Source organism: Lytechinus variegatus, chromosome 1 (assembly GCF_018143015.1).
Source record: "Lytechinus variegatus isolate NC3 chromosome 1, Lvar_3.0, whole genome shotgun sequence".
Classification (NCBI taxonomy): domain Eukaryota; kingdom Metazoa; phylum Echinodermata; class Echinoidea; order Temnopleuroida; family Toxopneustidae; genus Lytechinus; species Lytechinus variegatus.
Genome location: NC_054740.1, coordinates 72,856,065 through 72,928,153, shown reverse-complemented (window position 1 = coordinate 72,928,153; position 72,089 = coordinate 72,856,065). Strand labels below are relative to the sequence as shown.

At 35.8% G+C, this 72,089-nt stretch overlaps 3 protein-coding genes across 5 annotated transcripts in view; 2 read left to right on the top strand and 1 right to left on the bottom strand.

Annotated features, from left to right (window-relative positions):
* LOC121422216 (DNA-directed RNA polymerase I subunit RPA49-like) overlaps nucleotides 1–13,600 on the top strand; it is a 22,075-nt gene extending 8,475 nt beyond the window's left edge. The window contains exons 1-11 of one of the 3 annotated variants that reach the window (XM_041617135.1): nucleotides 1,741–1,783; nucleotides 2,385–2,506; nucleotides 3,353–3,429; nucleotides 4,346–4,490; nucleotides 5,160–5,307; nucleotides 5,869–5,949; nucleotides 6,449–6,545; nucleotides 7,591–7,727; nucleotides 8,312–8,408; nucleotides 9,547–9,669; nucleotides 11,327–13,600. In XM_041617135.1, the coding sequence (XP_041473069.1) occupies nucleotides 1,771–1,783; nucleotides 2,385–2,506; nucleotides 3,353–3,429; nucleotides 4,346–4,490; nucleotides 5,160–5,307; nucleotides 5,869–5,949; nucleotides 6,449–6,545; nucleotides 7,591–7,727; nucleotides 8,312–8,408; nucleotides 9,547–9,669; nucleotides 11,327–11,576 (1,290 nt within the window). In that variant the 5' untranslated portion in view covers nucleotides 1,741–1,770 and the 3' untranslated portion in view covers nucleotides 11,577–13,600. Of the gene's footprint in view, nucleotides 1–1,740; nucleotides 1,784–1,918; nucleotides 2,139–2,384; nucleotides 2,507–3,352; nucleotides 3,430–4,345; nucleotides 4,491–5,159; nucleotides 5,308–5,868; nucleotides 5,950–6,448; nucleotides 6,546–7,590; nucleotides 7,728–8,311; nucleotides 8,409–9,546; nucleotides 9,670–11,326 lie in introns of those variants that run through there. The other 2 variants (XM_041617141.1, XM_041617128.1) reach the window with 2 other exon arrangements.
* Nucleotides 13,601–15,534: 1,934 nt separating this feature from the next.
* LOC121422241 lies at nucleotides 15,535–49,574 on the bottom strand. The gene is made up of 7 exons (XM_041617152.1): nucleotides 49,416–49,574; nucleotides 37,994–38,274; nucleotides 36,976–37,032; nucleotides 36,132–36,272; nucleotides 26,514–26,645; nucleotides 19,105–19,171; nucleotides 15,535–18,303 (listed from the first exon to the last, which is right to left on the bottom strand). Exons 2-7 carry the CDS (start codon nucleotides 38,261–38,263, stop codon nucleotides 18,083–18,085), a joined length of 888 nt encoding a protein of 295 aa, XP_041473086.1. The 5' UTR covers nucleotides 38,264–38,274; nucleotides 49,416–49,574; the 3' UTR covers nucleotides 15,535–18,082.
* A 4,653-nt stretch (nucleotides 49,575–54,227) lies between these two features.
* LOC121422207 (40S ribosomal protein S8-like) lies at nucleotides 54,228–66,178 on the top strand. Its single transcript, XM_041617116.1, has 6 exons — nucleotides 54,228–54,312; nucleotides 59,237–59,343; nucleotides 63,940–64,039; nucleotides 64,691–64,866; nucleotides 65,576–65,705; nucleotides 65,989–66,178. The coding sequence occupies exons 1-6, from the start codon at nucleotides 54,309–54,311 to the stop codon at nucleotides 66,096–66,098; spliced, it is 627 nt and encodes a 208-aa protein (XP_041473050.1). The 5' UTR covers nucleotides 54,228–54,308; the 3' UTR covers nucleotides 66,099–66,178.
* The last annotated feature ends 5,911 nt before the right edge of the window (nucleotides 66,179–72,089 follow it).

Genomic DNA, 72,089 nt, shown 5'->3' with positions numbered 1-72,089 from the left:
TCTCTTCTATGGAAATGAAACTAAAAGCCTGATGGTGGCGCTAATTATAATTTTCTCAACCTTACTTCATGTAAACTCGTCAAGGACCCCAGGGATGATGGAATGCCTTGCAGGTTTGAGGACTCTTCTTCCCTTCAGCATGAAAAGTGCAAAGACCCAATAATGGTCCAAGCGGAATAGATGCTGGTAATGAGGAAGAGTCCTCAAACCCGTAAGGCATTCCATCATCCCTGGCATGCCTGGGGTCCTTGACAAGGAGTTTTCGATTAACTTTCATCATGCGACCACTTAACAATGGGCGGATTTCATGATACACATCATCTGACGTGTTTTCCTTGATAATGACATAGGGGTTGTCATTTATTGGCCAGTTTATGCCTGCTGGTGAATGCACACTTCTTTATGAGGACTCTAGTGCCAACCTTCAAGGGGTCACTCATTGGCACTGGCAGTGCATCGTGTCTGAGCTTCTCAGTCTGGAGTGTTGAAGAAGTATTACCGGTACTCTTAGCAGCCTCATGCGCCCATCAAAGCGATATGGCTTGCTCCTTGACATACTCTTCATCCCAGTCTCCATCCGTATTTGCTATTGGTTGATCAAGTCGCTCTGATATCATTGCACAGAGAGTTCGATTGAACCTCTCAGTCTGTCCATTCCCTTGAGGGTGATACGGGGTCATTCTTGACTATAAAAGTGATTCCATACAACTGGCACAATTCACGTGTGACAGCACTCTCTCAAAGTTTCTCCCCTGATTGGAATGGATCCTCAGGGGAACACCATAGTGTGCAAACCAGTGGATCTGAAGAGCCTTGGCAACAGTAATTGCTGTCTGATCCTTGCATGGTATAGCCTGTGCATACTTCGTAAATGCGTCTGAGACTATCAATACATCTTCATAGCCACCCTTCCCTTTGTCGAGTTTCAAGAAATCAATGGCCACAAGCTCCATTGGTTTGAATGCGAGAAGATGACTTCTTGGGGTGCGGATTGTAGGAGTTGGTGCTTTCTATTTGACACACGTAAAGCACTTTCATACATGTACTTTCACATCTTGATATAGTCCAGGCCAGAAGCATTGGCTGCGTAGCACTCTGATAGTTCTATCTACTCCTTGGTGATGTCATGAGCCATCTCCATCATCCTTTTTCTCAACTTCTTTGGAGTGAGAAATTGCTTGCTTGGTTGATGCATCACTAGCCTGAGGGGATTGACAATACAGTATACCATTCTCCTCCACTATGTGAGTATATTCCTTGAATCAGGATCCGACCCCTGACACCAATGACAGAAAGCCAAGTCCTGACTGATTTATGGAACAGATATTTTTGTTCCAAGAAAAACAGCCTCGTGCCCACACCTCTCAATTCCTCTGGGTTAATATACTCTAATTACAGTGTATGCAAACATCCTCTAGTAAATCATTTATATGTCGAGTTGTACTTTGACTCAAACTGACTCGGGGAAGACAACCTTCTTCTTCAAAAGCTCAATCTCTTCTCCCCTCTTTCTGCCAAGTTCATGCTCTAGCTAGCTGGCTTGGAAGAAAGCCTCCTATACCTATTGGGGGTACATTATTGCTACCCTCAATTGACTCTTGATTGGTCAAGAGATCAACCCAGCCAAATATATCCAGGGATGCTTAAATGCATACCTGAATACACTTTGAACAATAGCCATTGTTCACCAAACTATGGCAAATTTAAATAGCCTGATGCAGCCCAATAACGGTAGCCAATTTCACATTACAACAGGAGCTTAGCTATGAGATGCATGTAGAGGGTGACAGATGCCATGCTTTTTGATAAGTTGTCTTTCACTATTAAAAGTACATGTATACAAAATTGAGATTTGCTTGAATTAGATTTAAAAAAAAATGCCTGAGATGTTCTGAAAATGAGTATAATGCTAATTATCACTGTTTTTTTTTTAGAATCAGTGATATTGTTCTCTTCAAACTGGGTAAGAGGTGATTGTACTGCCTTATTAGTACTGGTCAATATTTGATTTCGATGCTATTGGATTATTGCCAACAAAAGTCTGAAAAATCATTAAACACTTTCATTATGAGCTGTAGTTAGTTCCTTGGAAGCAGGGAAATGAAAGTAAATATCTCATTATTGATTGGCCATGAAAAGTAGGTATTTGGGTACCAGCTTACAAAGTTCTGAGTTGGTCAAAAGCATTACAGAGCAGCATTTTGGTCAATCATTATACTGATTAAGGTTTCACAAGCGATAGTATTGTATTCAAATTGTGTTATCATGATATATATATATATGAAGCCATTACATGTACCAAATATTCCATATTTTTTCAATATAGCATAATTGTGATAAAATTGAGGTATACCCTAAATGTTTTTCAACTTTTATCTTCATAGCCAAATTCTCCCATGGAAGGCTGCAGAGAAATTCAGATGGTACATGGAAGAAGAGTCCATCTTTCACCCTTCTAAGGAGCTCAGACAAAGATGACAAGAGGAAAAATCTCAGAAGGATATTGGTCAGTCATAAATACACTTGCCCTCTTTTCTGTAGTCCTTGAATTTTATTGGCTTATCATTTTATTATGCCTTAAACTTTCTTATATTGCTTCTTTGTCTTCATTGTTTGTTTTCTGGTGAGGTAATGCCAAATGATTTTTATGCTTCTGATATGAAGATGGAAGGAAAGAAGATCCTTGAACAATAACAAGGATTTTTTTTTAGCATTGAGCTTTCTTCAAAACTTTTTAACCATCCTCTTTCATCATTGCAGAGTGGATATGCACTTTCATTTTAGCATCAACAGTATTAGTTTTCTCATCTCCCTCATCTTTTAGGATGTAAAGCAAGGACAGCCCCAGGATATTTTGAATAGGAAATCAAACGGAGGATTATATTTTTATGCGACCCAAGTTTACTTTTGTCAGTGCACTTGTATGTCCCATTTTCTCTGATCTCTGTTGGTTCTTTTTTTAAATCTAGACATTGCTAAATACTAACATTTGTAGTACTTGAATAAGCTTTGAAGCTGTAATCATACCTCTAAATTGTCAAGTTGGGTGGAATTAGGGATGCCGAGCAGTTAGTGACTGACAGTCGCTGGCCTGTTTCTTGACGGTTTTCCACTTTGCCACTGATTAATTTTTTGCTCAGTTTAGGTGTTCTGCCTGCACATTGTCATTGACCAGCCAAATATGTGTCAGAAAAATTGTCCAAGTGAACATTGGCCTTCATTAACAAAGAAAAAAAAACTGTGTTTTCTCTCAAGGAGTATTACAAATGTCCTTGGAAAATATGATTTTAACAAAATTTTTGAATTCTATTTTTTATTCTTCCTTTGCTTGTGTTTTTTTTTGTACCTGTAGGTAGCAGAAGCTGACTCCATGCAGTATGTTGGCCAGAATTATGGCGACCAAGCATCCAAAGCCAACTCAATGTGCAAGTAAGTATTCATACCATTTGATACAGCACCTGGGGCCCGTTTTAAAAGGATTTGCAACTGTTTTAACTTTGCCATTATGGCAAATACCATGCTACCATTCAGTAGCCAATCATAATCAAGGTTACCATGGTAGTTGCTGTAATGCCAAAGTTGCAACAGTTGCAAGTCCTTCATGAAATGGACCACCGGGGACCGTTTCATCAACATTTTTGTCCGACAAGTTGTCAGATCTGACATCTTTCCTTGATTCTGATTGGCTGAGAGGCGCTGTTGCTATAGTGACTGTCGGATAAAATGGGACTTGTCGGATAAAACGTCCGACAAGTCCTTTCATGAAACGCTCCCCAGGTCCAGTAGGAGAAAAGGATCAGATAGTTATTAAAAATGCAGTGTTAACTTTTGTATCTGTAGCAGCAGAACTTGATAGTGTCAAAAGAGTACTAATTTCACCATCAAGTGTGGTAGTGTTATTGAGAAGAGGAAGACAAGTAAGAATAGTATGAAAGTACATGAAGCCATCACATTAGACAGGGACGGATTATGATTGGATTGAAAAGTTGGCAACAAAGAATTTGAATCAAGGTCAATTTTCACCATATCATTGTTGGTCTAGATTAAGAACATCTTTTCTTTAATCAGGAAATCTAGTAGAGCAATAAAGCAAAACCCTGGAGATTGCCAACACAGATATGCAAATGATGTACCTTGTCTTATTAATGCTTTGAAAAAAGATTCCTAATTTGTACAGAGACTGTGTTTACATTGCTTATTTCTCAGGATTTATACACTTTTAATTGGAGTATTAAATTTGGCACATATTTTGGGGGGTTTTCAAACACTTGGGCACTCATTTTGTGGGATTCTCTTCAAGCTCATTTCAAGATAGTTACCTCAACTAGCAACTTTTTATTTTCAGATACATGGTTGGAGTATTAGACAAGAAGACTGGAAAGATGAAAATCTTCAACTCTCAACTACTAGAGCTGCATCCATGGCTTGGAAAGAAAGAGATCAAAGAAGAACAAAACAATAAAATCAATGACTTTTCATTGGCTGAAAAGGTAGTCAACGAGTTCTTATCTTGTACAAAGAAATAGCACTTGTGTCATATAACCTCAAAGACACTCCAAATAATTCAGTTCTATTCTGTGAATGACTGAAGTCTGTTAATTTGTTTTTGTCTTGATGATATTATGACTTTACAAAATGCCATCATCAGTATTTTGCAGATGAACTTTTTGATTGACAAGTAGTATAAGAATAAAATTGTCATTGTGAGGAATCACTTTTTTTCCTTTGAGGAACAAAAAATAATTACCGGGTATATTATATTCCATAAGTATGCCAAGACTGCACAAATTGTTATTGAGAGCAACATTGGCTGTAAAGGGTGTATTATTTTTGGTATCACTTGATGAAGACCATCCAATATAATTATCATAACATGTATCTTCAATGATCATTAATCATTACCCTTGCAATATGGCATGAAAAAGCACAGCTAGCATTGACATGCACCAATGGTGCAATGTGCTATGAATTCATGAAGACCAAAATACTTTTTTTATGCAACACTAAAATTCCTTGAATTGTCAAAAATTCAAAATTATTCAATGACTTCAAACGAGATACCAGAAATATTCCACAAGTTGCGGTCTAATATTGCACAGAATCAGAAAATTAGAAAATATTCAGTATGACCAAAGCTCCAATGCAACTTTACTACACAGAAAGACAGACTGACTGAAGCCTTTGGAAGTTCCAAGAAACAGAGGGCTATGGAATCCCGTCTGAAGAACAAGGTTGGAACAGAAGCCCTAGAGACCTCTGCTGCCAAGGCAGTCACCCATGCTGCTGATACACCTGTTCTTCCACAAGGTAATTCTACTACCCTCTTGGAGATCTCTCAACAATTCAGAATCTGGAGGAAAAAATCAGAATTTTTAACATTCAGAGCTTTGTTGAGCAAAAAAAAAGGGGGGTGTTTCACCCCAAATTCAAGGTCATTTCGTGCATGAAAAATTTTACAAGCAAAAAAAGGAAAACAAAAGATCTTCGCCTTCAAAGGGGGGGGGGCACGCTTGTGTAAGAGCAACATATTGACATCACAAATTTTGATTATGCCACTCGAAAGGGGGCGGGGCAAAGGCCAGATGTGCCCCCCCCCACCCCCCCCCCCCCCCGGATCGGCCAGTGGTTGTGGAAGTTAATATTTTCTGTTATGCCTTTGTGAATGCTTTGGATAGTAAGCTGTGTGGCTACTGATGATGAAGTTTCTGAATCTACTATGCTCGTGAATGTCATACCAATGATGTTTGCTCGTTGTTTGTCCTGGCTGGCATAATGACCCCAATTCTATTGGACTTCTTTCATGTGATTTAAGTTTTGAGTATTTTTGCTACTACTGCTTAATTTGCTTGTTGTCTTCTTGCATCCTAGACTCTGACATCGACACAAGTCTGCTGCCACCGTGTGACAGATCTGCGAAGAGGCCACAAGATGTGTACAAGCTCGAAGACAGTATCCTTTTAAAATAACAGTACACAATTTCCATCGGCCATGAGATTGTGTGGTTGAATTGGATAACTATGCTACCGTACTTCAAATTATAATGCTACTGGAAATGACGTCAATGTGACTTTTTCTCTGAGGGTGCAGTCCTGAAGTAAAATGGCCACATTTTTACAAATGCGCATTTTAGAATGAATCAGATCATTGCATGAAGAAGAAAGGCAAATTTTCACACCCTACCCCTCCAAAATCCACAACCGTCATCTGTGTATCTAATCCTTTCTCTTCTTCTCTAATTCCTTTTCATTACTTTTTCCCCTGCCACTCTTCCTTCTCTTCTCTACCCAATGCTCATATAAATTCTTCTCCTTTTACCTTACTGCTACATGCTCCACCACCTCCTTGTAATGGTAGTGAAAGAGAAAACACAAGCAAGATTTGACAGTGCCATAGAGAGAAAGTTGTATGTTCATGTATAGTTTGAGTTCTTCCTTGACATATTTCACAGTCATATCGGCAAGACACAAGAAATCACTCCAATCACAAGCAGAGGAGCTGTTAACTGGTGCTAAATCGCAGCTAGATGAATGGAAAAGTACTAAGAAGTAAGGATTTATAAACTAATAAAATTCCTCAGCCTTGGTGGTTCCATGGATAACACAACATTTCCTCTGGTAGCATTTGCTCCAGTCTAATATCTCGGAGGGCATTGTGTTAGAGTTAGGAATGTAAGAGAGTTTTTGGTTCAGAACATTTGTAAGTATAAGGATTAGTGTTCAATTAGTTCTGGAGGTTAGCTTTAATGTTGGGCTTAGTGTGCAACTTTTCCTTCGGAGCAGTTGTCGCCGGAGCTGGCGGCAATTGCTCCACTATGAATTCCACACATTAATTATATGACTAACTTCAACCCTTTATTTAACACTTTACCCTACCATAAGCCGAATGTAAAACCCTATTCTAACCCTACTTAGACAGAATAAAGCCTGGAGCAGTTGTCGGAAGAGCAAATGTTGTGTCACCGCCTAGTAGGCTTAAGCAATATGATCAGGTTGTTAAACTATTTTGTATAAATGCCATTCATTTATTTACCAATTTGTTGTATTGCCAAGTCGATGATGCCCATTTTGCACCTATCCCACTTTGTCTAAACATCATTGACACAAACTGATAATTTTCCAAGTATTCACTAGGCAATACTCCGAAAAGTAAGTCGATGAGTTGGCATTTATAGTCCATGGGATCTTTAGACAATTGTGCAGTTCAATTTAATTGATATTGGACAATGTCACAGTTGGATTCATTTCAACATTACCATATTGATATCAGAACAAATGGGTTGACCAATGGGAGTATTAGATATGTGTCAGAAAAAGACCAGATAGATCCATTTAAACTTAGACTGACATTGATCTCAATGTGTGTAATTTAGAGATAGGAATTCTAATCAAGCTGAAGTGCTTGATTGATTTTGATCCATCGCAGGTCTTTATAAGAAAATGTCACGGTGTTAAAACAAACCAGTAGAACACCAACACAACCAATTTTCTATAACCATAAACTAATGTAAATGGATCACAGTATATCAGAAAGGTAAAGTTATAAATGCTTCTAAAGCAAACAGTTTCCCTTTTTCTTTTTTTCTCTGTACAGATACCCCCAGTATGTATTGGATCATGTGCCTGCTCTATTGCATGAAGCTGATCACGAAAGAAGCATTACTCAAGCAACCAAACTACTCTTCTTAACCTTCCTTATGAAGCTGCATGCTACCAAACCAAAAGAATTGAGTAAGTTTCTTGTGCTTGAGCTACATGTAATCCATCAAAATTAGTCATACTTAGTGTTAGGCTTGAGTCATGTCAAGTACTGATACCTAGCAAATGAATGAATCTAAAACTGACTAGATACCTGTAAAATGTTAAGATTGTCCACCATCAATACAATTATACATTTCAGGATCATCTGATCTTTCACTCAATCAGAATATGGGTACAAAATGGTCCAGAAAGGTGTATTTAGTTTTCAAATTCATTTGAAAAATCGTGAATCGTTTGTGCATCTAATGTTGATTATGCCTTCAAGAATATGATAGTCGACGTAATCAATCGGAAAATAAAAGAGCAATGCCTTGTGTTACGGAGACCTGGGGCCTGTTTCATAATGAGTTACAACTGTTGTAACTTTGCAATTATGGCAACTACCATGGCAATAGGGCTCAGCAGCCAATCACAATCAAGGTTTCCATGGTAGTTGCCATAATGGCAAAGTTACAACAGTTGTAAATCTTTATGAAAAGGGCCCTAGGACTGTCCTATCTAATCCACTTGTTAATCAAAACTTGACTAAAATTTTTTTTTCCTCATTTTAAAAGAGACCTGTCTGAAGAATGCTCCCCCTGGCATCAGAACCCATCTCTATGATACCTTCACACAGGTGACCCCAACCCCAGATGGTCAAAGTGAAAAACAGTGAGTAGTCAAATGGATATTCTGTTTGTCATTCATCCCAACAATCCATAGGAGAGAAGAGAGAGTGAAAGAGAAGAAATAGTGATTAAAAGTGACTGGAATGGCATTAAGATAGTTTAACCCTAAATAGACTGGGCTATTTTGACACCTAAGAAGACTTGGGGGGCTGATTCAGCCCCCCCTTATGATCTCGGCTGTCGATCATGCACTTGCGATGAAAATTGGCACGCGCATTACCCATGGCATTATCTACAAAACTGTAATATCAAATTCTGCGAAAAATCTCATTGCTCATTAATTATGCTAATTTATGCGTAAAATCATAAGTTTCCTCTAATTAATAAAATAATGCCCCTAAAATGCTAATTTTTGTTTCACATACTCCAGATAGGCATCTGATCAAATTTATTTTTAAATATTTCAACATCACATTTATTTTCTAATGTATTGTTTTCTAAATTTCTTATGTATTTTTTTGTTTTTTGACTTTTTGTTTTTTATTGTTTTTTCAATGGAAATTGTTTGGGACTTTATTTTGACCATAAAAAAGATGATTTTAAGCAGTAAAAGAAAAAATAATGATACATTTATGAATTTTGGCTAAAAACACTATTTGCATTGGATTTGTACACAAATTCATGTTTTTTAGTAATTCTGGGTCTGCATGCACTTAACGAAATGTTGTGTAATTTCGGAACCGCGTACCCGGGGGTCACAATTTTGGTCTCAAAAGTTGCGCGAGACTTGAAAGTAAAAAGTCAGCAGGCGACGCGCTCAAAAAATTTCAGGCGGCAGATTTATCGCGAAAAATGTCGAAGGGGGGGCTGAATCAGCCCCCCCCCCCCGTCTTTTTAGGGTTAAATGAATCGCACTTTGATTCTACAGGCCTTTATTCTGAACATGGGGGTTTTTCACTGAAACTATGGTTTTAGTCAGGACCGAAATTAATTATCCTTAATGACCATCAACTTCGAATGAGATGACTTTATTAGTAACAGAGATTTTGATTGGCTTATCATTGATTGATATTGATTCTAGCTACATGATGTATGAGTGAGTTTCTCAGAGGAGCATCAAATCTATAAGTCATGACTACGCCAAGATTCATTGTTAACTGTATTTTTTTCTTTCCATTCAGGCTTCTCTCTAAAAGCTGCAAGGACAAGCTCTTATCTTATATCCTGGTGTTGGCCCAGCTTATCGATACCTTCCACACAGACATTACAGCACTCACCAAAGACCTCAACGTCCCCGTCAAAAGGTCAGTGTCCTTTGTACAGTTTTCTTTAACTTTTTGTCTTGTGTCATGAAACTCAGAATCGATGGATGATGTTTAAATGTTATGTGACCAGCCATAACTTGATGACATGAATTCATTGATTAGGAAAAGTGAAACAGAGTGTAAAATTAGAGCACAAATAAGACTGGTAGCATATGAGTAGACAATTTTCTTGGTATGATGTGCCCACTTTGGTTGGCGGAATCGAGTGAGCAGTGGTCAGACGTAGCATGAGAAGGTTGAGCATTATCATTGTATCTAGGCTAAAGTAGAAATGTGCAGATGACCATGAAAGTGTTTCTGTGTAACTCACTTAAAGGAAACCAAAACCCAAGAATAGAAGCAATCTTATTGGAAAGAGTAAAATGAGAGGAACAATCTAAAAAAAGTTTCATCAAAATCGGTTATGAAATAAGCAAGTTATGGACGATTAAAAAGTCTTGTTGTACTTACTATGTGGATCCTCAAATTGGCAAACGTGCTTCAAAATGGCTGATTTTGTGGACAACTCTCCATTTGTTTTGTACACATATTTTCAGATTTTCCCCTTTATTTTACATACTTCACATTATCTCCTCGTGATGTTGACATATATGGTGTGGATTATATTTTCTAATGACATATGTTGTGCTCAGAAGGAGGCAAGATGCAATTTGAAAGATAAAAAAAATCTGTGTACAAAACAAATGGAGAGTTGTCCCCAAAATCAGCCATTGTGTTGCACGTTTGCCAATTTGAGGATGCCCATAGTAAGTAAAACAAGAGTTTTCAAACTCTCATAACTTGCTTATTTCATAACCGATTTGAAGAAACTTTTTTTAAATTCCTCTCATTTTACTCTTTCCAATAAGATTACTTCTCTTCTTGGGTTTTGGTTTCCTTTAATTATGTCGTATATACAGCACCAATCAGCTGAAGGATCCTGCTGAATATGCTTTGTCAGTGTTCCTACTGATGATGTTGTTCTTTTAAAGAAATATAACTACAAATAGTAGTAAAGAGATTTTTTAAAAGTAAACATTTCCTGCTTTACTTCTGATAAAAATCAACAAATGTGATTCATTAAAGGGGAATGAAACTTTTGGAACAAGTGGGCTTTTGTGGAAAGAGAAAAATCAAAGAACAAGATTTTATAAAAAGTTTACAATAAATCAGACAAATAATTAGAAAGTTATGAGCATTTGAATATTGTGATCACTAATGCTATGGAGATCCTCCCATTGGCAATGTGACAAAGATGTGTGATGTTCACTGTGATAGACTGTAAAATACCCCCACATGTATCTTTTTGCTATTTCTTATGGTGATACAAACTCTTTATCCATAATGTATTCTTTGAAAATATGTATTACATGCCTTCCTATAGAAAGAATACATGATCTACTGATAGAAGTGATACAAAAAGGCAGTTTAAGTGAAATATATACAAAAAATAATAATGGGATAGTTGTTCACATGTGACATCACACATCTTTGTCGCATTGCCAATTAGAGGATCTACAATACAATAATAATTATTAATAAATAATTATTTCTCACACTTTCATTGGTCTGTTTCTTTAATTTTTCTGTTTTCACACATCCTATCTTGTTTCAAAGGTTTCATTTTCCTTTAACCTTTGCTTTTCATCTTGTTCAGGCTGCTGGCACATGCCCGATTCATTGGCTGTAAGACATCTTCTCAAACAATAACACCCTCTAAACCCAAGAAGAGGCGGAAGAAGAAGAAAGACCCCGATGACAGTGATGATGATGACGATGACGCGGATTTTCTACAAGAGAATTCTGCCGAAAAGGAATCCATCAAGGTTGTATACATTGAATTGAGCACCCCGATCAAGTCTACATCAAGCTTCGTTGAGAGACCAGGTTTTGGAAAGAAGAGATGATCATTATCTTTAGTCTCTTAGAATCTCGACCTAGTTCTGATTTTCCATATTTCTTTTATTCTTATGAATCCTTTGTCGGGGTATTAAAGTGCTCTAACCAATTCAATGAAAAGTTTGTTCTCTGTCAGAATTTGATTATTTAGGGAAATCGATCACACTTATTGAAAACGCATTCAGCACAAGAACAGGCACCCATTTAGAAAGTCATGAGTCACTTTACAACCAGAATTGGTAACGGAAACCACAAAGGCGACTTTAAAATCCAAGGTATATTAGTGAAGAATCATTTGTTTTTGTATTTCTGTATTTCGCAGTGCACCCTCATGATCGTACAAAGTTTCCAACGTGTCAATGGCAATTGAATCCCCAGTAAGAAAGGGATTGATAGACGTCACCATGTTTGATTTTTTTGTCCATTTTTTTAAATGATAATTTATTGAAATTCAGTTTTTGGTCAACAAGGCCCAATATTCCACATCGAGAGAGCAAAACTTCAGTCGCTCCCTCGTTGAATTTTTAATCGTGAGGTAATTGAAGGACCCCATTCAAATCAGTAAATCATTTTTTATTTCAGGAAATGTAAATAAAAAATTTGAAACATTACTCCAACTTGGTGGTAGATATGAGGTATCAGTAACTTTATCATGATAATTACATTGTGTATTACCTTTGCAATTCTAATATCATAAATTTGTCCAAGCCCTAAGCTGTCAGTCTTCAGGTCGCACTGAAACTATTAATGTGCTTTTAGTAATGCATGAACAGAAGAAGGTATACATGTATTAGACAAAGGTTTTTTTGGGGGGGGGAATGAAGGAGCTTTTCATATGTTTGTCATGATTTTGTGGAAACTCAGTTGAGAAGAAAGTCAAAATAAATGATTTTACATTTGATATGAAAGATGATCAGTCATGGTTTCTTTTTTACAAACTTTTAAAAATTTGCTTCTCATTCATAAAGACAGTAATACTGTTTTGATATCCAAGAATGGAATAGTCCGACCATGGCACTTTATGGGCAAAGAGTGTGCCAAAGTGCTCATACAAAGAATCGAAAGCTTAGCAAATCGCTTGTGAGAGTTGTTTATTTTTATTATTTGCATCTACCGCAAATGTTGAAACTATTGAAAATGTATGGGAAAGTTACCCACATTCCAGGACACTTTTTCCATATCCTACACAAAGTCATGCACCATCTGCTGACAAACAACACTATTACAGTCACTTTCGTTGACCTTCCCTCTTATTTTTCCAGCTAATTCATCCATCTTGAACAAAAAATCTTCCCTGCTGAATCTTTAATTTTATTTTTAGTTACATTGTGAAATGTTTACCAAGAAGTTATGTGGTCATTATCCTTGGAATGTTGTTTGATCTTTTCTTCATACAAAGTTTTACATTTGACCTATTTTTAAAATTAGTGTTGTACATTCTTTAACTCAATACAATTACCGGAGCATAGTGTGACATTCTCAAAGTTCAAAAAGTCCCACATTTGTTCGGATAATTTTTCTCTTAAGTGCATGTAAATTTATTAACTATGTATTCAAAGCATACTGCATTTACCTTTCAAATCACATTTTAAACTTCTTTCCAATTGATTATTTATATTTTCCAAACTCATTTCATATATAATTAACTTTTATCTATCACTTTAATTAGATTTTATATACAAAATTACTTTTAAAAAGATTGTATTTGAAAGAGCATAAATAAGCAAAACATATTATTCTGAGTCAATAAAAAAGGGATTTCATGTACAAAGTTAATATAAAATGTTTTTTTCTGCTAAAAATTGATGAGTGATTATATTTTTTTAATGGAAGCAGTTATTTGATATGCCATTTATGGCTGAAATAATGTTGGCAATGAATTTTTTTTAATAAAAAGATAACAGAAGAAAGAAATATATAGGAACTTAAAAACAATGAAATACAAGTACATTAGAAATTGATTTTGTTACTGGATTATTTTTTTTATTTACAATTATTAAAACCAAACAAGCATTCTAGGAGCTTTATTTATTTACTGAATATAGAACAAACAGTATGATTTCATGAATAAATCAGCATGATTAATTTATAAGAAAAAAAAGATTTCTAAATTAAACAAAATCTGCGGCCGAGATCCAAAGGGAGGGGGGTATAAGGGCCAGAGTCTGAGTGTCAATCAGAATCCCCTTGGACTATGATGGTTGAGCCAATCATATGCAAGGGTTTGGCTTTTATCGGAATTTGGTACCATCAATGGTTCCAATACCTAGGAACACATGTTGTCCGTTACCTAGAGTCACTACCGCACTGGAGTTGGGGAGCAGGGGAAGGGGCAGACTCTCCCCCCCCCCCCGACCTCCAAATAAGAGCTAACTTGTAAAGAATGAGCCAAAATAAAGTGTGTCTATATGTTTGACAGTGAATTTAATATCTTATAATAAAGTGCATATACATTTATTTCCTGTAGGGGAAGGCGGGGTAAGTTGAGCATAGGGGCAAGTTGAGCCACCAGCCCCAGGCCAATAATGAATGAGTCAGACATTGTGGTGGTGTCATGTATTGATGACCCATAGCATAACCCCTAACCCCACCACATTGTTTTCAACTTTGAAACAAAAAGTAGTTTTTTAGAGGGAAAAATATGAATTTCATCCAAAAAAGTAAAAAAGAGTGTGAAATAGATAAGTGCTTTATAAATGCACATGTCTTTAAATATAATAAAGACATGATAACAACATTATTAGTCCAGGTATGGATCTTCATTCTTGTCATAGTCTTTTATATGATGGATGCATAATAAATGTGTGGATACAAAATTATCGCACTAAGTTCGGACTGGGGTAAGTTGAGCCAAACAGCATGGGGCAAGTTGAGCCATGGTAATTCCTATGGTAATGTATCTTAAAAAACAAACAAACCATAACAATTGATTGAAATGCTTGCTGAAAGGAGCAAACTTACATGACTGCTCTTTTCCTTTTAAAGGATGTTAGTATTTATAGAGAATTAGCAAGTGAAAAAACTTTAAAAAAAAAAATTGACATGCTGGTTCTCCCCTAATACATTTTGTACATAGTTTTTGTGGCTCAACTTACCCCAGAAGGTGGCTCAAACTTACCCCATATATGGGGCAAGTTGAGCCATTTGACATCGTTTTTTTCAAAGGTCACGGTGACTTTCAGTGTGGGGATAGAAAGTTATATATAGGTGGAAAATATTTCAGAAGAATTAAATTTCAAGGCAAGGTACTTATTTCGACAAGATTATTAATCATATCAATTCTAACATGCAAAAAGCAAAAACTGTCACAACTTACCCCGCCTTCCCCTACTTATACCATATATAAATATTCAAATATAACAATGCGTATACTGCAATAACATTAGGCATGCAAGAAACATGTTTTATTTCCTTCCAAACACTTTTCTTGTATAATAATAATATTTTGTTATATTACAATTCAATTATATTACACACAATATTTTCTTCATAGAAACTAGAATTAGAAAGAGCTAGTAGTTTTTAAATATACCTAATTTTAGTCAATAAATTAATCTTACGATACAAATTTCAATGGCAGATCATTGTGCCTGTTTTTGGTGAAGCTTCATAAAATACAGTTTTCGGAAACTCGTCCTAAGCCAGCATCAGTTGCTGACCCCACCTTCCAACCTTCCTGGTAATTTTCTTGTTTAAAACCAATTTAGTCTCCTTGCATCAAGGCACCCTATATGGTTTGTTCCTTGCCATTAATTGGCATGATATCATTCCGCTCCCATTAATATTAAAAATCTTTGGACACTACGTCAAAACTCATCTATGTTTTTACTCATACAAATTTACACTCGTTACAAAAATACATAGAATAAAAACAGTAGTGCATAGTACATGTAAATAAAAAGTACAGAAAGACACAAAACTGAATATAGAAAAATAGTTGAAGTTGCTTTGGGAAAAAATCTCAAAATGTTAAATCATGAATTTTTAAATACTCATATAAGTAATGTGTATCCATTTGCCACAAATAGAGCCCATTCTACCAAAGATTAGGATAGATAGATAAATGGTTTATTAATAAAAATCAGAGATCATCGCGGCTAAGGCCGAATTGCGATGTATTTACAAGGTAATAAATACACAAAAAAATATTTAAACAATGACGGATAATTACAAAATAAATATTATGGATAAAGTATGGTATTGAAACTATTTGTGTTGTGGAATTCTAGAAAGGAAAGAGAGAGATGGGGAGGGGAGAGGCAGAGAGGGAGAGGGGGGGGGGTGGAAAGGGATAGAGAGAAAGAGAAGGGGAGTGAAGGGAAGGAGTGGAGCAGAAAGTCAGAAGAAAAGAAGGTACAAACATTATGAAAGAGGTAAAAACATGAAGTTGTAAGGCTGTAAAATTTTATGTTAGAATAAACAAAGAAAATTTTGAGAGTAAAATATGTAGGATACATACAAGTACATGACTGTAATCAATGTTAACCCAATCCCTACTAGAATCTTGTTTTTAGCCTATAGGAATTACAGAATTCAGTAGAGGACAGGTTAAATTATCTCAAGACGTTTGGAATACATGTAAATGGAGGTGAGGCCAGTTATACATGTACAACCAAAAGGGTACGGATCTTCGTATAAGTTTTGGTACATGAAAAATTAATTTATTTTCAAAATTTGAATACAGATGATAATTGAAATTAAAGTTTATCATAAAGCAATTGCCATCTTAAGGATTGTACATTAAATATATTCATGTATAGATATATATAGATATGGATGAAATAATCAAAATGTAAAAATATATTTAAAAGGCCAGTCTCTGATATTTGATGATAATTTAACAAAAAACGTCACCGAGAGAAGGCACCAAATCTGATCCGTCATCAAAATTCATCTTTTCACAAAGTATCAACCATAAAAATCTGTACACTTATCGTTTTAAGTAAGATAGGAATATTATATTGAGTATTTACTATAATACACACCATTGAACACAAACCAAAGCTTTAGACAACTACTAAACTAAGTGAGTGACTGTGACCCGTTTAATAACAATAAGCCTGTCCTTTGCACTTTGGATGTGATTCGAATCAAGTTATGGCAAAAAAATCAACACCAAGCAGCTAAAAGATAATATACATCAAACGAAGGCAGCGTGTTAGTGTCAAAATATACACAAGATCATGATAATAAGAAAAAGGTGCTTTTTATAGCATCATCTATCTGGACTGTTCTATTCCAATATGCACTATATCAATACGATTGTAGCATGGCATGCCGCCTCCATTGCTCTGTGCATTTCAGGACTTTACACTCACCTGTGTTGAGTGCAGCACAATGTGGGTAAATTTCTTGTGGAAGGAAAGCGAGCCATGGCTGGGGTTCGAACCCACGACCCTCTCTTTGGAAGATGAGGATCATAATCACCAGACCATGACACGCCAACTCTTGATTATGGTTTTTGCAGATGAATGCTGAAGATGTTCAGAGTGAAGTTTTAAAGGGGGAGTGAACTGTATGTGGTCTCTCATTGACTGTGCGTTATAAATACATAGTCTGAAAATATACGTTTTCAGATATCTACTAATACTACAGACAATAAATCGACCTACATGTATAGTTGTATTTGTATAGAGAAACTTAAGTGTTTTGAGAGGAAAAAATAATTGTTTTGCTACTTGATAACATAATTAATTGCGGTATAAATGTGTCGAGTAGTTAATTAGCATGTTATCATTCAAGTGGGTCTATATTACTAGACTACACTAGCATTAGGGGTCAGGAAACTGGCCCGGTATGAGTAGTTGAGGACTCGAGATGGCGCCATTGGTTCGTATCTGCTTTAACCAAGTTACAAGATGGTGGGAAAGAATCAAACAATTATTGTCTGAGGCTCCCCTATTTAAAAAATTAGAGAATAATACTTCTTGTTTATGTTCTGACCATACATCTCTTCATCTCTGCCTGGAGAGTTTGCTTTAATGCATGAAGACTCCAGCATCAGTTTTCAATAGTTTTATGAACCACTTACTTTTTTTATCGGCCCAAGTAAAATAAATAGCCTGAGGACAGTCCAAAGCATTTAATTCATTCTAACTTCTTTATCATTATTTTGTCGAATTATTTTTACAGCTTCCTCTTTGACAAGAATATGCAGTTCGCCCTAGACTAAGATAAAAACTGTCATTCTCAGTTGTAATTTCAAACAATATATCGGCAGAGTTTCTACTTCTTCATTGTGATGTACATGTACTTATAGCAATTAAGAACCAAGAGAGATGAGTAAAACGAGTTTCATATATTATTTCAATGTCAATTTCATGTTGGGTAGCGTATGATTGGTAAGACTTGACATGAAATAATTTGATGGCTGTGGTATGGATCTCTGAAACTTTTTTTCTCTTGGAGACACTGTATAACGTTTTATACATGTCCATGTATCTAGACATATACATGTAGGCCTACAGATCAACTTAGAATGAACCAGGTCACATGTTCTCAAGTCAAAGTTCATTTACATCTTCACAGGCTGAGCTGGCAGATTAACAGGGTCTATCTCATCGTAGTGGGGAGGGGGCGAAGGTCCTCCCATGTTGTAGTTTGGTTGAGGTCCTGGGCCTGGTTGGGGTCCTGGTCCTAGTTGAGGTGCTGGTACTTGGTGGGGTGTAGCTCCTAGGGCCATGTAAGTATGTGGTTGATTGGCTGGAGTGGGATGGGGATACCCCATCGGTTGCCCTGGTAAGATCAAGGATAATGTCATTACTACATTTGTGTTCAACCCTATCCGCAGGCGGGGGTGGGGGGGGGGGCAAAAACAGCCCTTATAACATAAAACCGAAATTCCAAAACTAAATAAAACCTTATCCCTATCTTTACATCCTTTTGAACAAAGGTACTCTTAAAATCCTAACTGTAACCCTATGCCCTGTGAGTTATCAAGACAGCTGAGCAAATGTTGCAGGAGCGTATGTTGTGTCACTAGATATCTATATCAAGCACGACATCTAATAACACGTCAACCAGATATTAGCTGAGATTTTCCATATCATGTGAACCCCCCCCCCCCCTTTGATATTACCCAGCACCCTTAAAACATACTATCCAACCTCTTTTCAGATCTTACATGTATGTTTTAACAAATATTCACAGAGATGAGACAAATTTAAGGATTATTATATGTCATCTGTGTCTGGGTGTATGGATCAACAATAACAATCACAGCATCATATTGCCAATATATCATTATTTGTTTTATTTAGCCAAATGTTTAGAACACTGTATACTAAGTCTGGGTATATTCATTCATCAACAATAAAAATCACAGCATCAAATGGACAAAATCTTATTATTTGTATTATTTAGCGAAATGTATAGTACACCGTTAACTATGTTTGGGTTTATTCATCAACAAAATCAATCACAGCATCAAATTGCCAAGATCTTATCATTATTTGATTTATCTAGCAAAATGTATAGCACACTACATTAATTACTGAATGACTCTGACACACACACACAACATGATAATAGACTAACCAGCTGGTTGAGCATGCGCAGGAACCATCATGACTACTGGCGTAACATTATTTGAATGTTGGTACACCTAGGTAAAAGGAAAGTAAACAAAATCTCTGGTTATCTTGTCGATGAAATCAAATGTATTGGGGCGATGTCCCCCCCCCCCCCCCAAGAATACTCAAATAGGACAGCAGAAGAATGCGAGAGACAAGAAAGAGCAATAGGCAGACACATACAGAAAGGGAATTAGAGAGTTGAGTCGAGAATATGAATATAAGTAGTATATAGTGCTATACAGTGCGTCCCACAAAAAACGAAACCGAGATTTATCGATGATTTATCATATTCATAACTTAATCACAAAAACAATAGACAAATGACCTACCATTGTAAAGCTTAGAATCTCCTCTTTCATCTGAAATTACTTAGATTATTTCTCATTCACGTATGAGTGAACAAAAAACAATTTGAAAAGGGGATTCCAAAAAGTCACTTGGCTTGCCGTATGGTTTCAAAAACGAAAGCCACATTTTAAACAGTTCAATATATATCTGCTCTTTAATTCGATACCTCAATTACAGAAAATGGTCAAGAAATAATAAGTTCTGGTTATTTGAAATAAGGCTTGAATTTCAATAATTTCATAACATGGAGAGGTTTTACAGGCTGGCGTTCAAACTCACGATCGACACTCCGTTTTGTTGACGATCAGCCGTGCAGTAAGTCTTTTGTTACCGTGCGATAGCTTCTGTGGGAAACTGGTGAAAACACGTTTATTTTAATGAAATTATGGAAATACAAGCATTATTTCGAGGGATCATAACTTTTTTACCTCTTGACCATTTTCTGTGATTAAGATATCAAGGAAAAAGCAGATTTTGAACTTTTCATTCATGTGACTTTCTTTTTGAAATTTCAGATACCCCCCGCCAAATGAGTTTTTGGCATCCTTTCTTCGAATTGTTTTTGCTCAGTCATGCGCGAATGAGGAATAATCTAAGTAATACCAGATGAAAGAGGAGATTCTAAGCTTTGCATTTGTAGGTCATTTGTCTATTTTTTTTATGATTAAGTTATGATAAATCATCGCTTAATCTCGGTTTTGGTTTTTTCTGGGACGCACTGTATAAAGAGTAGCGGGGGGGGGGGGGGTCCGGGATGATGCAGAAAGAACAAGAGAAACGGGAAGTATCAAGAGAAATGATAAATGGGTCATAGGTGTAGTCTAGGAGCCAGGGGGCTTTATTCAGAATTTTTGGTGGGGAAGGTTTGAAAAGCTTATCCGGGGTAAAATTGTGCGCTGATTCCAAAAATGCCACTCTTATTGACCGTACTCACGCCATTTTGGTCATTTTGGCCAAATTTTGGCCAAAAATGACCATTTTGACCATTCTTTGGAAAATGGTCCCTTAACAGACTGCTTTTGTAGCCACATGCAATTAAAAGGATCTATCTTAAGTAAAAATGCACACAGATTCCAGATAAAGTGCTTTCATTTGCCAAATCACAATAGCAGTGGTCATTTTGGCCATAATTTGGCCAAAAATGACAATTTTCATGATTTTTTGGCCGAAATGTGTTACAAATATTGATCAGAGCTTCGACTGGATGTTTTTAGAAATCCACATTTATTTTCAAAATGTGCGCTGGATCATAACCATCAACCTCATGTAATCTATTCCGTCAGTTTTGACCTATGAGGGTCATTTTGGGTACTTAAGACATAACTGACCATTCGCGCAATTTGCATTATTAACTGTTCAAATAGGCAGGAAATTGAGGTCTTCAGCATGTTTTTTCTTCTTCCCTCATAAAATGAGAAGGCATTTAAATGTCCTTCAAGTGTAAAATTTTATGCTGATTCCAAATATATCATTCATAATAACCCTATTTAATAGCTTGTGGTAATTTTGACCACTTATGACCCTCAAAATGGCCAATGACATAGGTTCATTTTACCCCCAAATACTTCGAACGTTACCAGAACCATTACAAGGTGTGCTGCGACACCTAACATTGGTGTGTTAATCCTTTAAATTGAACATCTCACAAAGTATTTTGACCTTATGTAATTTATTCCATCAGTTTTGACCTATGAGGGTCATTTGGGGTACTTTATACATAACTGACCCTTTACGAAGTTTTGCATAATAAAGTGCACATATACATGTAGGCAGGAATTTGAGGTCTCATAGCGTGTTTTATCTTCTTCCCAATATAAAATGCAAATGCGTTCAAAAATCCATCCTGTGTAGAATTTTATGCAGATTCCAAATATATCAGTCTTATTGGCCCTATTCAATAGCTTATGGTTATTTTGGCCACTTATGGCCCTTAAATGACCAATGACATCAGATCATTTTACCCCCAAATACTTCGAACGTTACCAGAATCGTTACAAGGGCATACTGTGACAACTAACATTGGTGTATTAATCCTTGAAATTGAACATCTCAGTATTTTGACCTCATTCCATCAGTTTTGACCTATGAGGGTTACTTGGCGTACTTTAGCCACAACTGACCATTCACGCAGTTTTGCATATAATAAACTGCACATAGACAGGAATTTCAGGTCTTCAGCGTGTTTTATCTTCTTCCCATATAAAATGGAAATGCATTCAAAAGTTCTTCTTATGTAAAATGTGATGCTGATTCCAAATATATCACCCTATTTAACAGCTTTAGATTATTTTGGCCACTTATGGCCCTTAAAATGGCAAAAAAACAGTTCAATTTATCCAGAAATACTTCGAATGTTACCAGAATCTTAACAAGGGTGTGCTGTAATACCCAACACTGGTGAATGAATCCTTAAAATTGAGCATCCCCAAAGTTGACTACCTTGGTCATTTTGGCCACCTTGACCCCTCCCCCGGCCAGCCGCCTGCTCATTGTGTATGTTAATTCATGTGATATCGAACATGGTGAGGAGAAATTTTGGATTGCGTTAATATTAGCATCAATTATTGTTAAATGGGGAAGTTTGAAAGCTTCTTGGTGGAAATCAATGAAATTATTCCACACAGACCATAACTATTGGACCCTGTGGTCATTTTGACCACGTTTCCCTCAATATTGACCAGTGACCATGGACCCTAGGAATCTCCAATTAGTGGAGAGATCAGCTAAGAGAGAGACCTTGCATGCTTTGATGAGTCAAAAAGGGCTCAAATGCTGGTCAGTATCATTATCAGCATGAGCTACCAATAATCGGTGAAGAGTGTCGATAATTGTGATAAAATCCTTTACATCGTGCATACATAAGGTTGTTTGACCATGGCACTGTCGTCATTTACATGATTTTAGCCACCTTGACCACACAGTAAATGTTTATGGAAACCTCACATATATGGGGCAGTAAATTCAGGAATGAGACACTTTAGCATCATTTACATGTTATTTTAAGACACTTTTCTAGATTAATGATTCCAAATATATTAGTCTTAATGACCATTTATGAGCTAGTGGTCATTTTGGTTGCTTTTGGTCCCGAAAATGACCAATCACATTTGCATGTATCAAAGAGGATTCAAATGTTGTTGTCGCTCCGTATTGTTAATAAGATGTATTATATCAATTATTGATTTCAATATGATATGACTAATAGCACATTATCAAAATTTTGAAACCAATTTGGCCATTTTGACTATCTATCGCATGTATGACTTTTGTAAATAAACATGACAGGAGCAATTGTGGAAATGCGTTCAATCCCTTTCGATTGGAAATATTAAAAGCTCACCTTGAGTAAAAAAAATTGTGCCAAATACCTCACCATTTGGTTATTGTGTGGTCATTGAGTAGCCATAACACTGATGTTATGGCTACTCAATGATATCATTCCCTCCTTTTTTATTTAAATTATACAGATAACTATATTCTAGAGGAAGGCACTAATCCTGAACTCAAAGGTGCGTCATTACAAAGCTATTGGTCAAAGTGGATTTCACGAATAGATTTAACCATGGTGCATTTTATTACCTTTGCCATTTTGTGTAATGTTTCACAAACCTCACATTGGCATGATTGGTAAAGTTGAAAGTGGAAAACTTGCCCTAAATTGTTAAAGAGTGACCAAAATTCGGCACAGAGAATAATTTCATATGGAGAATGTATTTTATTACCCAGTACGTCTTCAAAAGAATTAAGGGTAAGTTTGCTGCTCACCAATCATGCCAATGTGAGCTTTGTGAATCACTGTACAAGAAAAAACAAAGATTGTAAAAATGAATGATAGTCAAAGCTCTTTGTGAACTTCACTGTGACCTATTTTGCTTTGTAATGATTCTCAGTACAATTTGACTTTAAAGAAGGAAAAAAATTCTGGCTATTTAGGAACATACAGTGATCAAAGGGGCCACAGTAGACAGTCACATGATATCTGGCACAATAATTTTTACTCAAGGTGAGCCTTTAATATTTCCCATGAAAAGGGATTACGCATTTCATCATGTTCATAGACCTACAATTGCTGCTAAGTCATGTTTATTTCAAAATTCACACATTGGATAAACGGTCAAAGTGGCCAAAGTGGTCACATTTTGATTATGTACTATTAGTAATATCATATTGAATTAAATAATTTGTCATTGATTATGATTGATACAACAAATCTTACAAAAATGTAGAGCAAGAACATTGGAATACTTTTGATACATGTAATTGTCATTGCTAATTGTAGGGACCAAAATGACCACTAAGTAGTCATTAAGACTGATATATTCTAAATCATTGTATTAATCTGGTGCAGAAAGTTTTTGTAATATGTCTTATCTAACATCATTCTTGAATTCGTTTCCATGAATTACAAAATGGTTAATGTGCCTAAAATCATGAAAATGACCAAAGTGCATGGTCAAACAACCTTATGTGTACTTGATGTAAAGGTTTATTGGTGTAGTAGCTCAAGCTGAAAATAATATTAAGCAACATTTGAGCCCTTTTTAAATCAAATAATGTGTGGTCACGAGAAATTATTGAGGAAAGGTGATCAAAATTACCACAAAGTCCAATAGTTCGGCCAATAACATTGATTTATATGGAATCATTGCATTGATTATCACCCCAAAGCTTTCAAACTTTTCCAATTTAACAATAATTGATGCTAATATTAACACAATCCTGAATTGTCTCCTCACTATGTTCACTATAGGCTAATTTAGTATACACATTGGGCAGGGGACAATCTGGCCAAATTGACCAAGGCTGTCAAAACTATTTTTGGGACACTCAATTTAAATGATTAATACACCAGTGTTAGGTGTCAGAGCACACTCTTGTAACGATTATAGTAACATTCAAAGTATTTTTGGATAAATTGAAGTATTGAACAGATGGTATTGGTCATTTGGGGCCAAAAAGTGGCCAAAATGACCATAATCTGTTAAATGGGGTCATTAAGACTGACATATTGGGAATCAGCTTGAAATTCTACACAAGAACGACATATGCATCATTCCCATTTTATAAAGGAGGAAGATAAAGCACACTGAAGACCTCAAATTCCTGCCGATTTGCACAGTTATTATGCAAAGTTGCACGAATGGTCAGTTACCCAAAATGGTCAAAAGTCAAAACTAATGATATAAATTACATGAGGTCAAAATACTTTTGAAATGTTCATTTTAAAGGATTAATACACCAATGTTCGATGTCACAGCACATCCTGGTAACGATTCTGGTAACATTGAGGTATTTTGGATAAATTGAACTGATGTTATTGGTCATTTTTATGGCCATAAGTGGCCAAAATGACCATTAGGTGTTCAATAGGGTCATTAAGACTGATATATTTAGAATCAGCATAATATTCTATACAAAAGGGACATTTAAATGTATTCCCATTTTATAAGGGAAGAAGATAAAACACACTGAAGACCTCAAATTCCTGCCTATGTGCGAATGGTCAGTTATGTCTAAAGTATCCAAAATGACCCTCATAGGTCAAAACTGATGGAATGAGGTCAAAATAATTTTGAGATGTTCAATTTGAAGGATTAACACACCCCAATGTTAGGTGTCGCAACACACTCTTGTAACGATTCTGGTAACGTTCGAAGTATTTGGGGGGTAAAATGATCTGATGTCATTGGTCATTTTAAGGGCCATAAGTGGCCAAAATAACCATAAGCTATTGAATAGGGCCAATAAGACTGATATATTTGGAATCTGCATAAAATTCTACACAGGATGGATTTTTGAACGCATTTGCATTTTATATTGGGAAGAAGATAAAACACGCTATGAGACCTCAAATTCCTGCCTACATGTATATGTGCACTTTATTATGCAAAACTTCGTAAAGGGTCAGTTATGTATAAAGTACCCCAAATGACCCTCATAGGTCAAAACTGATGGAATAAATTACATAAGGTCAAAATACTTTGTGAGATGTTCAATTTAAAGGATTAACACACCAATGTTAGGTGTCGCAGCACACCTTGTAATGGTTCTGGTAACGTTCGAAGTATTTGGGGGTAAAATGAACCTATGTCATTGGCCATTTTGAGGGTCATAAGTGGTCAAAATTACCACAAGCTATTAAATATGGTTATTATGAATGATATATTTGGAATCAGCATAAAATTCTACACTTGAAGGACATTTAAATGCCTTCTCATTTTATGAGGGAAGAAAAAAAAACATGCTGAAGACCTCAATTTCCTGCCTATATGAACAGTTAATAATGCAAATTGCGCGAATGGTCATTTATGTCTAAAGTACCCAAAATGACCCTCATAGGTCAAAACTGACGGAATAAATTACATGAGGTTGATGGTTATGATCCAGCGCACATTTTGAAAATAAATGTGGATTTCTAAAAACATCCAGTCGTAGCTCTGATCAAAATTTGTAACACATTTCGGCCAAAAAATCATGAAAATTGTCATTTTTGGCCAAATTATGGCCAAAATGACCACTGCTATTGTGATTTGGCAAATGAAAGCACTTTATCTGGAATCTGTGTGCATTTTTACTTAAGATAGATCCTTTTAATTGCATGTGGCTACAAAAGCAGTCTGTTAAGGGACCATTTTCCAAAATGACCAAAATGGCGTGAGTACGGTCAATAAGAGTGGCATTTTTGGAATCAGCGCACAATTTTACCCCGGATAAGCTTGTCAAACCTTCCCCACCAAAAATTCTGAATAAAGCCCCCTGGCTCCTAGACTAGTGGGGGCAAAGGGTGGGGGTATTGGGATTCATTCATGATATGCTGTATATTTGATAAATAAATTTAGGAGATGAACCACGAATAGTTATGATTGCTGTGATGTGATTATGAAGTCGAAACAGAATGCATTTACTTAGAGACGACACAAACACAATATTAAGTCAAACATATCAAGTAAAATAAGCAAGCAAAATGATATTTCTGACCACTGGTACTTTCTTCATTTTCTTATCATACTGAATTTAACTTACCATGGTACTTGTTGCGTTATTAGTTCGTCCACAACACACACCAGCACAGCAATAACAAGCTGCAATAATCGCAACAACAAGCTCAATTAAGCCTGTGAACACGAGGAAAACATCGAAGGTAATTCGGGCTCGCTGAGGAATAAATATTTTAGGAAAAAAATGGGAAACAACAATGATTAATTATGAAATTTTCGCCTAAGCCGGCTAAGTGTATGTATAACAAAATAATGTTACAATTTTGGTGGTGCCATATTAATTGGATAAAGCCTAATCATATAAAGTACGATAAGAATTTCACGATGTTGGTATAGTTCTTAGTGATATTTCTGATCACTTTTCAATTTTTGCGAAGCTGTCTAAAAATAAACTTTTTAAGAATGAATCATATAATACTTCCTATCGTAAAATAACCGATGATAACATTTCTCATTTAATTAATGATTTAGACAATACAGACTGGTCGACCATTTTTGACTCCACAGAGGTTGATGTAGCTTACGACATTTTTATTACCAAATTAACATCTTGTCTAGACACCAATGTCCCTCTTATCACCCACCGAAAGTCAAATTATAAAAAAAACCCAATACATCCGTGGATCACTAAAGCTATTTTACGATCTATTAATCGTAAAAATAATCTTTATTATAAATATATTTCTAAACCTAACGAAAACTCTCGTTCTAAGTACACTTGTTATAAAAACACCCTTACCACATTATTACGTATTGCCAAAAGGGAATACTACACTTCCCAATTGAACATTTACAAAAATGATATGAAAAATACTTGGAAGATTATTAATAATGTACTGAACAAAAAGAAAAAAAGCTCTACAATCACAAAAATAAAGTCAAATAATACTATTACAGACGACGCTAATAAAATCACAGGAGAGTTTAATTCATATTTTTCAAATGTTGGCAACAACTTGGCTAAAAATATACCTCGATTTAACAAATCCTTTTCTGATTTCCTTGACGACCCTAACCCCAATTCTATGTTTTTCAGCCCTACTAATTCTATGGAAATCATTAACATTGTTAGCAATCTACAGAATAAGAAAAGCCCGGGGTATGACGGTATACCAAACTTTCTTCTAAAAAAAATCATTGCAGCCATCGTTGATCCATTGGTACATATTTTCAATATCTCTCTTACCACTGGACGGGTCCCCAATAAAATGAAAATCTCCAAAGTCATCCCACTGTTCAAAAAAGGTGATAGCCAACTCGTTTCTAACTATCGTCCAATATCCTTACTAACTTCACTATCTAAAATTCTAGAAAAACTGGTCCATACCAGAACTAGTGATTTCTTCAAATTACATAACATTTTTTCAAACTTCCAATTTGGATTTCGTAAAAATCACAGTACTTCCCATGCAATTTTGTCATTTATAAATAAAGTCACCACTTCCATCGATAATAGTTGTCATACTGTCGGTATCTTCCTGGACTTCTCCAAGGCCTTCGACACTATAAATCATGAAATTCTCCTTCATAAACTATGTCATTATGGAGTTAGAGGGAAGGCCTTGGAGTGGTTCAGGAGTTACCTCACTGATAGGACCCAATTTGTATCAGTGAATAATTGCAATTCGACTACTCTTCCAATTACTTGCGGTGTCCCCCAGGGTAGCCTACTAGGCCCACTTCTTTTTATTACTTACATCAATGATATTAAAAATACATCAAATTTACTTTCATTTATACTTTTTGCTGACGATTCAAATATTTTCTTTTCCCATGATGATATTAACCAACTCGTTAGAACCTTAAACTTTGAACTAACGAATGTTACAGATTGGATCAAGGCCAACAAACTTTCACTTAATCACCAGAAGACAAACTACATGCTTTTCAGTAATAAAGTCAATACTCTAACTGACAGGATTTTCTTTGATAATTTTGTTCTTAATAATGTTTCCACTACTAGATTCTTGGGTGTCCTTATTGACGACAAATTATCCTGGAAGCCTCATATAGATAGTATATGTAAAACAATTTCTAGAAACATTGGAATTATTAATAAACTTAAACATTTTCTCCCTTCCCGCACTTTGTTAACATTATATTACACACTTATTCTACCATATATTAATTATGGAATTATTGCGTGGGGATGTGCAATACAAACACAAATAAATAGAATATTACTTCTCCAGAAAAAAGCTCTAAGAATAATTTTTCAAACACACTTTAGATCACATACTGATATCTTATTTTTTGAAAATAACATTCTTAAAGTAAATGACATATATCTTTTCGAACTTAGTCAATTTATGTTTAAATTAAGCAGGGACGATCTCCCCGCCATTTTTCTTTAATATGTTCCGTAAAAATGCTTCCGTACACAGCTACCCAACAAGGCAACGTCTATGTTATCATCTTCCTTTAACAAGAACTTTATTTGCAAAAAACTCGTTTGTCTTCTCCGGGCCTGCCTATTGGAACTCTCTGCCTCAAGATTTCAAAGAATCCCCTAATGTTAATATTTTTAAACGCAAACTGAAAAAAAATGTTAATTCTAAAATATTCGTCGCAAACAGGTCAAGCTGAATAACTAAAATAACTAATTTAATCACACTCAACTTTTATGTATATGTGTTTATATTATATACATATAGTCATGTATATTATTTGTTTTACATTCTTTTTTTCTTAAAACTGCAATTAGCCAAGTACCTGCTCCTGCTGCCTGCCATATTTCTTTTCTACTTAGTGTATTGCACTGCTCTGTCCCGTCTGCCCCCCCCCCCCCTCACCTCCCCCTCTCTTAAAATATTGTATAACGTAAATATTTCTTTACATGACCCATCAGTTACGTTTTTTCAAGTGCACAAAAATTGTATTTATTTTTAAACAAATTTATTATTACGAACCAATATTTATTTGTTGTAGTTTTATATTGAAACTAAGTTAGGGGCTTGCCTCCTGTACAAGCTTTGCTTTTTTCGGCAAGCCCCTCCGTTTTACTTTCAAATACAAATGTCATTTCAGATAAATTTATTTACTCAATTGTGTTCTTTAAATTTATGATTATTTATGTATACATATTATATTTCGTAGTATTTTCGACCTTGTTTTGTTATGTTTATTATACTATTGTGAAACGGAAATAAATAAATCAAATCAAATCAAATCAAATAATCTAGAATGAAAAGAAAGTAAAATCAGACAAAAATAATTACTGGTATAGTTCATGAAAGAGATCAAGAAACCATATTTCAATTCATGAACGGGTAAAACTTCACTTAATGAACGAGATAATGGCGAGGAAACAATGATTAATACTGAAGTTCATGAACGGGATAGCAATGAATGATATTTCAATTAATGAACGGGAAAACAATAAATAATACTTCAGTTTATGGTAACAAAAACTAATTTATGTACGGAATAACAATGAATATTTCAATTCATGAAGAGGAAATAGCAATAAAAGATATTGCTTTTCAATTTATTAACGGGATATCAATAAATAATACTTCAATTTATGAACAGGAAAGGGAAGGGCCGTCGATCCTATTTAAAGATGGGGGGGGGGCAAAATCATAAATCAACATCCAAAGGCGCTCGATCGTACAAAACACCCACACACACAGACCCTTACTCGCACATGGGCATATATACAGTGCGTCCCAGAAAAAACGAAACCGAGATTAAGCGATCATTTATCATAACTTAATCATATATAAAATAGACAAATGACCTACCAATTTAAAGCTTAGAATCTCCTCTTTCATCTGATATTACTTATATTATTTCTCATTCACGCATGAGTGAGCAAATGCAATTTGAAGAAAGGATATCAAAAACTCATTTGGCGGGGGGTATCTGGGTTTCAAAAAGAAAACCACATTTTTGAAAAGTTCAATATCTCCTCCTCAATTACAGAAAATGGTCACGAAATAACAAAGTGCTGGTCATTTGAAATAAGGCTTGAATTTCAATAATTTCATAAAATGAAGAGGTTCTCCAGGCTGGCTTTCAAACTCTCTCGACACTCTATTTTGTTGACGATCAGCCATGCATTAAATCTTTTGTTCACCATGCGAAAGCTTCTGTGGGAAACCAGTGAAAACACGTTTATCTCATGAAATTATGGAAATACAAGCCTTATTTCAAATGACCAGAACTTCTTTATTTCTTGACCATTTTCTGTAATTTTGGTACCAAATTAAAGAGCCGATATTGAACTTTTCAGAAATGTGGTTTTCTTTTTGAAACCCAGATACCCCCCGCCAAATGAGTTTTTGGTATCCTTTCTTCAAATTGTTTTTGCTCACTCATGCGTGAATAAGAAATAACCTAAGTAATATCAGATGAAAGAGGAGATTCTAAGCTTTAAATTGGTAGGTCATTTGTCTATTCTATTTATGATTAAGTTATGATAAATGATCGCTAAATCTCGGTTTCGTTTATTCTGGGACGCACTGTATATAGAGAGAGAGAGATCTGGATATATATATATATATACGACTTATGAGATACAGACCCGTATTTCACCAACTTATTAATGCGAGCTGATTTTGTTTTTTAGTATACTGACCTTAAAACCCGGGGGCCACTTACATTGACGAGTGGATATACCATGCACGACCAAAAAACACGTAAAAAGGATGTATTTTTCACGATAAGGCACGTTACGTACGTAACGTGATAAGGGTGTCAAAAACACAAAAATAATGAAAAAGTGTATCTATTTCGCTATGAAAATTACGTGTTTAGGTTCGAATTTGCGGGGATGATAAAACAAAATTAAAGTGTTTATAAGGATGTCCTTTCTGCCCCGGAACTTCGTGTTTAGAGTCCGATTTTCGCGAGGTGTAGAAGGTACTAAACCAAATAAGGTAAAGCCGACGACCAAATTACCCGTAACAATAGAATATTCCTGTACTTGTTTAGAGGTTCATTTCAGGGAATATATGCCAAGAGGATCGTTTTGTTTCCAATACTTGTTAAGGGTAGGGTTTCACACGCCAATACTTGTTAAGGGGTGCGTTTTCAGAATATGGAAATTACGTGTTTAGGGTGCTTTTCGAGACCCCATGGTCGCGCATGGTATCCACTCGTCAATGGAAGTGCCCCCCCCCCGGGCCTTAAAACAGGTAAAGTGTACCTGTTTAGGACTGTTTGAATGTTTGTAGTAACTCATGAGGAGGATACATATCTAACTACACAGATAATGCGAGTGCTGAGAGCGAGCTGAACTTTCTTTATATTCTGACCTGAAAGCTTGATATTCTAAGCATTTCGGTACCAATGATTAAGATTAGTATCTAAAAGAACAATAGATGCGAGCGCGAGCTGAAAATTTTGATATTTTGATCTGGAAAAAAAACGACAGTTTAATGGACGTTTTCGATAAACAGGAGATATATCCAACAAAAGATTATTGCAAATCGAAGCGGGAGTTCTTTTGAGGTTTAGAACTGAAAACGGGACATTCTTTTCATCTATTATTTATGATCATGAAAAGTATGAGTTTTTGCTACATAAATGATGCCAATGCGAAGCGCGAGCTGAAAATTTTTATATTCCAATCTGAGAAGCGGACAATTTGAGCACGATTTTAAATATAGAACGAGTTGTGTAGCTCAATCTCGCTTGCTGATTTCTGTGTATAATTACCATCTTATTTTATTTTTGCACATGACTATAGACCATGTGTATTTCACTAACCAAATGATGCGAGTGCAAGCTTAATTTTTTCAATTTTCAGATCAGAAAAAGGGATATTTTAAAAGTCAAGTCCACCCCAGAATTTCTTTTTCTTTTTTTTTAGGTTTAGAACTGAAAAAGGGACATTCTATTCATCTATTTATGATCATGAAAGTATGAGTTTTTGCTACATAAATGTTGCGAGTGCGAAGCACGAGCTGAAAATTTTTATATTCCAATCTGAAAAGCGGACATTTTGAGCACGATTTGAAAGAAAGAACGAGTTGTGTATCTCAATCTCGCTTTCTGAACATTACAATCTTATTTCATTTTTGCACATCCGGAATTATGGGGGGGGGGGCAAAACAATGTGCGATGTGTTTGCCCCACCCCCCCCAATATTTTCATTGGTGGCGCAATCGCCCCCTCCCCCCAGGATTGACGCCTCTGGCGAAAGGGAAAATAATAAAGTAAAATTTTATGAATGTGATAACAATAAATAATACTTCGATTTATGAACAGAATAACGTGAACGGAATAACCAGAAATAAATTTATAAAATGCATATTTTTTACAGTTCGAAATAGACATCAGAAATGAAATACTCCGAAAATTTATTTTGCCCAATATTGATCATTATTATTATTATTATTACTTATTATTTGTACTGCGCTTTTCCCATTAGGCCCAAAGCGCTTACAATGAATAAGATGTACTATTTTAAAAACTACAAAGTATTAAAGAGATGAGTTTTCAATGACTTTTTGAAGATTGCTAATGATGGAGACTGTCTAATTATTAGTGGCAGGTTGTTCCAGGATTTTGAAGCCGACACCGTAAAAGTTCTGTCACCAGCTAATGTACGAGTTAATGAATATGTGAGACGAAGGTGATCACTGGCCGATCTAAGAGCTCTGGTTGGTCTATACAGATTCAAGCAGCTACTTAAATACTGTGGAGCCTGTTTATTCAGTGTTTTGTAGACAATCACGAGTAATTTGAACGTAATTCTCTGTTTAAAAGGAAGCCAGTGAAGAGAATTAAAGAGTGGTTGGGAAGGATGATCCCGGGAAACCTGTAGAATTAATCGTGCTGCCCAATTTTGTAGTCGTTGAACACGGACTAATTGATTAGAGGGAATCGTAGAAAGGAGCCCATTGCAATAATCAATACGAGACAGAACCAATGAACGAACAGCATTGTGACAGGCAGACTGGTCAATAAACCTTCTGATTCTAGAAATATTCCTTAAATAAAAAGTGACTGTGCTACAGATATGAGAGATATGGTACGACATTGACATGCGGGAATCAAATATGACACCAAGGTTTCGTATTTTTTCCGATGGTCTAATGAGTGTACCATCAACATCAAGTTGAACATTTGGAAGATTGCGCAAGTTATAAGTAGAGGCCGCAACAAAAAATTCAGTTTTATTATCATTAAGTTTTAGTTTATTCACTATCATCCACTGTCTTATATCTGATATACAATTCTGGAGTTTAACCAGTGCGTTATTGAGAGCTCCAGGAGTTTTCGGATCAAAAGAAACATATAATTGTATGTCATCAGCGTAAAAATGATAATTGATACAGTGATTTCGGATGATATCACCAACTGGAAGAGTATATATTGAGTAGCCTATGGGTCCGACTATTGAACCCTGAGGGAGTCCAAATTCTAGAGTTATGGGATTTGACAATGTGCCATCAATATCTACTTGCGAAGTCCATCCAGACAGGTATGATTGAAACCAGGATAAGACAGTGGACCTAATGCCTATTCTATTGAATAACCGGGATATGAAAATGTTATGGTCTATTGTATCAAACGCGGCAGATAAATCTAACAGCACCATGAAAACTACATTATTAGAGTCGAGAGATAACATGATGTCATTTTTTACTTTGATCAGAGCAGACTCCGTGCTGTGACCTGGCCTATAGGCAGATTGGAGAGGATCAAGAATATTATTAGATTCAATATGATCAGCTAGTTGAGTACATGCCGCCTTCTCGATGAGTTTACCTAGAAATGATAAGTTTGAGACCGGTCTATAATTACTGATATCATTTACATCCAACCCTGATTTCTTCAAAAAAGGTTTGATGATTGCTGAATGTGCTTGATCAGGGAAAATACCTGTGGAAAGAGATTGATTGATTACATTTGTGAGCAATGGTAATAAATGAACAATATTTTCTTTCAAAATCCATGTAGGAATGGGGTCAAGACGAGAGGATTTAGTAGCAGAAGACATAATGATTCTGGATACATTTGACTGAGAAAGCACCTGAAATTCTGTGAAAAGGTGGAATAGTTTGGTTTTCAATATCAGTAAACTGAATGTTAACAGGTACAGTACATGCATCAAGTTCAGCTCTTATTCTTTTTATCTTGTTGACAAAAAACAAAGAGAATTGATGAGCTAATCTGGCTGCAGATTCATATAAGGGAAGTTGATTCGACTTCTTGTTCAAAAGTGAATGAATGATCTGATATACCTCCTTGACAGAACACGAACCTAACTTATCTTTCAAGAAATCTTCTTTAGCGGTATCAATGATTTGGCATACATTCCTATTAGCTTCTATGAACAATGTGCGATCTGAGTCTAGTCGTGTTTTACGCCATTTACGTTCTGCTTTACGTCGGTGCTGGCGAGCAGCAAGTACAGACTGATTAAACCAGGGTCTACGTCGCTTCAGAGGGCGAGACTTAGTTGAAGATGGTGCACAGGTATCTAATACCTTAGTGACGCCAGAAACATACCAGTCAAAAAGAGACACATTATCTAAATCTTCTGGTTGAGATGAAACTAAGTCAAGTAAAGCATTACTGAATTGAGCTTTATTAATCTTGCGGTAATTACGTAAGGAAGAAGTAACAGAGACTGGGTCTGATGTTTGATGAGCCAGTAAAAAATGAATCATATAATGATCAGAAATACAAGTGTCAAATGTGTGACACTGTAAGATAACTGAATCATCTCTGGTAAAAACTAGATCTAAAGTATGACCAAGATTGTGGGTTGGGCCTTGTACATGCTGAATGAACCCAGCCGAAGAGATTGTGTTCCTCATGTGAAGCACATCATTTTTATTCATGTCTTCCCAATGGACATTGAAATCACCTAATAACACCAATTTTCCTGGACATAGTGATATTTCACATATGTATTCATCAAATTCCTTCAAGAAGTCAGAACTTGTGAATCTATTTGCTGAAGAAGGGGGTGGTCTATAGACAATGAAAAAATGGATAGAGCTTGACAAGTCGGTAATATGAGCGTGTTCAAATGTGGAAAACCTAAAATCTATTTTCTTAATCTTTAATTTGAGCATGCTTTTATACAGGACTCCAATCCCTCCTCCACGATTACTTGCGTCTCTTGGAGAGTTAATGAAAGTATATCCTATAGGAGTGCACTCCCCAATCACTACATTATCCTGATTACTTAACCAGGTTTCTGTAATGCACATAACATCGATATTATATTCAGTAACATATTCAGTAACATAAGTAGTTTTATTTCTTACAGAATGTGCGTTCCACAAACAAACGTTGCAACTAGAAGGCTCGGCAGCCGCTGTGCAGCGCCAGATCGACAAGGCTCTATTCCTTTAATTGTCAAACGCCAAACAGGGCAGCAGCAACTCCCCATCTTTTAACGTCTTTTGGTCTGACGCGGCCAGGGTTTGAATCCCCGACCTCCCGGTTGTGAGACGGCGCTCTACCAACTAGGCCAACACACCGGTAACGGGATAACAATAAAGGACAATATTGTATAATACTTTAATTGACGAACAGGATGCACCTCAGTCAATGAAAATTGAACGGGATAACAATATATAATACTTCATTTTTAACAAAGAATAGTCCAGTTTAACAACAGGATAACAAAAACTGACAACATACTTCATTTTACGAAAAGAAAAACCATGCATCTCACCTGGACATCGTATCCGCAATTCCATATCCCGATGAAGCTACACGTCTGATAGCCACTCACTGATGCTGCAGTAATGCCCATGCAAAATACAACAAACCCAACTACGGCAGAGATAATAGACATCACCATATACGCAATGATCTATTGAACAAGACAATCGGATTGAGGAGTCATTATTAATTTTGATAATAAAATTATAAAGTATCTAATATGCCTTAGGACTAGTTATATCTCGATTTCAATATAATAAGAAGCAGTAGGGTTAAGAAGGAATTATTACAATTCTCCACTCAAACACGTCGAGCGTAGGCACGCACAATACTTTAGTAGGCCTTTAGGGAGGGATCGAACCCACGGCCTCCCTCATTGAGGCGGGTGCTCCACCACTTAGCCACCATGCCCGGTTAGTAAGTTAGGAAAGAAAATATTGATTATTTGATTAAAAATAAATGATAATTACAACAATAATTATATGAATATTCAATGTGTGCCACCTTCTATTGCACTGCCCCCCCCCCCCCTTTAATTTATGTATATAGTTCATTTGTTTAAAAAAAATGATAATTGTGGAGGAAGGGGTGCCGATCTTTTTTTTCTATTCCAGGCATCTTTTTTTTCAATATTTTCTGTGTTAATGAAAATTATATGTCAATTACGTATTTATTTGTTGGAAATTAGAAAAAAATAAAACTGAAACTATTACAAATAATAGCAATAAAATACTACTAATATTTCTAATAAAAAATCACCATCATACTGATAACAGTAATATATATATATCATAAAAAAAATAAACAACAAGACAGTGTTAAAAGTTGAATTCATATTAACATGTGATACTTACCATACACGTACTCTTGTTCTTGGAGACTATACCGAGAATTCCAGTTGGAAGGAAAAACTGAAAGAGAGAAAGATAAATATGGGATGAGATCAATAGAAGGAGCAGTGATAAAAGGGAGTGAGGGAGCAAGAAATATACACAGATATTGCAGTATTTCAAATCGTCTAAAGACACCGCATCGCATTTTTTATTCACTTTTCAAATGAAAAAAATATATAATTCAATATTGTTTAAAATACAATCACAATTGGGTTTTGAGCTTGTTGATTATTTTTTAACATTTGGGAAGATTTTTAATAGATTCCATCAAAGAGTCTTTAAAAATCAACCCCCAAAAAACAAAAACAAATCGCAGTCCAGGGGCAGCTTTACAGCCAAATCTTGATTTCGTGCCTAGATAAGCATAACTAGAAAATGTAAGCACTTTATGTAATCACGAAGAGGATAGGTATATGCTTGCGCGAAAAGAAAAACATCTTATATTCCGACCTAAAATTAACTGGACATTTTAATAAGTTCCTGCAACTATGAAAAGAATGAGTAACTAAGTCTATATTTCATGCGATTGCTAAGCGCGGGCTGAATTATTATTATTATTATTCTGAAATGAAAAGCTGGACAGGTTCAACATTTCAAGATGCAGACCAGATGTCACACTGTGAGCACCTTTATGGTGCAACTTTGTATATTTTTGGAAAGATACAACTTTGCACTTCTCTTGAGGGTGCAAATAAGAACCTTTGGGTGCAATTCTGCACCTTATATGTGCAACTTTGCACCTTTCAGAGAGGTGCAAAGTTGCATCTTTCCAAAAAGGTACGAAGTTGCACCTTAAAGGTGCTCCCAGTGTGACATCTGTAGACCCTTTCATAAAGAGTTCCAACTGTTGTAACTTTGCCATTATGGCAAATACCATGGTAACAGGCCTCAAGTTACAACAGCTGTAAGTCCTTTATGAAACGGGGCCCCTGGTCTGCACCTTTAACGGTGCAAAGCTGAACCCATAGTGTGCACTTACCAACAGTCCAGCCCAAATGCCCGTACCGACAATACTAACAGAGGATCCGAGGAGCAGCTCAACAACATTGATCACGAAAGCAGCTATGGCACAACTCAGCTGAATCCACCCGGTGACGCGGGCACTCTTTGCATTGTATCGTTCTGATATACCGGTGTTATTGGGACTTTGAAGGACCATCGTTGCGGGTTGGTTGGCCACAAGCTGGATTGGTGGTTGAGGGCCACTCTGTGGTAGTGCAACGGCGTTGGGCTGGTATACCACAGCCATTTTGTTTTAAGCTGAAAATTAAGAACAAGAAACGTTGAATCAATTTTAGATAACATAAGCAAACATAATAATATGAGATATATACAAAACCCTTATTATTATGGCATCACGCCCTTAAAATGGTATTCCGGGCTATTTATTTATTAGGTGGACTGATGAAGAATAATAGGCTTCACCCTTATCCCTTTCATTTTCTCTTTTTGTTTCTTGGTCGTGAAGAATGGGGGGGGGGGTTGGGGGCAAAACGCCAATGTCCTACCAGTCATTTCTAACTTTATTCTTATTAAAAAAAAACAGAGTGTAGGAATCTCATAAGCCATATTTAAATAGTGCGAGCGCAAAAGCGCGAGCTGATTTTTTTTTTTTTGGGGGGGGGGGAAATTTTGTGTATTTTGTCCTGAAAATTGAATGTTCTGGGGCAATGTGTATTAACCTGAATAAGATGCGTATGTAGCTAAATAATTACTGCGAGCGGTTCTGGCTTGATCTGTTAGGGACCTGTTGAGGACGTTTTGCAGTTAGCCTGATTAAGAAGATACATATTTCAACTATTGAAAAATGAGAGCGCGAGTTGAAAATTTTTTGACACTCCGACCTAAAAAAATTGACATTTTAAGCACTATTTCTAATCATTAACGGCATAGGTATAAAACCAAACAATTAATGCGAGCGCGAAGCGCGAGCCGAAATATTGATATTTCAGACCTAAAAATGGGACACTCTATTCATGTTTTGTAAATCATGAAAAAAGATGGGAAATTTGGTCTTTTCCTACATTAATACTGCGAGTGCAAAGCGCGAGCAGAAATTTTTTTTGATATTCTGATCTGAAACTGGATAAATTTAGCACGTTTTGAATAAAGATCAAGCTGCGTATACCTCCATAAAAATGTGTGCGCGTATTATAGAGTTAGACAGAATCTTGGCATTCTGAATACATTTCATTTTTTATCATGAAAATCAATAATGCAAGCGCAAAGCGCGAGCGGAAAATACTTTTATATTCCGAAATTTATATATTTATTATATATGGAAAAGGTGAATTTAAGCACTTTCTAAAGCACTGTGTAGGGAAATTGCAAAGTGGATATATATGGATAGCATAAATGTTGCGAGTGAGAAGCGCGAGCTGATATTCTTATTACTATTTGACCTGAGACCTGGACATTCTTGGCCTAAGGACATTTTGTCATTTAAAAATGATGACTATCCTCCTATTCCTATTCTGAAAAAGCGACAATTTTGTTATTAGGAATTCATGAAAATTCTATCTATCGTATTTATTAATGTTATAAGCATAATGAGTGAGTGAAGTCTGATGACATAGAGGCCTGAAAACTGGATATTTTAAGCACTTTTGTAATGATTAATAGGATTTATGAGCTGATAAATTTTCAACAATAATGCCAGCGCAAATCGCGGACGAAATTTTTGATAAACTGTCATTAAAGGGGATTTTTTTTTATAGAATTTATATTTAAAGAATCTTATGGAATAAACAGAGACAATGTGTAGGCCTACTTGGCAAATCAAATAAAGCAAGCGCACAGCGCAAAAAGCTGCAAGTGATATTCACACAGCAAAACAGGCATTTTACAGAGCACTTTGACAAAAAAAAATCAATTTGTAAATCAAACGAAATAATAAAAGCTCGATGTTCGAACTGAAATATAGATTGTAAATCAAAAACTTATCATAGTATCAGTATCAAAACTTGATATTTTAATTTACATATTAGTCTATTAAACACGATATGTAGTATATCGTCGAACAGGCTATGCGAGCGCGAAGCGCGAGCCAAAATTCAATATAGTGACATAAAATATATTTTCAAATCATTTTCGAAATCTTCCCTTGGCCTTATTTTATTCACTCGTCTCCCTCCTCTTATTTTTCCTCTTAATTTTCCCTCTTCCCCCTTTTTTTCTTTCCCCCTTTTTTCCATTGTTTTCTCCTCCAAAATACTTGTATTATTTTGATTTTTTTATTGATGTATTTCTTTCCAACATAAAAGACCAAAAATAGTAGGGGCAATTGATATTGTGTCCCCCCTACTATTTTGGGTAGGGGGACGCTACCCCCCCTGGAATTTCCGCCCATGCCTAAAATGCATAAAAGTTACATGGTAACTCTGCCATCCAATGGTAGCTTGCATGGAATCCTTAGAGAGAAATGAAATCTTTGGAACGCGTAGGTTTGTGTCGAAACAGAAAAATCAGAGAATAAGAACAAAGAAAGTTTGAGAAAAATCAGACAAATAATGAGAAAATTATGAGCATTTGAACATTGGGGTCACTAATGCTATATATGGAGATCCTCCCATTGGCAATAGAACAAGGAATGTCACATGTAAACAACTTTCCCTTTGATGGACTATAAAATACCCTGAAAATGTATCTTTTTGGTTTTTCTTATGGTGATACAAACTTTTTATCCATTATGTATTCTTTTAAAAATCTGTATTACATGCCCTCTTTTAGAAAGAACACAATGATCTACTGAAAGATGCGATAAAAGAGGCAATTTAAGTGAAATATATATAAAGTAATGAGGACAGTTGTTCACAGGTGACATCACACATCTTTGCCGCATTGCCAATTTGAGGATCTCCATAGCATTACTGATCGCAATATTCAAATGCTCATAACTTTCTCACTAATTGTCCGATTTTAATCATACTTTCATTGATCTGTTTCTTTGATTTTTCTGTTTTCACACCGTAAGCTATCTTTTTCCAAAGGTTTCATTCTCCTTTAATTTTATTTGGCTTTTGGTAGTTACCATTCAATGGCAAAGTTACCATGATCATGATGATAGTAACTTTCATGCAATCGGGCCCAGATAGCATCCTTATAATACTGGATCTTCAAAAGTAAACTGCATTTCCTGGACTATCTTTGGAGAGTAGTCTTATAAGGAAGACCACCCTCACCTTCTACAACACATGCAGTAAGATGGATCGAGTAAATAATTATTGTGGCAGGGCTTTTTTTTAGGGGACTCGGATGGGAGGGGGGGGGTTAGAGCAAGGGAGGCATGTGGTACGGTGGTAAGCGAGGGGCGTAATTCAAAATAAAAAAAATGGGAGGGGGCCCTTAAAAACAGTTTCATCTCACCACAGGGTTGGCGATTTTTTTTATTTAAAAAAAAAAAAATCGGATTTTTTTTTATTTAAATCAGATTTTTTTGATTTTTTTAATTTTTTTAAAAGTTCCTTCGAAAAAAAGGGTAATTACCCCCCCCCCCCTTACCCTTACAATGACATCAATATTGTTGTTATACATTTCACCCCTAATATTGTTCTTTACCACATATTTTGTAATTAAAATCCAGTAAAAAATGGACAATTAAAAATAAATTTAAGGAATCTTGTATCTGAACTTAATTCTATCATACATAGGTCTATGATGGAATATTCCATAGGGAATTCCCAGTGAGTAGCGAAAATTCCCCTCTGGGATTTTTTATTCAAATATTTAAAAAAATCCAAGGGAAAAAATTCCCTTATCAAAACTGCCAACAAACCCTTTGCCAATTACTAGTATTCATGTATATTGTAAGAGAAATAATTCAAATCAATGATTTTTTTTCAATTAGTCACAGCTTTACAATAGTCAAAGAGAGACTACAACTGTGTACGTTTAGGATCTTTTTAGTTTGATAAAAAACTCTTCTCTTGCTACAGATATAGATGCAAAACTCTCAGTTTTGGAGAACAATATAAGAGATAGCTTAGTCAAAGGGTGACTATACTACATTATGTTACTGTGATTTTTTTACATTAATCTACAATTTTTATTCCCATATTCTCTACAAAAAAATCTGTTTGATCCATGAAGCATGAAAAAATCTACTTTTAACTTAAAGGATAAAAACTGCAAAACTGCATAAATTACAACATATGTATTACAAAAAGAAGTATTTTATTTTAAATGAGACACAGATTACAACTGCCAATTATTGTAACTGAAGTACCTGCATCTTAACATTTAAATGCAGTGTTGAATGTTTATTCTGAGTTTTGCAAATTGTTGTTATAGAGCTCTTTCCATTATTACATGCAGATACAAAACTTCCATTATTTGTAGCACTGAACATAAAATGGGCTGCAGTGACTTAAAAGGTTTACAAGAGAAAGCTTTTCTCAACAGTCAAATTATGACTGTACTACATTATGTTAATGTGATTTTTATAATTATGTTATTTAAAACATCAAATGTATGAATACGAAATAAGAGGCATGTTAAATATGTTGATTACATGCAGGTATCATTTTTTTATTTTACATGACAGAAGTAGTTATGTGTAGGCGAAGGATCAAAACTAGAAAACTGCCAACTAACCTTTTCTCATTGACTTTTATATATTGCTGTGTACCGTCTTATTTAATTCACCCCCTTGTGATATACAAAAATGCACGTCCCTAAATGCACTAAGCCAGCACCGGCACATCCTCATATATCACAGCACAAAACTGATATTTACTGTACCCTAAAGGACAAAGTCATGCTTATCAAACAATCATATTTCATCAAGAATACTTATAATTTTAGCGATACACATATCATATATTCATAGGTAAAGATAATCTGTAATTGCCATTATATTTTTTCTATTTTATATTTATTTCTGCGTTCACAATAATACATCAAAAGTATTTACATTGTTTGCAATATACAAAATAACCCATAATGTATATGGGCAATTCCATGGAAAATGTTCACTTTAGAGAAAAAATGAAGTTTAAGATTTCACTTAAGCAGTCAAATTTTCTTAAAAAGTAATCTATAAAGTACCAATTTCCAATAGAATAATCACAATATTGATAAAATTTTGTATTTTTTTCCATCATCAAAAAAATAGAGTAGTAAATTGCAAAATGTAAAAAATGTGGCTATTTTTAAACAATTCATCTTTAATGTCTCTACTAAAAACAAACAAGGTCCCAGAGGTCTCTTTTAACTTTTGAATAGTTGATTAATGTTTAAATAAACAGAAAATCATCATTAAATTTTATGCCATTCATCAATTTTAGAGAAATCTGTCTTCAGATTTGTGTGATTTCTTTACCATTATCAGTGTCATGTCCGTTACGTTTTTCACTTAAAGTTTTCATAGCTTACAGGAAATTTGTCTAAAGGTACTGCAGATTCAGATTCTATGTTAGAATTAAACCCCCTACCATGCGTAGCAATCATTTTCCCTTACCACTTCTCATTTTCATAAAAATGGTGTAACGGACATGACAATTTGCGTAACGGACATGACGCCTTATATATGACAAAAGGCAGCATTCACAAAAACAAAATATTAGGCTCAGTGTCACAGACTGAGGTCAGTCTCAATTGCTTGAGGATAGCTGGATGTAATAACTCCTAGAATCTGCATGTCATTCAAGCCATTTTTAGAAGTTAGTGAATGATGAAAGTTCAGCTCTTGTTCTGGTATATTTTTCTGAGAATTAACGGTATGCCACATAATATTAGGAAAGATGCAGCTAGATCTGGCAACATACTTAGATCACAATCTGCATCATTTGTGTTTGAACAATACAATTGATTATCTTAGGTGTTTGCACTGACAGTTTGGAGCATGATAAAACTTCAACTTGTGAATTCATGAGATCATTGATGATACATGTATTGCTTCAAACTATCTGACTTTCACCAACCTCTACTTCTTCAGTGATGGCATGGGCTCACATTAAAAAAAAAACAAGTTTGTATTCAGAATCAGATATCTGTGTTACATGGTGTAGCTCTATGAATCCATGAACCTACAGTGGCACTTCTTTGCAATATCACAAAGCAAAGGGGCTGTGGAAGGAATGTGGCGCGATCAATAAATTATGTCATCATAGTATTTTGGTCAGCCATAATCACAATTTGAATGATGTATCTTCATTTGTACACAAGCAGCGCGGACAATGCAACGAAATTAGATACAGCCACATTTGTCAGCAAGAAAGATCGTAAGATTTAGAACATCCAAGATTTGATGAAAGGATGATTATACTCAGGATATTTAATTCGAATGAAAAATAATTTCACAAGCAATTTACAAACATTCCGATTGCCTTTCAACTCATACATAATCGATGATGAAAGATTGGTTTCCAGGTACTGCTATTAAATTTTAAAATACTTAATGTTGTTTTTTTTAATCTTAAAACTGACATTAATACTATAACTACTACATATTCTTTATCATAAAATACATTTTAATAATATGTTCATCTTGGATTTATACAGGTCTGGTACATTTGTTTTCTTCTCACAAAAAATGAGATTTGGTCTTCTCAGTGAGCCGTAGTGTACGATAAACATTGTATTCTATATAAAAATATCATGTAGGCTATAGCTATTAAATTAATGATACCTGCCAATAATATCTACATATTTTTCTTAAGAATGTTAGTAAAGGCACTTTGTTGTTACATAATTACATTCATTATTCATATTTCTTTCATTTTGAAACTAAGAAGTGCTAATGAAGTTCACTTCGTAAGGGTCATGTCTGTTACGCTAGTGTATATTATCAAATAGTAAGCCATGAATAAAAAATAATCTTTAGTATCAACTTTTATCTTTGAATAAGGTGTAGAGGATGGTAGTAACTGGAAAATACTCTCTATCTGTTGTTAACTGGTGTAAAAGAAATTTTTCTAAATATTTTTTTGTTTTATAAATATTGTATGAAAAGCCCCCCTCTTAAATTGCAAAATAATGGGAGATATTACAGATTACCAGTTATGATGTGTGTCTCTAACCTCTAGCCTTAACATGTAAACAATTAGACTTGTACCATATCTTGTAATAAAATAATTATATTCGCTTACAAAAAGTGGACGAAACTGTCATGTCCGTTACGCTACATTTTGAGCTATGAATACAGAATGCACTGCAAAACTGTTGTTAAACACCATTTTATGGATAGAGCATGATCTTAAGGTTGAATTAACACCAATGTCAGGTGCATGCAATCTAAGAATTCACAGGAATTTTGATAAGCAATTGGAGGTAAAAATGCTTCGTCCATTTCGTGTCATGTCCGTTACGCTCACAAAGAGTGCAATATCTCAACAACTGTTCAATGAAACAATTTGAAATTTCATGTGTATGTAACTGATACTTAAATGTGTCTGATAAGCTCAGTAACAATTATCAAAAGACTGCTAATTCTACTGTATAAACCTTTGAATTACAAAAATTTGTCTGAACGTCATGTCCGTTACGCTGGAATTGACCATATGTAATCACAGTGGTGTACCGTGGGTCACGGCATTGGGGGGGGGCACCAGCAAAAATTTTGAGTCACTTAGGGAGCGCGCGAAGCGCGCTCAGTTGTTTTTTTACAAACTGCTCTCTGAAAAGTCTTTGGATTATGTGAAAACTTTGTTAAGAAAGAAATTGACTAATAATAACTGACAAAGAATGTAAAATTTCAGAAGAAAAACTCGACATAATTTACAAAAAATGAGTACCTATTGACAACAGCATACATCTGTAGTTTTTAAGGAATTATACCTGATTTTATTAATTTGATTTTAATTTGTTTTAAGTAGATATGAAGACTTCGTTTTTCAGTTGACTTGAAGAATTAAAACTGCATTGAACAAATACTTTGTCCATGATTTGTACATTTTTCAATGGAAGTGATTTAAATCAATGATTTTTTAAAAAAAAATCATGGTGATTTAAATCGCGATTTAAATCACAATTTAAATCAACGTGATTTAAATCCGCCAACCATGTCTCACCAACAACCACCAAGGAATCAATCGGCGTCAAAGAATGGAGGAGCTATAAGCGATTTCATTATTATAACCGGTGTCAAAATTAAGGTAAGTGGAATTCTTGCCCCTGATGTCAGGTTTTCAGAAGGGATCCAATCTAGCATTGGTCCGGGGTGCTATCTTCCCTGGATCCGCCTCTTCAGACTGAGTAGATGCAAGAGAATTCCCCCCTGGCCCTGAGGATGCCTGTAAGCTGGGATTTGGTTTAAGGTATGCCAAATACAATCGTAGGCCTAGAAACTCTTCATTGGTGCGCGCGCAACACCCACAGATCAGGAAAATTATGACGTGACAATAAAAAGTGACATTATACTCTGGTATCAACAATATAACCTAACCACGTCACCATGCAGTGTTGTAAAAAGTCAAACCTTTGAGGGGCGGGGCAGGAAGGGAACTACAGATCCAGCAGATGGAGCAAAAGTTGAAAAAGAATTTTTTTTTTAATTAAAGAAAAGCTGTCTGACCTAACAAGTTGTCGGACAAAAGTGTTGATGAAACGCTCCCCTGATTACAGATGGAATAAAAGGAACAGAACTTGAAATGCATGTGATTTTGTATTGCGCATGCAGGTCACATGAGGTTGATGTTAATTATACGTCACAATCAGAGGCCTCGATCCCGAGAGAGGGGCTTCTCGATCTACTTGCCCAGCCCCCCCCCCCCACACACACACACATTTTGGCAACTTGCAATATGCACGCAATTAAATGTTTTTAAAAACATTTGAATGCACAGTAAACCTGTAAAACTGTATTAGCTTTGTTTTGTTTTGTTTGTTTGTGTGTTTTTTGCGTGCTTTGCATAATACCAATTATTTTATGCGGGAAAGCCCCTGGCCCATATCCTCGTCAAGATTGAGAAGCGACACCAAATAAAAAGTATTATGACATCACAAATCGCAGTGAAATTAGCTGCATAATTGTTTAAGAGTTCCTTCTTCACTTTCCGGAGAAACCAGTACAAAAACGTGAAAATCACACCTTTTATTTCCGTGGTTCACCTCCATATAGACCGTGCACACACGCACCTCCACACACCCTCACACACACCTTTTTTTTTAATCACCCCCCCCCTCCACTTATACTTTTACAAGGTAGTTTCCGCGACACTGCATGCAACATTGTCGTGCTTATTTCCATCCATTAGACGAAAGGCCTTTAACACTATCTACGCATCACCACCGGGTAAAATTTGCCAAACCGATCGACGTTTGGGCCATCTTTTTGCTACATGTGTTGGGCAAATCAAATTGCCTATCAGTTGGTAACATCATATTTTACCAAACTCTATAGCCCATAACGGTTTTGATTGGTTTAATCTATCTTTCAATTTAAAAAAAAACCAACTATAAACCTGATCTTTAATATATTAGTTAAAAACATATATCATCCTGCACTCCGTCCCAGAAATTTCTAATTAAAAAATATATGAAAAAAATATTTGGTACTATTTTATTACAGTTTTTACTCTTCTTGAAAATACATGATCGATGACTATATTTGAAATTGTGGAGGTGCCATGGCCGAGTGGTCTATTTATTAAGGTCCGGTGTTCGATCCCCGGCCGCGGCACCTATATGCCCGTGAGCAAGACATTTAATCTACAATACTATTTATGAAAATGATATATGCATTGGAGGAACTAGGTGTGCACTTATTAAAAAAAAAACAATAATGATAATTAATCTACTATGAGCCGGAAGACGAATTCGCTATAAAGCTGCAAATGAATATAATTATTCCAAAAAAAAATCCGACCAAATTTTCCCAACTTGACATAGGAGATGATGATCAACCCTGAATAGTAATGACGATCTTTGCAAAATTACCAAACGACAGTATCAGTTGCCCTATATATACAATTTATATCGAAACAATTTCATAACATATTTATGTGGTATGTCTTCACGCTTGGATCAGGCAGATATTTTTTTTTTACTGCGGTGTAAAGTTCAATTTGCGCAAAACCCAGATGCCAATGGTGTCTAGTAATTCACGCATTTTTTATATTGCAAATCCCACTTCAATGAAATTGACTTGAGAATCGATACTAAAAAAAGCGTTTATTAAATATTGCCATGTGTTACTTTGGCGCAAATCAAAATTAACATTACTGCAAAGAATACTGATGATCCGAACATGAAGACATGCCACATTTTATGGTATTAATTATTATTTGGGAGAAATAATGAAAATACTATATCTTTCAGGCAATGTATAATTATTATGTGATCATGCCATAATTTTTTTTCTTAATTGATTGGGAAATTGGGAGGTGTCAAGATTTCTTTTACTGACACGGGTTCGGCTCGTCAGGCCGGCGTGTTACCCGACCCCCCCCCCCCGCTCTTGGTGTAGCGCTCATAATTATCCCCGGGGGGGCACTTACATTGAGTGGATACCATGCGCGACCCCCCCAAAAAAAAACACGTAAAAAGGATGTCTTTTTCAAGATAGGGCACGTTACTTACGTAACGTGTTAACACTAAGGGTGTCAAAAACACAAAAAATAATTTAAAAGGGTATCTATTCCGCTAGGAATGTTATGTATTTAGGGTCAAATTTGCGGGGATGATAAAACAAAATCAAATGTTTTATAATAAGGATGTCCTTTTAAACTAAATTATGTGTAAACGCAAAACCGATGACCGAAGGACCCGTGACATAACACTAAAATATGCCTGTACTTAATTGTTTAGGGCTTCAATTCAGGGAATATTTGCCAGGAGTATCGTTTTGTTAACACGCCAATACTTGTTAAGGGGTTAAGGGATGCATTTTCAAAATATGGAAATTACGTGTTTAGGGTGCTTTTCGAGACGCTATGGTCGCGCATGGTATCCACTCGTCAATGGAAGTAGCCCCCCCCCCCCCCGGAAACATAGCCTTCGAGAATTGCTATTGAAATAATGGCTCTGTACATGTGTAGCTCTATGTACCGGAATAAACAACAACAGCATATGACTTATATTTCTACACTGTTACATGAGATTAGCATTGCACTGACGTCTTTATGATGATTTATAACACTTTCTCTGAACGTCTTCGGTGCCTATATTGTACGTTGCCAATATCCCCTCTGCATATATCACGATTACATTCCAACTCGAGTATATCCTGCGTGAGATGAATTATATCCCGAAGGCCGAATGGCGAATATACCTATACACTTCGTAATAATATATTGCAAAATTCATGTGAATATACAACAGTATACAACCTAGTAGTAAAGCGTGTACGTCAATCAATATGCAGCTATGATTATGTGCTAGTAAATCGTTATCACCTCGCAAATCTACAAAAATACAGTGACTTTCTCCTAAATATTTTCTGAACACTTTACATTATGACTTACCTGTTAATTGCTGACGAATAAACGGCTTGCGAAGGTCTGATATTACAGTTCTTTTCAGCAAATGGGAAGCCAAGGAGGTAAACAGGGATGAAACACCACTGATCATATATCTCTTTTTTACTGCAAACCGTGAAAGTATATACTGTATGCAGTTGTTGGACGGGAGTCATCGAGCGCTGTACCGAGGCATAATAAATCAGTGACGTCATCACCCTTTTTTGGTATACTGTGGTCTATTGTTCGTGGAATACAGCATGGAGTCCACGAATCCCGTCAACCATGAAATCAAGCTCTGCACATCGGTTTTACAGACAAATTCATGTTTGTCAAAAATACATGAGAGATAAATCTCTTTGGATTCTCGTAAAACAGACAATATCCCATGCATCTCCCGGATGCATCTATATGAAAATAAAAGGAGCACATGCTTTTTTGTTATATTAGCTGACGAGGACGATGATTACCTTGATGATCTATGAAATTATCGTTTTATGGTCGAAGTTTTATCATAAAATTATGAACCCACAAATTATAAATTCGAAGTCCACCCAAACAAATAGCTTTGAGTAAAAAGGCCTTCAGAAAAAAAAATACTCAGCCAATCAATTATATATTAAGGTCCTCATGATTATATATATATATATTTTTTTTTTTTTTTGAGTCCTGAAGAAGACGGAGGTCCGTCGAAAATTCGAGTAAATAAAAACCATATTGGCATTGAAAGCATTACCATTTATCTTCAGCATATTTTGTTACCCTTAGAGAAGCCAATACGTGAAACTTTATGATATATATATATATATATATATATATAATATTATATATATATATATATTATATATATATATATATATATATATATATATATATATATATATATACACCTATTTTTATTTTCTTTTTCAATCATGTCAATACAAATACAATCTAATATACTTTAATAAAAATTCTTTCCAATTATCGGAAATGGACGTACGCCATGCAATTAGGCTATAATAATTATCTCGTTATCAAGTTGTCAGTTAAGGCCGATAAAATTTCACCATTGGAACTTTATTATCCCGGCAAATATACCCAACCACCATCCCTCAACATCCCATCCTCTCTCTACCCCCCCCCCCTCGGTCGTAATGAGGCCTGCGGCTGACCGATGCATGAAGATACATCAGCGTTTCAAAATTATCAGACCGCACCGCCAATTTGATTGATATGAAAGATTTATTATCGTTTCTTATAAAAAAAAATAATTGATCAACTATCCCGGGGGCCGGGGGCATCGCACTCAAATAATGTTGCTGTACATATGAGCGACAACACACACACACAAAAAGCGTAAACCGGGTGGGGGTATTTTTTGCTGATCATGGCACATCGAGTCACGCGCGTATATAAGTGTCAAACAAAATCGAGCAAAAAGGGTATGGTTGTGGGGTAAAAACGTTTATATTTCACGGGTCGAACTTGTTCGGGGGGGGGGGTCGAGGCAAAATTGTCAAAAATGCAAGCGAAAATACTTGAATACTATTTTTACCAAACTTGTTTAGGGTGAGTTTGTGAAAGCTGTGGTCGCGCGTGTGTTGTGTAGTCCTACATAACAAAGTGGCTTCCCTGCATGGGGATCAACTAAGTATATTAAGAAGGCAATTGTGAGAGACTGTCCACTTCCCTCCGCCCCTTGATAAAAAATATCAAATTTTGAAAACTGACAAAAAGAGGTTGACATATATATAATTATTGGGATAGTCCGGAGAAAATGTGAGTATATAGGCCTACATTTTTCTTCTTGTTTGAATCTTTTTGGACTAGAATTCCAATCAATTTGGCATACTAAAAAAAGGGAGTGGGGATAAAATCAGGCAAATTTTGGCACTTTCCTGATATACTGATAGTAAGACGTATAGTACTCACTTGAAATCAATTTCTTTACCTTCTGTATAAATTCATTTATGATGTTAGAAACCTACTACAAAAAAGAAAAGAAAATTTTAAACTTTTTGTTATGGCATACGATATTTGTTCAATAATGAATATCTGGTCACAGGCAATTAGTTTGCGAGACAATCAGATATCATTTTCCATTTTTAGGCCACGCGATGGAAAATTACGTTCTTTTAACAGAATACAGAAAATAAAGCGGTTTGCAGATCTAATCATACTTATCATTTAATAACATGCAGGACCCGCTGGTAGAGCAGTTTCCTAACTGAAGTGGCTACCCTGGGTAAATAAAACGTTATTATTTATTTATTTTTTTATTTATGCATCTTAATGTAAACGAAGCAATTATTCACTGCATGCGATGCATGTAATTAATTCATCAGTTAATTAGTCAAGTTCAAACAAGCACTAATCATTGCTAATTAGAAGGATCCGGAAAGACCAGAAGTCTCGACAGGATTACCTTCTTCCTCCGTACACTTATGATGATGATGATGATCAGGAGCGAATCCATGTTTTCGCCAACATGGGGCAAAAAAAAATCGCCCATATTTTCGATTCCCAGATCGACCGCTCAAAATTGATTTTGGTTTGTTTCATTGAAGGTGTAGTGCTAACAGTAATTTCTTAGCTTTATCCTCATAACAGGTCATGTCAGGATTTCTTTTTGGGGGGGGATTTCATGTCATATTTTTTGCTGACAATCGAATATCTGATCAATGTTTGTTATCCTGCTGATCAACAGATGGTATATAGGTCTATTATGTAACTAACTGATTACTGCGAGCAGATATTTTTTTAACATACATTCGATGGCCTGATCGAAAAGGAGCCTATATAGCTGTTAAAAACTGTTTGCAGATATTAAGACAATACATATTTTGACAACCAAAGCGCGAGCCGAAAATTTTTGACATTCCGACCTAAGAACTGAACATTCTTAAGCACTGATTTTTATCATGAACAGGATAGGCTAAACACTTTCCACTCTTAATTGGTATGAGTGCGAAACGCGAGCGGACAAAATAAATATTTAGAACTAAAAACGGGACACTCTATTCATGTTTTATAAATTGAGAAGGGATGGTATCTTCTTACATTAATAATGCGAGCACGAGCTGATATTTTTGTCATTATTATTTTAACATTTTGTCATCATATGAAAATGATGACTATCTTCATATTCCTCTTCCTATAACTGTATAAAATGCGAAATGAAACTTATCGATATTCTATTCTGAAAAAGGGACAATTTCTTTCATGAAAATGTTATATTACTATTATGAGATCTTAATAAGGCTAAATTAGGGAGCGCGAAATTTGTTGATATTAAGGCATGCCCTGAACATATTAAGCATTTTTGTAATTATTAATACGATCGATCTGATGGATATGGGTTAGGATATATTTTCAACAATTATAAATGTTTGTTTCTGTTTGTGGTAAATCCCGTATAGGAACTCGGCAGAACAGCATTTTGCTGGTAAACGCCAAGCTGGTATAACCAAATACCTATATGAAATATTATACGTCTAGGTTAATCAGTCATAATGGCTGACGTATAATAGACGACATATACCCCTCTCGGGCATTTTAATCCAAGTGGAGACAATGGAAGAGTTGATTCGAACTCACAACCTTGCGATTATATGAGTCCAATGCTCTAACCAGGCTGGACCACACGACCCATGCTATAGGCCTTTAGCGCAAATCGCGAGCGAAATTTTTATGAAAATAAGGGGAAATGCGAGCGTTCAACGCTAGCTGATACGTTTTGACAAGCAGACCTTAATAATGAGTGATATTAAGAGAACTTTATACACATAAATAGGTATATAGGCCTATACGTACTTGACAAATCAAAATCAAATGCGTGCACGCAGCGCGAGCTGAAATGTTGATCAGACCACGGATTGTCGTACCCTTTTGAAATCAAATTGTAGATCAAACAAAATAATGAAAATCGATGTTCTAGCTTAAAATATTTTGTAAATTGACTTCAAAAGTTGATATTTTAAGTTCCATATCTGCTTATTGAGCATGCATTGAGCATGATATCATCGAACAGGTAATTAATGCAAGCAATCGAGATCGAAGCGCGAGAAAAAAAATTTGTGACATGAAAGATCTAAAAAAATAAATTTTCCGAGTCTTCCCCTTACCTCATTTTTATTCACCCGGCGTCTTCCTCTTGTGATAGCCCGATATAATTAAAAGACAAGTTCCCCCTAACATAAAGTTAATTTGAATAAAAAAGAAAATGCGACAGGCATTACCACGGAAAAAATCATCAAAATCGGATGTAAAATAAGAAAGTTATCATGTTTTAAAGTTTCGCTGAATTTCACCAAACAGTTATTTATATGCACATCCTGGTCGGTATGCAAATGAGGAGACTGATGACATCATCCACTCACTATTTCTTTTGTATTTTATTGTTATGAAATGTTTTCATTTTCTCAGTTCCGTTGTCAAGTGAAACAATTACGGTTAATTCCTCCCTGAACATGTGGAATTAGCATTGTTTACTATGGTTCAGTCAACTTGGTCCTTATTGTCAAATCTGTAAAAAATGAAATATTGTATACTTCAAATAATAAAAAAACAAAAGAAATAGTGATGATCGAGTGATGGACATTATCGTCTGACTCATTTGCATGACACTGAATTTGTGCATAAATATCATTATTCTGTGAAAAAAATATATTTTACATCCGTTTTTGATGAAATTTTCAATGTTATGCTAGTTTGATTTTTCTGTATTTATTCAAATCAACATTTTTATGAGTGATAATTTTACTAAACTATGTCTGTCAGAGGACCAATTTTGAAAATCTTTGATGTTGTATTTGTCTCAGTGTGAATACCATCATCCGAACCCATGCAATACCCATAATTCCTTACCATGTCAATTCCTCGCCGTGTGTCTTCCTCTTTGACCTCTGGCCGTACAAAATGGGTACGATAATTTCTATAACTCTTTAGTAGAATCTTAAAACATCGCCCTTCCCGTTTATTTATCAGGATTCTAGATAAATGTTAATACATTTCAAATACTAGCTACACATAATAGACAAGATATGATTTAAATCCTATGTTATTTAATCGAGAAATACTGTTGAAAATAGTGTGGAATTCCCTGTGATGTTCGGTCCATAACGTACGGTATGCATCTATGGAAGTTTGACGATATGCTATATCTGTTCTATATAATCTGCCATCGTGTAGGCCTATCGTTTCTCTAGGGCTGAACCCAGCTCGGTGTTTGACCTGGGTTCAGTAGCTATTTCACGCTTTCAACACCGAACGCTGAACTAGAAATCACCAGAGGCAGAGTAATGGTCATGTATGCGGCCCAAAGTCTGCGCACACACATCAGGCGCACGGCCAAGGCAATGGCATGGCCATGGGCATGGGAGACTCTTCTTCTTCAGGTTAAATCTGCCTCCTTCAGGATTAAAGATTCTTGCAGATGGTTTATTTGACATGTGCGTATGGCCAGGTTTAGGTGTGCAGTGCAAAATATACAGGTGCAAGTATAAAGTCCCATCAGATTTAGCTCTGGCCTTCCGCCAGTCTCAGGCGGAAGGCTTTTGGAGAAGAGGCATGGATTATGACTCTCTCCAATGTGGGAGATAATCTCCCATATTACTATTAGAGACTTGCTTTGCAAAAGAACAAAAGAAACCACCAACAAAAGCATGATTTTTTCCAGGTCAGAAGCCCATTCGTTTTGTGTGTGGATGACAAGAACAAAAATCCTTGTCAAAACAAAAGTAGACGGTGAATTTTTAAAGTAGACAGTGAAAAGGGGTAGGCCCCTAATTTTCATGAGGAATCTGCTTATCAGTATCACATTTTTATCTGCCGCCAAGGTAATCCTTTTGAAGCAAATGTAAACGAAGGAAGTCAGTCTCCCAAACTGGAGACTGTCTCTGAAATTGGATAGGGGCTACCCAAATTCTTTACAAAAGTCTGATATTGGAGATAATCTCTCTCATGGGAGACAGTCTCCAATATTGGCCGTGCGCCTCTAGATCTTCTGTTTATTATAAAATAGGTGTATAATTTCAAGCATTGCTAATGTTATTGGCCAATACGCATCACGTGACATCCAACTTTTTTGGTGCACTGCACGGCAGTGCTAAAGGAGCGCAACGAAATTGGCATTGCACGCTCGAGCAAACCAGTGCGGTAGAACTAAGTTCCAGGAGAAGTCCAACAAAACTACTGTAACTTTCAAGAATTTGTTTCTGTGTTGCAATTTTTTAAAACAATGCACTTGCTCTGTCGTGCGTAAAAGTAAATGCAGAGAAAGCTCGGTTTCTTCAGATGATTCACACTGCACAGTGCACTCACCGCCAGCGGCTCGTGCACAGTGCGGCACCTATCTAAAGTAAAGTAAAGAAACCTCGCGTGCTCTGCATTTCCACTAACGCACTCGGCTGCATGCATTAATTGTATAACATGAATTTCTTATTTCACAAAATCTTTCAGATGATAATGTTCCTTTTAATATAAGTTGTATAATTGTGAGTGTACCAATTGAAAAATGAAAGAAAATAAAGGATTTTTTTAATAAAACCTTGGGCAGTCATTTTCAGATTGAAAAAAAATGGTACACCATGTCCGCGCACTCATTCACTTTGCACATGATTCAGGGATGTTAAGGAGAAAGGCCGCATTTTGAGGCCCTCACATGATATGCTCTAAATTCATTATTTTTCCACCATTTTGAGTTGAATTTAAATACCTGTCTATGTATTGCATGTGTAAAGTTTGTGCTCATTCAGTCATTGCGTATCTTCTTTTACTAGAATCGCGCAGATACGCATGTGCGCTGACAAGGGGGACTGCGCAGACTTGGCATGCTTGGGGAAACTTGCCATACATGAAACGTGCATAGGCAAGCCTAGTCAGGAGGCTTCTAGAGAGTAAAAATCATTTACTAACGTAATATTACTCTCGTACAAAGCCAGGTCTTTTCTATACATTTGTGTGTACCACCAAAAACCTGAAACTTTCGCCCCCGAGTTTTCTACACTTAGATCTAGCAATTAATCATGTACATGGGATACAACTTCATTTCCATCATTTCTACACTAAGGAATTTTTCTTTATACAATAATTTATCAAAAAATGAGAAAAATATCATGAAAAGAAGAAAGAGACTTGCCCGATGTTTACGCCGCCATCTTGGTTTCTATATGGACGCTTGCGTCGCGTAACGTGGGTGAAGAACAATAGAAAACAAGATGGCGGCGTAAACATCGGGCAAGATCTTTTAGAGAGAAAGTAGAAATCAAATGTATAGAAAAGAAGACCTGGCTTCGTATGAGAGTAACCTTACGTTAGTAAATGATTTTTACTCTCAAGAAGCCTCCTGGCTAGGCAAGCCATAGCCACGATAAATCTAGCCAGGACTCGGAGGCACCTAGAATTTATCACTAACTAATGTGTGAATTCCATGGAGCCACGGATTGTGCCTAGAATACTAGATCACGTGTGCATAGGAAGGGCAAAGTTCAAATGTTTGCCACGCCAATTTCTACTTTCCCTGTAAAATTTCTGGACCAAAATAGAGTAAATAGGCTAAAACTTCTTTTCTGACATCAACATTAATAGTTATACATTATTGATTTCATTCTAAACAAATATTCATGATGTTGGCACCCTCTTTATGCTATGCATCTTGTAGCTACCAACAAAGAGATGGCGACATGAATTTGACAAGTTTTTTCTTCTCACATTCTCACAATACCTTTCTCTGCTTTTAAATGAATCTGTTTAAAAATGAAATCAATAATGTACAAATGTTGGAGCCAATCATATTAAAAAGAAAAATTGTTTCATGTTGAGAGGCAGCATGTGTTCTTTACAACAATTCACTAAAAATAGAGGAAATCAGTAACATTGACACCGGTGTCAACATGGTCAATGTCACCTTTGAATTACAATTTCAGTTTTGAAATATGCTTTTCACATTGCATTTCCTTAACCCTGGACTATCCTTAACCCCGGACTATTCTTAACCCAATACTATCTTTTTTTCGATTCACACTGTCTTTCTTAACCCCCATACTATCTGCTCAACCATGGTTAATGCCTTAACCCCGGACTATCCCTCAGCTCATGAATATTGATGGTTTTACCAAACAGAGCGTGATAAACGTGCAATTCGACTTCTGTGATTGGCTAATGCTTAGCCCCACTTTCCTTAGCCCTGTTTCGTTTTCACACTGCATCTCTTAGCACCACAATAAGCCGGTTAAGCCTGCTTTTTTGCAGGGCCAGATAGTACCGTACTATTTACCGTGCTAGCCCACTTTGCTAAAACGTAGTGTGAAAACGAAGCGGGCTAAGCTTAACTTTGGGAAATTGGTGGGGCTAAGATCCCCCTTAGCCTCACCAATTTAGGACAAAAAGTGCAGTGTGAAAAGCATATTAGAGTTCAATTTACCAGCCTGTCACTTGTCATGATTATTCTTTACAATGATACGAGTATTGTTAACAGAGTTCCTATTGAAAATTTATACCGGTAGTTGATATTGTAATTTTTTTTTCTCAAATTGAAATTTATTATTTTAAGATTTATGATTATAAACAGGAATGTAAAGAATAAATTATCCAAGAATGTAGGACAAGATTGAGTGAAGTTAAATGTATGCTGTTATTGTGTTAATATTGCTGTACAGCGCGTCCCAAAAAAAATGTCCCTCTGACATAGGACTGAATTAATTCTAAAATGTGGTAGGATTCTCAAATAAATGTTCATGAGTAGAAAGCTCATTTCATGTTCTAACTTTTATGAAAATTTCATTGGTCGTGCTTCAGCAGTTTTGAATACACACTCTGTTACGTAACAGTGGTGCATTTTAGCTCATTCCAAGTTTGCAGCATTAATGCATTTCTTCATTGTCTATGGCATGTTAACCCCCATTCTTACATCCAGGATCTGAGCAGGGATAATTTCCTAATCATATCTAGGCTCATCAAATCATAAACTTGAGCATGTTCAGAAGGACAAGAAACATAAAAAATTAAGTTTGTTTGATGATTGATAAGGGGAATCAGTGCACCAACTTGAAAGAAAATGTGAATGATGGATGAGTAAAATAAGCTGAAAAAGGGGGAATCAACAAGTTAATCACCCTTTGCAAAAAGGAACTATACCAAAGTAAATTTCGACTTTTTTCTTTTAAAAAGTTACACTGAATTATTGAACTTGACCTCAGTAGCTAATTAACTAAAAAAAAGTAATGAAAACAAAAATGCAGTATTGTTGGAATTATGCATGAAACAGACATGACCCGTTGTCTCAATCATTGTGCATCTCCCGTTTATCAAACATGAAATGAACTGTCAAATACTGTTTTTGCCCTTCTGAACATGCTCAAGGTTGTGATTTGATGAGCCTGGTTAGATCATAGAGATTTCCCTGGTCAGATCAGGGAATTCCTTGGTCAGAACAAGGAGATAGAGGTGATATCTCCTTGGTCAGAATGGTACAAGGGGGTTGATATGCAAGAAAGTGCAGAACACAAAGCAGTGTTGCATGCATATAAACTTGGAATGGGTTGAAAAGCACCACTGTTGCATAATACGCTGTGTATTCAAAACCACTGAAGCAAGACCAATGAAATTTTTATAGAAGGTAGAACATGAGATGGGCTTCCTATATCCGTACATTTCATTGAGAATAATTTTTATTTTTGGAAGTTATTAAGCCGCATATCAGAGGGACATTTTTTTTGGGACGCGCTGTATTATGACTCGCTTTCATAGACAATATTTATATTAGACTAACATTTTATTTAAGAAAAACCTTTTTGGGTTCGTTTTCAAGGCAATAAAACTAATACATTTTTTCATTCTTTACACAGGTATCTCACGTGATAGATGGCACAAAAGACGAAAGACTGGGGGAAGATGTCCTCCTATTCGCATGAAGCGAAAGTTTGAGCTGGGTCGTCCACCTGCACTCACAAAGGTACTGCTATTTTGATGTTAACTTGTCAATCATAAATGTTTCAGTAGTAATTAACTTCATTTGCCAAAACTAGACATTGATGCTTAATGAAAACCTTGTATTACCTCAATGAATAATGTCAAATTATAGATGAATGGTAAAAAATACAACAAATGTTGAACTCCCACTTGTTTTTGTATTTTTTTGTAGGCTTTTGTCCTTCAGTAATTCAGTCACCAATGGGATATTAGGAAAGGGAGATGCAGGATGATGTTAATTTTCATTTGTTGACAGGCTGATTGTCGTTTTGACATACATCAGCATTGTGGATTTGACTTTGTCATAGTTACACTGACTGCAGTCTCTGATTCTCATCCTATTCATTTCATTTGATTGATTTTTGATATTCTATTGGTTTTATCATTCTATTTGGTTTTATCTGTTGAAAAAAAAAATTATCAGTATGTTTTGATTGATTTTTAAATTTTCTATCAGTTTTATCATTTATTGTCTCGCCTGCACAGTAAGACTAAAGGCGCCGCTTTTTCAACGGCGGCATCAATATCGAAATCTTAATCAAGGTTAAGTTTTTTAACCCTAAATAGACTGGGCTATTTCAACGCCTAAGGAGACGGGGGGGGGGGGGGGCTGAATCAGCCCCCCTTATGATCTCAACCGTCGATCGCGCGATTTCGAAAAATCTCATTGCTCATTAATTATGCTAATTTATGCGTAAAATCATAAGTATGCTCTAATTAATGAAATAATGCCCCTAAAATGCTAATTTTTGTTTCACATACTTATATATATAGGCATCTGATCGAATTTATTTTTTAAAAATTTCAAAATTACATTATTTTCTTATAATGTATTCTATTGTTTTCTAAAATTCTTATTTATTTCTTTGTTTTTATTGTTTTTTCAATGAAACTTGTCAGGGTTTTTTTTTTTAAATAAAAAAAACTGAAATTGATTTTAAGCAGTAAAAGGAAAAATGATGATATATGAATTTTGGCTAAAACACTATTTGCATTGGATTTGTACACATATTCACGTTTTCTGAGTAAATTTGGGTCTGCATGCACTTACGAAAATTTGTGTAATTTCGGAATCGCGTACCCAGGGGTCACAATTTTGGTCTCAAAAGATGCGCGAGACTTGAAAAAAGAAAGTCAGCGAGTGACGCTGTCTAAAAATTTGGCGCGGCGGATTTATTGCGAAAAATGTTGGGGGGGGCTGAATCAGCCCCCCCCCCCCCCCCCCCAGTCTTTTTAGGATTAAATGTCATCATAGCTGAAAAAGTACATGGATCTGGTTCATGAAACTTGGACACTACAGTAAAACAAGTATTACTTAATATCCTGCTTGGGTTTCAGGTGACATGACCAAGGTCAAAGGTCATCTAGGGTCTATGAACTTAGACCATGTTGGGGGAATCAATATCAAAATCTTTACCACTAAGGTTAATATGAAATGTTGCTATAACTTCGAAAGTTTATGACCTAGGTCACCTAGCAGTCCTAGCTCATGAAAATTGGACATAAGGGTGATAGTGTATCGCTGAAGATGCTTCCTGAGTTTCAGGTCACATGACCAAGGTCAAAGGTCACTTTGGGTCAACAAACTCTGACCTTGTTTGGGGTATTTGTGGAATTGTCCTAACTTTAAAATGTTATGGATCTGGTTCATGAAACTTGGACATGAGCAATTCAGTATCCCTGAACATCCTGTGCGAGTTTTAGGTCTCATGACGAAGATCAAAAGTCATTTAGGGCCAACAAACTTTGATAAAATTGGTGGTATTTGGGGAATAGTCATTGATCACATAGTTTATAGATCTAGTTCCTGAAACTTACATGTAGGACATGAGGGTTACCTTTGTCATTTATCCCTTAATATCTTGTGCGTGTTTTGGGTCACATGACCAAAATCGAAGGTCATTAAAGGGGAATCCAGCCTTGGCCAAAAAATGTTGTGTTGGGAAGGAGAAAAATAAATTAAACAGAATGGTGAAAGTTTGAAATAAATCGGACAAGCAATAAGAAAGTTATAGCTGCTTTAAAATTGAGATCACTAATACCATGTAGATTTCAAATTGGCAACTGGGTAAGTAAATTATGACAAGGGGCAAGGACTACTTTCCCATAGGCCATGTACTTTATTATCAGGGATTTGTGGTTTTCTCCTAAGTACCCATTCCCCTGGGGCAGTAATCTAAATATAACCCTGGTAGTATATTGTTTTATGTCCTCATAAAAGAAAAATATCATTTGAAATAATACTTTTGGGAAAAATGACATTTTAGCTATGAAATGTATTGGAGTACATGGAAGAGTAGTCCTTGCCTTACATCACTGTGACATCCCATATGCGGCCAATTTGAAGTCTCCATGGGTAAAGTGATTACCAATATTTACAACTTTTAAAAATTCATAACTTTCTTGTTGTTTGTCCAATATTGTTCAAACTTTCACCTATCAACTTGTCTGATTTTTCTTTTCCTTTTAAATGCAAGTTTTTATTTGGGTTGGATTCCCCTTTAAGGGTCTATGAACTTGGGCTGTGCTGGGGGTATTGTTGATTGGCATCATAACTTAGATAGTTTATGGATCTACACATGTACACATAGTTCATGAATTACATAAGGGTAATCAAGTATGAATGATTGTATTGCACATGTTTTAGGTCACATGATCATGTTCAAAGGTCATGTTGGGTCAATGGTCTTAGTATTTTATTATCATACGAGTGTTTTCTGTTAATAATTATTTAATTGCCGTTTTCAAAGTCAGCTCTGCTGCTGTATCAAATCCCGTAATGCATGATGTGAGACTGCCAGAGGTGTTCCACTTATTCTTTTTAGCTCATCCGGCCCGAAGGGCAAGATGAGCTTATGCCGTGGCGTGGCGTCCGTCGTCTGTCGTCCGTCCACAATTTCAAAATGGTATTACTTCGCCATTTCAAGTCCGATTTCAATTCTGTTTGCTTTATATGATAGCACTAGGTGGGGCATTCAAAACTTCTACACAGAATTTTGAAATTTATTAAATATGCTACATGTAATTTATGCGCATTTTTCAAAATTCACAAAAATGATACTTCTTCTTTATTTGTTGACCAATTTTGATTTTTTTTTGCTTCCATCTGGTAGAGTTTCATGGGGTTCACCAATCTTCCACACAGAATTTTGACCAGAACAATTTTTATGCTAATTTATGCATATTTTTAAAAATTCACATAAAATGCTTCTTTATTTGTTGACCGATTTTGATTTTTTTTTCTTCCATCTGGTAGAGCTTCATGAGGTTCACCAATCTTGTACGCAGAATTTTGAAATTTTGACTAGAACAATTTTTATGCTAATTCGAAATTAATTTATTCATATTTCTAAAATTTCACATGAAATGCTTTTTCTTCAATTGTTGACCGATTTTTCCCTTTTTTTCTTCTTCCATCTTGTAGAACTTTATGAGGTTCACCAAACTTCTACACAGATTTTTGAAATTTTCAGTAGAATTATGCTAATTTATGCAAAATTTATTCAGAAATCACAGAAAATGCCTCTTCTTTATTTCTTGACCGATTTTGATATTTTTTCTTCCATCCGGTAGAACTTCATGAGGCCCACCAAACTTCTACACAGAATTTTGAAAATTTTCAGTAGAAAATTATTTATGCTTATTTATGCGAAATGTATTCATAAATCACAGAAAATTCCTCTTCTTTATTTGTTGACAGATTTTGATTTTTTTCTTCCATCTGGTAGAGCTGCATGAGGTTCACCAAACTTGTACACAAAATTTTGAAATTTTGTCTGGAAAATTATTTATTCTAATTTATGAAAAATTTATTCATAAATCACAAAAAATGTTTTTTCTTCATTTGTTGATAAATTTCAGTTTTGTTTGCTTTATATGATAGCTCGAGGTGGTGATACAAAATTTAAACATAGAATTTTGAAACTCATTGAATCTGCTATTTATTCATATATTTTCAAAACTCACAAAAATTGCTTACTTATTTGTTGATTGATTTTGGTTACCGGTATTTTTGTTCCATCTGAGAGCTACATTAGGTTCACCAAGGTTCTACACAGAGTAAAGAAACTTTGACTAGATAATAATTAATACTTCATATGAAATTTATTCATAGATGATACATCACAAAAAATGCTTCTATGTCATTCATCAATTTCAATTCTATATCCTCAATTTATGTCACCAATATAATTCACTACAGTGTCAACTGGGCTGAAATGAAAATTGTGTGAAATTGTGTTGCGAGATGCAGAATGAGCTCCACATCATTGATGTGCTAGTTGTCTATTGCTATTATTATTTTTTTTTTTGGTGGGGGGGGGGGGCTTTTCTCTGTTATATTATTTCTTTTATCAATATTTCTCCTCTGTCATGCAGTTATTAGAGTTCCTCAGTTTTGTCATAAGGAAGGATATCGTGTTATTAATTTATTTTGTTTTGTACAAAAGTATTGCTATTGTTTGAATATAAATCTGTTGACTGATTGCTTATAATGGATAATAATGGTAGTCCACTTTGAGTAATATGCCTTCATGCACACAAGTTACGGGAAAGTGATTCTTTTTTTTTTTCATTGTAGATTGGAGTCAAGAGGATACATCTTGTACGATGCATGGGAGGTAACATCAAACGCCGTGCTCTGCGTCTGGACACAGGAAACTTCTCCTGGGGATCAGAACGTAAGTAGAGTCTTCCAAGTACCCTCTGAAGCCTGTTGAAAGAGTTGCAACAAAACGCAACAAAGAATTTAAAAATTACAACAAAATGCCTTCCACTGATTGGATGAAAGTCATGCTGCATTTGAATTTTTTGAGTTATGATTTGTTGCAACTCATTCTTTAATGGGCACCGATGTGCTTGAAGATGATCCTATGCAATTACTGCCCATACTGTATGATGAGACGGTTCTCAACTGTTTTGCATTTCCTAGATTGCTCTTTACTTGACTGTTCACTGGTGTTATGTCTTCATGTTTTTCAAGCAAAAGGGTGATTTTCAATTTTGATATAATGCAGAATTAGAATGTGGTGGTTCCCATCATTGATATTTTCATACAAGTCTTTGGTTTTCCTCTCATTACATTTGTTATCATTACATTTACAATACAGTGATTCATAATTGAATTTGATAAGAGCCATAGTTTGTTATGGAGTGCAGAATGATGCCTTAAGATTAGTCTTTCTGAAGGGATAGACCCTTGGTGAAGACCATTGTCATAGTTACACTGACTGCATTCTGTGTATAATTCACTACATGTATGCAATATGCATTTACAACACAAAATAAAACTGTGTCCTTATTGTCCCTTTTGGTTTTTCTTCCCCTTCCAGACACTACCCGCAAGACCCGCATCATTGATGTTGTGTACAATGCAAGCAACAATGAGTTGGTGCGTACCAAGACTCTGGTCAAGAATGCCATTGTTCAGATTGACTCCACGCCATTCCGTCAGTGGTATGAGGCACACTATGCTCTACCTCTTGCCAGGAAGAAGGGAGCTAAGCTGGTGAGTTTCTTCGTGCCCCACGAAATGGAGCAACTCAATAGATCAGCAAAAAGTGAAAGGTCGTGGCCAATAATGACACTGAAGGTGTAGCAGAATGATGTTGAAGATTAGTCTTTCTGACAGGCTGTTAGTCGTCTTGACATTGACACAGCCTTATGGAGACAAGTCATAGTTACACTGACTGCTATATGCCTTGTGATATTTTTTGCAGCATGTAAAAATGTAGATTTGTGTTGTACTGTTTTTTAAAAAAAAAATTCTAAAAGCTTCTTGACAAAATATGAGTTCAAAACAGAGTAGTGAAATAATTCTGTGTTGTATCTATTTGCTTTGACTCCAATAAACTTCAAGTCATTTTTTTTCTGCCTCTGCCATCCGTAGATATTTGCTTGAGGTATTTCTTCGTGACATTTGTCTTGTTTTCATTCATGCAATGAAATTTGAAGAAAGCTTTGTGGTATCTTACTATTTTTATTTTGTATTCATAGAAAATTCAAATAATTTCAACTTTTTGCTCCAAATATAGATTGACCATTGGTTTTGTGTGTAACTTTGCAATTCCTGCAAGTAATTTTTTTTCTCAAAAAAGGAGACTAAATTGTGCTTCTAATGATTCTGAATTGATTCTGTCATATTTTGTAATAGAATTTTACAATTTTGACCCAGAGTACCTTTTTAAATTTTAAATTTCTCTTTTCATCATCAACAGACTGAAGATGAACAGAAGGCTTTGACTGTGTCAGGTTCCAAGAAGGTTCAAAAGAAGTTTGAGGAACGCAAGAAGACTGCAAAGGTTGCCTCAGCCCTTGAAGAGCAGTTCGGTACTGGCCGTCTCCTTGGTAAGTTCTTGTGCTGAATATTCATTCAAATCGCTGGTATATATTGGGGTTGGTTTGCAAACTACATCTGATGAGCTATTGAAGAATGAAATTGAAAATCAACAGGCTAATTGAATGTCACATTTTCTGTGGTCTGCATTCGTAAATGTAATGTTCTTAAGTTATTAACTTCATAATTTGTTTAGGCCACATTACTTTTTTCCTGTTTGATTTTGTGTTTTTTCTTTGAGTCAATTCACATATAATTTATAATCTCTGTCTTGTTTTTTTATGTACGACACAGCATGCATTGCTTCAAGACCTGGCCAATGCGGCCGTGCCGATGGCTACATCCTAGAAGGCAAGGAGCTCGACTTCTATATGAGGAAGATGCGTGCCAAGAAAGGCAAATAGGTCTAAAGCCTTTCTTCTCGTGGGAGTACTGTAAAATATCCAGAAGCAGCAGCAACAACAAAAAATCAATAAAAATGTCATAAAAATTGAAAATGCCCTATTCTCGTTTCATTTCTCTTGTGTGATTGTCTCAATGATTTGGATTATTTTTGTGAAAATGTTTGTATTTCTTATACCAATTGCTTAAGTATGAAGATCTAAATTGAATATGAAGTGCACAAGTGGAAAGAAACACAAGGGGGGGGGGGAGGAGACTTTTTACCTTACCCTGGCCTTTGTAAGTATGTGTGAGACATTCTGTATAAAAAAAAGGGATCACAATTGATAGTCTCTGCCAGCCTTATGTTGCAGCATTGCATTTTTAAACCTATCTAGGCCCGGGGGGGGGGGCCTCGGAGGCCCCCCTCAACGAATTGCGCGATATTTTCGCCGTGCGAAATTTTTTGACCGCGCCGCTCACTGAGTTTTTACTTTCAAGTCTTGCGCAACTTTTGAGACCAATTTCGCGTCACCCGGGTACGTGGTTCTGGAATTACGCAACATTATGTAAGTGCATGTCAGACCGAAAATTGCTCAAAAACGTGATTTCGTGTACAAAGTCAATGCAAATTGTGTTTTCAACCAAACTTCATAAATGTATGATTATTTTTAGTTTTGCTAGTCTAAATTTATTCATGTTATGATTTTTATGATCACAGAAGAGTCCCCAACAAATTTCATTGAAAAAACAATGAAAAACAAAAGGTAAAAAAACAAAGAAATACATAAGAAATTGCAAAAAACAATATAATACATAAGAAAATGATTTGATATCACAATTCTTTTCATGTATTCTTGCTAAGGACACCACAAAGAGTTTCTATACCAAAAATTAGTACATTTGGAGCTTTATTTAGGGAGTTAGAGGAAAAAGTATGATTTCGCATACTAATTACGCATAAATTAGCATAATCACTTAATAGCGATTCGCATGAAATAAATTACTATACAATCTTGTAGATTATGTCCCAGACAACCCGCGTGCCAATTTTCGGCGCGGTCGACGGCCGAGATCTTAGGGGGGCCTGGGAGGCCCCCCCCCCCCCCCCCCCCCCCCCGGCCATAGGAACTCCCAAAATACCCCGGCCTAGATAGGGTTAAAACTAAATGTAGCATATAACTTTCAAGTTTCCTGTTACATTTTGTTTGTACAAAATTAGGATGGATGTGCTCTGCATATGTGCTTGGTGGCAATCAATGCCTCTCTAAAGGGGTACTCCAGGATAAAAATAAGCAGAGTGAAAACATCCCTTATGATATTGCATGAAATCTTGTTGAATTTGATAATTGAATTGTTAATTGAATGTGTCTCCCTTTAACCCTATCTAGGCCAGGGAGGGGGGGGGGCCTCGGAGGCCCCCCTCAACGAATCGTGCGATATTTTCGGCGTGCGAAATTTTTTGGCCGCGCCGCTCGCTGACTTTTTACTTTCAAGTCTTGCGCAACTTTTGAGACCAATTTTGCATCACCCAGTTACGTGGTTCCGAAATTACGCAACATTATGTAAGTGCATGTCAGACCGAAAATTGCTCAAAAACGTGATTTCGTGTACAAAGTCAATGCAAATTGTGTTTTCAACCAAAATTCATAAATGTATGATTATTTATTGTTTTTTTAGTCTAAATGTATTCATTTTATGCTTTTTATGATCACAGAAGAGTCCCCAACAAATTTCATTGAAAAAACAATGAAAAACAAAAGGTCCAAAAAACAAAGAAATACATAAGAAATTGCAAAAAACAATATAATACATAAGAAAATGATTCGATATCACAATTTTTTCATGTACGCTTGCTAAGGACACCACAAAGAGTTTCTATACCAAAAATTAGTACATTTAGAGCTTTATTTAGGGAGTAAGAGGGAAAAGTATGATTTCGCATACTAATTACGCATAAATTAGCATAATCACTTAATAGCGATTCGCATGAAAAAATTACTATACAATCTTGTAGATTATGCCCCAGGCAACCCGCGTGCCAATTTTCGGCGCAATCGCGCAGTCGACGGCTGAGATCTTGGGGGGGGGGGCCTGGGAGGCCACCCCCCCCCCCCCAGCCATAGGAACTCCCAAAATACCCCGGCCTAGATAGGGTTAAACAAAATAAGTTTTTCAGTTTAGATGATTATCTTACACTCTTAATCAGTAGTTGATTCAATTTTTTCATTAATCGAAATAATAAATACTACTTTATATAATCAAGTGCAAAAAGAATGAAATTGCATCAGCTCGCACATTGCATATTAATGCAGACGAGCTTCGAATTGTTTCACTGAAATAACATAAAATTGTTCAAATATCTTCACATTTTAATCCTTTGTCAAATTGCAATTTAATTTTGAGTGTTTGTCTAATCTGTTCAAAATCTTTTTCAGCCCTGAGTTCCCCAATTATGAAAATTAGTTAACGTCCATAGCACATTCATATGTGATCTACTTTTCGGTTTGGTTCAGAGAGTTGGTTCGGAGAGTCACTGGCCATAGTGGTAGGCAGTGTGCAGCTTGATGATGTCTCACCCGTGTGTGTGGATGTGGGCTTGAAGATGGTTGAGACGTGAACTACTCCCCAGAACAGGTGAAAATATCTGAATTGACGAAATGATTATTCATGTGGGTTCCACTGTTTCATAGGCGGGTTCAAGGGGAGTGGGCGGTTGGTCACACCCCCCCCCCCCCTCTCTCTCGATTGGCAGCCAAAATAAAATAGAGGAAAGAACTAGGGGAGAAAGAAAGAGAAGGTGAATAAAATACGGGAGCAGTCTTGTAGCGAGGTGATCTGATAACACGAGTGTGGCACCAGTATCGGTGTATTGGAACGTGATGAGGAACTCTTCACTTGCCAATTCATTCATCTGGACGATCTGGCAGATAATCTCGTCTGCATGTGGCTCCTAAAGAGTGTCCTTTAATTTTACAAGAAATTGTATTTTGGAGAAAACTTATTCTTCCAAGCACACTACCATTGGTGTAAATATAAGGCTTTACAACTTTTCCAAATTTGCCGAGTTGGAAAATATTACAATTGGAAACATGAAGAAAATACATTTGGGAAGAAATAAAAAAAAAGAAATTTTTCGCTAACAATTGGTAGTGTCCATCTCAATTATTTCAAAACCAAATCAACTTAATAGTTTTGGTATGTTCAAAAAGTCCAAAATTATGCAAAATATATATATATTTCTTCTCACATTTCGAGCTTTCAATTTCATAAACAAAATTTCAACTCCTATTCTTTGTTATAAAACGGACTCAAATACTGTCATTTTTTAAAGTTCAGTTTTGCCCTTAAACTATTTGATTAGCGAGAGTATCTTCATGAGTCCATACGACCGGTCCTTTATTTCAGGTAGATATAGACCTACAATAAAAATGTTACCTCGCATTCTCATTCATTTAGCCCCTATGAAATTATTTTTTTTTTTTCAGTTTAAAAAGCAAAGCTAGAATACACCTTCAATCTTTAGGAGACCAGCCCCCCCCCAAAAAAAAAAAAAATAACACACAAATAAGAAGGTTTTTTTTTGGTTTTAATTAGCTCTTTGATACGCTGGTCGGGGATTGTGTGGATGAAGTAGGTCTTTCACCCCGCCCCTTACCCCAAGCTTCTGTTTTTTCTTCTGAAAAAAAAAAACCTTTGAATACAGACAGCCGTTGGCAGATAATCGTCCTAGTTCGTCCACGCCGTTTGTCCATGTCTATATTAACGCCTTCACGCCCCTTAATACCTTGGTCACATTTGCTCTATACGGTGACCGTACGGCGAGTCGAAAACGGCCGTTTTAAGATTTTTTGTCCAACTACATATACATAGTTTGAATTCAAATCAATAAAACGGCTGTTTTTTTACTGGACGTACGGCAGCCGTAGAGCAAATGTGACCAAGGTATTAGACATATTTAGGCATATGGCTCTATTCAGTAGCGTACCGTGGGCCACGGCATTGGGGGGGGGGACCATCAACAATTTTGAGTCACCTAGTTAGCGCGCAAAGCGCGCTCAGTTGCCAGGTATACTGACCTAAAATAGACATTTTAAGGACAGTGCCATTAAACGGGGGAAGCATTTCATGAAAGGACATGTCGGACGTTTTATCCGACAAGTCCCATTTTATCCGACAGTTACCATAGTGACAGTGTTTCTCAGCCAATCAAAATCAAGGAAAGATGTCAGATCTGACAACTTGTCGGACAAAAATGTTGATGAAACACCCCCCGGATATGTATCTTACTGACAAAATAATGCGAGCGCGAAGCGCGAGCTGAACATTTTTGATATTCAGATCTAGAAAGGGACATTATAAGCAGATTTTTGTCATTATGTTATGTACCTGTCTCGCTAAATAAACAATACGAGAACGAAGCTCAATATATATTGACCCCGAACAGGGGCATTTTTAAGACTATATTTTAGTAATCAATTAAGAGTATACTTATTATCTCACCATATTCTTCTAATGCGAGTGCCAAGCCAAGCGCATGTTATTTTTTGTTAGAATTATATCTAAACACAGAACGCACTTGTAGTCAATGTAATCATGATTGCAATGACTACAAATGCTTTCTGTGTGTATATATATAACAATAAATATAACGTACGCATCTCACTAATCAAATATTGCGAGCGCGAGCTGAAAGTTAGGGAATTCAGACCTGAAGAGGGACATTAAGGCCTGTTTGTAGGAATTCGCTAAGACCATACGTATATCATTGACCAAATAATGCGAGCGCGAGCTGAACATTTTTGATATTCATTTCAGAAAAAAGGGGTATTTGAGGACTTTTTTTAAAGGATCCATTAAGAGTATACTATCTCACCATATTCGTCTAATGCGAGTGCCAAGCGCCTGCTGATTTTGTTAGCATTTACATCTAAACACATGATGATCTTTTTGTAGTCATTGTAATCATGATTATTATACGCATCTCACTAATGAAATATTGCGAGAGCGAAGCGCGAGCTGAAAATATAGAAATTCATTCCTGCATAGGGGCATTCTAAGGCTTGTTTGTAAGAATTCACTAAGACCATACGTATTTCACTAACCAAATGATGCGAGCGCGAAGCGCGATCTGAAAATTTTTGATATTCAGATCAGAAAAAATGGACATTTGAAGATGTTAGTAATTCATGAAGAGCCGACATATTTCACCAATCCTTTAATGCGAACGTAAGCACGAACAGGAAATACTTTATATTAAGATCACTTTAAGTAGTCATGAAAAGAAGCATATGTCGCTACATAAAACAATAGCTGCAAGGAAACATATTTGCTATAAATTGATTTTGATTTGACAACGTCATGTCTCTAAAATATACTGGAAAACTATAGTATTCCGAATTTTTTTTGATCTATTACTGTATTACATCTAGTTAAACAGAGAATGTGAACACCAGGAACAATGAAGCCATAGGCAAAATATGTTTCATAAAGTTATGAAAAAAATGTTTGTTTATGTAATATACAGTAATATAACATAATTATATTATCATATAAAATTAATAATTTCTTCTTTCCCAATATGTTTCTCCTCCTTTCCCCCTCTTTTTCTCCCTTTCCCCCTTTTTTTGGCCAGCCGATGGGGGGGGGGGGGGGCAAGTGCCCCCATGCCCCCGTAGTTACGCCACTGGCTCCATTTGTTCTATTCATATAAAAGCCCTTCGAGCGGTTGGGCCCTGGGGTTGGGCTGTTTCCCATATAAGAAGATTTCAAATAACTCATCCTTTACAAGTTTACATGATTTACAAAACATGAGTAGAGTGTCCCATTTTAGGTGTAAATCTTGACTTTTCCGCTCGCGCTTTGCGCTCGCATTATTTAGTTGGATACACATCTCGTTTATGTTCACAACATTGCCCAGAATGTTAGAATTTTAGGAAAATATATAAAAGAAAAAATAGCTCGCACTATCCAAATACGGCTTATGAGATTAATATATTCATTCATTTATGAGA

Bases quoted from the DNA above. Each gene is read 5' to 3' on its own strand.
- LOC121422241 (XM_041617152.1), bottom strand. From the start codon at position 38,263: ATGGCTGTGGTATACCAGCCCAACGCCGTTGCACTACCACAGAGTGGC. The intron at 37,033-37,993 runs GTAAGTGCACAC...TCTCTCTTTCAG, and splicing joins GCATTTGGGCTGGACTGTTG to TTTTTCCTTCCAACTGGAAT. The intron at 26,646-36,131 runs GTGAGATGCATG...TTTATTCCTCAG, and splicing joins ATTGCGGATACGATGTCCAG to CGAGCCCGAATTACCTTCGA.
- LOC121422207 (XM_041617116.1), top strand. The intron at 64,040-64,690 runs GTAAGTAGAGTC...TTCCCCTTCCAG, and splicing joins CTTCTCCTGGGGATCAGAAC to ACACTACCCGCAAGACCCGC. The intron at 64,867-65,575 runs GTGAGTTTCTTC...CATCATCAACAG, and splicing joins GGAAGAAGGGAGCTAAGCTG to ACTGAAGATGAACAGAAGGC.